The sequence below is a fragment of the Heterocephalus glaber genome, unplaced genomic scaffold, assembly GCF_053883595.1.
Source record: "Heterocephalus glaber isolate CG9 unplaced genomic scaffold, H.glaber_assembly_v1.0 deba00001472, whole genome shotgun sequence".
In the NCBI taxonomy this organism is placed as follows: domain Eukaryota; kingdom Metazoa; phylum Chordata; class Mammalia; order Rodentia; family Bathyergidae; genus Heterocephalus; species Heterocephalus glaber.
In genome coordinates this window covers 68,206,097-68,278,185 of record NW_028258315.1, presented here as the reverse complement: position 1 = coordinate 68,278,185, position 72,089 = coordinate 68,206,097, and positions in this window count along the sequence as shown.

Genomic DNA, 72,089 nt, shown 5'->3' with positions numbered 1-72,089 from the left:
TCATCTCACTATGGTCTGATAATATACAGGGGATAACTTCAATTCCTTTGCACTTACTTAAACATGTTCTATGTGCGAGTATTTGGTCTATTTTGGAGAATGACCCATGTGCAGCTGAGAAGAATGTGTATTCTGATTTTATGGCATGGAACACTCTGTAAACATGTGTTAAATTCATTTGTTCAAGAGTTCGATTGAGTTCTAGAATTTCATTACTTATTTTTTGTCCAGTTGATCTATCTATTTGTGACAGTGGGGTGTTGAGGTCCCCCACTACTATTGTATTAGTGCATATATGACTTTTCATGTCCATTAGTATTTGTTTTATATAGTTGGGCACACTAGTGTTTGGTGCCTAGATATTTATGATTGTCATCTCTTCCTGTTGGATTGTTCCCTTTACAAGGATGTAGTGTCCTTCTTTGTCTCTCTTCATCAGTGTTGGTTTGAAATCTACTTGATCTGCCAAGAGGATAGCTACTCCTGCTTTTTTTCCGGTTCCCGTTGCATGGAGTATTGTTTTCCACCCTTTAACTTTCAGTCTATGAGTTTCCTTTTGAATGAAGTGTGTTTCTTGTATGCAGCATATTGTTGGATTTTGCTTCTTGATCCATTCTGTCAGTCTGTTTCTTTTGATTGCTGAATTGAGACCATTAACCTTGATGGTTATAACTGATACGTATTGACTTATCATTGTCATCACTTTTTCTTTTTGTTGGATTCTCCCCCTTTACATTTAATTTGTTATCACACCCGATGGGTTCATTCTGCTGTGCTTCCTGGGATTGTGATCCTCATTGTCTGTTCCTAGGATATTGTGTAAAATTTTTTGGAGTTCTGATTTGGTATTCATGAAGTTCCTAAGGTCCTCTTTGTCATGAAAGTATCTTATTTCTCCATCCATTTTGAAAGATAGTTTTGCAGGGTACATCAATCTGGGTTGGAGGCTGTTTTCTTTTAGGGCTTGGAATATGTCACTCCAAGCTCTTCTTGCCTTGATGGTTTGTGTTGAGAAGTCTACTGTGATTCTGATGGGCTTTCCTTTGTATGTGATTTGTTTCTTTTCTCTAACTGCTTGTAGAACTTTGTTCTTCTGTTGAGTTTCTGGAATCTTAACAATTCTATGCCTATGTGTAGGTTTTTTTTTTTTTTGATCAAGGCTATTTGGAGTCCTATATGCCTCCCTTATCTGTATGTCAAGTTCTTTTCCCCTGCTTGGGAAGTTTTCTGCAATTACTTCTGTGAACAGTTTTTTTTTTTATGTCATCTGCACTCTCTTCTGTTTCTTCTTTGACTCCAATCAGTCTTATGTTATTCTTCTTTACATTGTCTAGTTGCTGCTGGATTGATTTCTCATGGTCCCTTACAATTTTGAAACAGTTTTTCTTTTCCTGGTCACTAATTGCAATCTTATTTTCTATAGCTGAAATTCTGTCCTCACATTGGTTCATTCTGCTGTGTAGACTTTCAATGGAGTTTTTGATCTCCTGGAAATCTGTTTGCATCTGTTTTATGGATTCCATTTATTTCTTATGTTGGGATTCCATCATGTTCCTCAGGTCCTCTCTAGATATTTAAATCATGTCTTGCACTATGAGCACAATCTCTGCTGTTATCTGAGAAATTATTTCTGATTTCATTTTTTCTAGATCCTCTTTTGTTGCCAGTTCAGGGAGTCCAAGTGGTTGAGTATCAGAGTGTTCCATTTCATTTCCCTTTGGAGTTCCTGTCAGAGATTGAGAAGTCTGGTTTTGAGACTTGTTTATTTGTCTTTTCATTTCGACCTGTGGGGATTGGGGTGGGGCTGCTGTTGGTGCCTGTGCGGCTTACCTGCTCTGAACTGGGAGCCATGGGACAGCGGCCCAGAAGCCCCTTCCTCTGGCCTGGGAGCCACAGGATGGATGGTGCCCTGGAAGCCCCTTCCTCTTGGCTAGTAGCGGTGGGACAGCAGCTCAGAAGCCCCTTCCTCTGGGCCAGGAGCAGCAGGAAGGATGGTCAATCCTATTGTTTTTTACCTTCTCCAAGTTTCTCTAAGACATCAAACACTTCTTCTGGTTGTTTAGTTAAACTGTCTTCATCCAACTTTTTCAGCTGTTGGAAGCAGTGGGCGAGAGGGCAGAGCTGCAAAGGAGAACGCAGGCAGGATCATGTGGTGCAGCTACAAATCACCTGGTCAATGATACTTTATTAAGAGTGCTTCATATCTGAAAATGTCTGTATTTTTTTTTGACCTTCATGTTAATTATAATTTTCTATATGAAGTTCTTGATTGGAACTCATTTTCCCTTGCAATTCTGATGACATCATTCATTGAATTCTAGATTTCATTGTTGTTTTAGAGAAGTTTGGTGCTATTTTGACCTTTGATATTTTGTATGTGAGAAACACTTTTCTTTCTGCTCAGGAATGTATAGTAACTTCTCTTTATTCCCTGTGTCTTGTAGTTTTAGCATGATGGGTCTTAATGTGGTTCTATTTTTTTTTCTCCTGAACTGAATATTTTGTAAGCCCTTTGTTCTGGAAACTCACATCTTTCAGAGCTGGGACATTTTCTTGAATTATTTTCTTGATAATTTCTGTCCATCCAAGTTCTCTGTTTTCTCTCCCACAGTGCTGCTGTTTGGAATTGTACGTCTAGTCCTTTCTCTTTCTCTATTGCTCTACTTCTTCAGAGGTTTCCTTAACTTCATCTTCCATTGTTTCTATTGTATTTTAAAATTTCTGTTGTCATATTCTTAATTTCTAATGGGCTCCATTTTGTTCTCTTGATATTTAAAAATACATTCGGGCCTTGTTTTGTAGACAGGATATTTTTGAAGATATTAAAAATAGTTTTAAAAACTTTTATCTTCATGTATAGTCTCTATTTCCTCTATTTTTTCCCGAATATTTGTTGTCTTTTTTTCATATTAGAAGCTTTCCTAAAATATTTTGTTATCCTTGGTTGTCTGCAATTAAGAAGTATATCAGGAAGTTTATTTGAATATCTGTGCTTCCATCTGTGATTTCCCCATTGGGTGAAGACTGTACCATTTCTCTGATAAACTCCCAATATCAGCATTTTTAGATCTTTTCTATTAGATTGACTAGATTCCTTATAGGTGCTGATGTCTTCTGGTTGAAAGATTTAGTTTGACTGACAGTGCTCTAGGCTCTAAGGTAAGCTGAGAAGTCTTGGGAGGTAGGTGAAACTTCAATATTCAATGTGGATCTTTTAATTAATGCTTATGTTTTTGGTACAGTAAGCTTGTTCTTTAATTGTCCCAATGATCTATGACAACCGGTGGATTATTGTGCCCCAATCCATAGATTCTCATTCTTGCTCTCTCTAGAATGTTCATTCTCAAAGTATAATCTGATGACTCCCCAGAGGTCACTGATACCCTTTTAGGGGATTGTCAACATCAAAACTATTTTTTAAACATACCAAGATTTTATTTTCTGTTTGACTCTTATTCACTCAAGAGTATTATATGAAGATTTCCAAAGGCTACATAATGTTTGATATCATAAGACACTGAATGGGAAGTAGATAGGAGAGAACCAGCTATCTCCTACTAATCCAAGCTGTGAAAAATTTAAAACAATCATACTTTTCTCATTAAGGTTTTTTTTTATTTGAAAATTCATTTTTTTTTTTTTGGTGCCAGGGATCGAACTCGGGACCTTGCACTTGCGAGGCAGGCAGCAGCACCACTGAGCTAAATCCCCAGCCCAAATATAGTTCATTTTATAAAATGTTATTTATATATATGTAAGATGGGTTTCTTACTACTAGGGTTGAAGTGAATTAATAAATAATATTTGAGAATGACTCAGTTTTAATTTCTCATACAACAAATATCAGTATATATAATTTTCATAAACAAAAGCTCTTTGTGGTCCTCAGTAGTTTTGAAGACTATAAAGTAACACTGAGACCAAAAATTTGAGAAAACCTCTAGTTTTCTATGAGGCTGGATGATAGTTACCTGGCCACATGAAATTGAGGAAGGGTCTAAGGATTGTAACTTCTTCATGAATATAAAATCCTTTTGCTTTTATATCTGTTTTATTCCTTTCTTTCAAAGTTTCCTGATACTACAAATAGTGAGGCTGAGACAGAGCCTGTCACCGAAGGCTGATCTACCTCTAGAGATGCTTATCTGGTTGAGGTAACTGTTAATTTCAGCTGCAAACATAGTGGGAGCCAAGAGGAGAATATTTTAATAAGCCACAAGTGAAGACTTCTTTGCTGATGATGGAGATTAAAGGTTGTGCTAAGAAATGGTTACATGGGGGCCATTGATGGCTTTGATAGATCATTTTAGTGGAATGCAGGTAGTGGAGACCAGATGACAGTGGCTCCTGGTCTGCCCACTCCATGCTGTTGTTCACCTTTGTCTTTTTCTTAGTTCTCTTTGTCTTCTTTCATTACCAGATCACAAATTGTTGATGTGCTTCTTAGCTTAGCCTGGGCTTTCTTCTCTTCCCAATAGTCTTTTCCTTGGTGCCATCCATTCTCATGTGTCTAAATTTTTTATGCAAGAGTTGATCTAGCTTTGTATTTCCAATCCAGATCTCTTTATCTGTGTATTCCTGATTCACATGTCCAGCTGGTTACCTGTGATCTTCAGTTGAATATATTCTAGACATGTCAAATTTAACACGTACAAAGAAAATGTCTTGATCTGCCCTTCACCACTGCTGCTCCCTTCCTTCAGCTGTCCCTCTTAGTCCACTGAATCATCATCTACCCATCTGCTCAAGCCAGAAACTAAACTCCCTGTTTTACTTCCTGTTTCTCCATTAGGAAGTTTTATTGATTCAGTCTGCAAAATATAACTAGAGTCTACAATCTTCTTGACCTATGTCATTAACATCTCTTGCTTGTATTATTGCAACAGCCTTCCAGATGACCCTGATCCTGTTCTTGCTCTATTTTCATTATTGTTCTCGACTCAGAAGTCAGAATGCTCTTTAAAAAGAAATGTCTGTTGTATTGCTCTTCCTACCTTAAATCCTTCAATTGTGTTTTATATTTATAAAATTCAGACCCCCTTCATAACCTATAAGATCTTGCATGATCTGGTCCCTATTTTCCTTGTCTTTGTTTGCCTCAATCTAGCTGTGTTGTTATTTTACTTTCTTGAACAGATTATATACTTTTCTTTTTGGTATCAGGGATCGAACTCAGGACCTTGTGCTTGCAAGGCAGGTGGTGGCACCACTGAGCTAAATTCCCAGCCCCAGATTACATACTTTTGATGCTCTTCTCCATCTCTCACTACTTGTCTATAGTATATTCTACTTGGCTTTTTGTTTTATTTAATTAAAAAAATTAAAATAAGTTTTTGTTTCCTAGTGTATATAAAATTTTGGAGTTATTATATAAAACTATTTCTATACATTTTGTGTTTGGCTGCACAGTAGAGGTCTTATATTTGCTAAATTGCTGTCATTGACAAAGTGGTTCCCATTATGGCCTTGGATGCCTTTTGGGCTGGAGATTTGTTTCTTAGAAGAGTTTAGTAGGTTTTCGTAGCTCAGGGAAAAAATAGAAGGAAAAACATCAGAGACCATAGTGTCTCTTGGAATTCCAGAATAATTATTTTTGAACTTTTCCAACTGAACCCATTAGAGATTTATTTAATAATTTTAGATCCCTTCAAAATTCAACCTTTTGTCTTGGATTTACTGGGGATGTTACTGAACGAAATGTCTTATGACTTCTCATTCTGATTTCTAATAACAGAATTGATAACTTGTTCCCATTCTTTGAAGTCTGCAACTAATGTGTGCCTGAAAGGCCTCCAGAGAGTAGAAAAACAAGGACCCAATCCTTTGTATTGTCAAATCTTTTAAAACTTTTATCAATTTTGTTGATGTGAAGTGGTATCTCATTGTAATTTTAATTTATACTTCCCTGATGACTAATGAACTCAAGCCCTTCAGCACTTGGGATTCTGTCTGAAGTGGTAGCTTTTTCTGGACACTGGTGAGGTCAATGGTTGGGAGGCTGAGTTGATCTCTAGTTAGTCAGAGTGACAGTGTATTTGGACCCAGGGTGTCCACTTTTTCTTCTGACGTTTTAATATAGTTTATGTGCTTTATATTAAGCAAGATTTTGGAAAATGTGGTTCTAGGGGCATCTTTGCATTAGGGTGTTATGAAAAGCAAAATCAAAAGCAAGAAGAGAGGGGATTTCAAAACTTTTTCCATTTGTAGCAAAATTGACATAATCTTCATAGGGAAAAAGAGGAAAGTGTCTTTGGAGGTGCCAAGTTAGAAGGAGTTGCTAGGAAGGAAGTGTGGCATGTTATGTATGTACTGAGCTGTTACTATGTGCTGGGCAGTACACTTTGTTTCAGTTTAATCTTCATAATGACCATGACCTCATGAAGTAGATACTGTTTACTACTCCCATATTATGCCCAAGGAAATGGAGTCTCAAGGAAGCACTATGATTTTCCCATGGTCTAACAGTGGCAGAATTTGAACCCTTGTAAACTAATGCGAGAACATATACTCTTATCAAGCACATAATTCTGGAAGAGCCTATATTTATAGTAGAAAGAATCCAGGCTTTGGAGTTAGCCAGCCACGTGTGTAAACTCTAACTCCCTTATTACTGGCTGCATAATCTTGGGCAAATCACTTAGCTTATTGAAGCTTCAACCATTGAAAAACTGAGATAACCACACCTATTTTTCAGGGCTGGCATCAAGGTTAAATGAGATTTACTTGTATGTTAAGTTTCTGACATAACTTCACAAAGAAAAACCTTCAAATGGCCGATAAGCTTATGAACAAGTGCTCAAGTTCACGAGGGAAGTGTAAATTAAAACCACAATGAGGTGCCACTTCATATCCACCAGAATGTATAAAATTAAAAGATTACAATATCAAGTGTTGGTGAGGAAGGAAAGTAATTATAGTTCCTCTTATGTTGCTGGTTGGGAGTGTAAATTGGAACAAAACCTTTGGAAAATTATTTGGCAGGCTCTACTAAAGTGGAAAATATGCATATCCCATGGCCTGACAATTTCATTCCTGAGCATGCACTCAAGAAAATGATAATTCATGACATCAAGAAACTAAAAACAGCACAGATGTTCATCGAAAGGAGAATGAATAAGCATATTGTAGTGGAAGCTAAATGGAATACTGCTCAGCAACAAACTACTAATAAATGCATAGGTAAATTTCACACATATTATGATGAATGAAAGAAGTTAAACAAAAAAGTACATGTGTTATATGATTTCACTTATATGAAATTCCATTTATATGGTTCCATTTATTTTTAATTGATATAAAACTAAAGGATAGGCTAAGACAAATCTTTGGTGATAGAAGTCTGAGCAGGGGTGGCTCTAGGGCAGCATATAAACTGGGAAAGGACACAGGGGAACTTATTGAGGTGTTAGGATGCTTCTTGAACCAAGTCATGGCCACATGGGTGCAGAGAGATAAAAAGTGAGTAAGCTATACATGTAACATTTGTGGACATTATTACAAGTTACATAATGGAAAAATGTTGAGAGAAAATGTATCTGGTATGTAGGAAATGCTCGGCAAACATTAGAACTGTTGTTGCCTTGTTGTTTTCTAGTTAAAATTACTACGTGTAGCTTACAAGAGTTCCATCAACAAAAGGAACATAGGGCCAATCCACAGTTCAGAAGGGAGACAGAGCCCCACAGAGAACGCTAGGTTACCATAGACTAGGTGAAGTGGTCCCATGGGGGGAATAAGCAGCACCATGTAGATGTGGGTGTAGAAAGATGCATTGCTACCCTATGGCTGTAGGAAGTTTGTGGAAAGGGCCACATTCCAAACAATTGATGGTGAAAGCAAGAGAGTAAGGTGTAGAAGTGGAGAGAGTTTGGGCTGTATGTGGGGAGATATGAAGAGCTCTGTTTAACTAGGGTATGCAAGAAAGTGTGTGAGGTAGGAAAGCCAATACAGAGGTTTGGAAAGTTGTGAAAAAAATTGAGTGCCAGGATGAGCAATTTGAACATGATTCTGTTGGCAGTGGGGAACTTGGAAGGTTTTTGAGTCACATTGTCAGACCTTTGTTTTGGAGATTACTCTGATAAATAAATGTTTCATGGATTGTTGCAAGCAAGAACTGCAAGAAGGGTGACTAAGTTCCAGAGAGAGAGAGAGAGAGAGAGAGAGAGAGAGAGAGAGAGTAGTTAGGGGTAAAGGGCCAGAGTGTTTGCAAATGGGAACAGGCTAAGAGGATACAGGACTCAGGTGATGAGTCCTCTTTCCCACTCCATGTCAGGAAAGCCAAACTTATCCTACAGCCAATAGGCTAGAGGAGTGGTGATGAACCTATGGTATGTGTGCTGTAGTGGGCATGCAGAGCCCTCTCTGTTAGCAAATGAGCTAATGAGCCAAGTTGCCCTGAATTGTCCCAGCAGCTGAATACTGAATAACAGTGCACACAGGGGCCATGTGCATGCTCAGAAAGGAATAGCAGCATCAGACAATGATGTTGCAATCTACAATTCATTAGTCACCACTTTCCTGGGCTCTTGTATGGCTGGCCAGTGAGCTGCCAAGGATATGTATGTGTGTGTGTGTATATATATATATATATTTTTTTTTTTTTCTTGGACTGGGTGTGAGTTTTAATACGTTTGTTTTTTATTAACACAAGATTTTAGCTTTGTGGTTTCTTATGAAAAATTGAAATTTATTATCTAAAATTTAGAAAGAGATGTTCTAATTAAGAGACTGAGATTCTTTTAATGTAGTGCTGCCTCCTTGGCATATTTGAATTGGCAGCATCTATGTAGTTGTTTGTGAAGAATTTATTTATTTATTTGCTTGGACTGGCTGTAATTTTAGCAGAAGCCCCCACAAGGTAGCAAATGCACTCAGGTGCCTCTTTCAGAGAAGACGAAAAACTGGTGGTTGGTGGAACATTGCCCCCTTGCACTAGTGGTCAGCAAATTCAAGGGGAACTGGAGGTGAGAATCACTGCTGTAGATTGTTGATTCAGAGAATATCCAATTCTTTAGTGTTAACTAATAGTGTTAAATATTTTTGGAAAAGTGATAGATTTGTATTGAGTGATTCATTTAAAAAATTTGTTTTTGTAGACTCCAGTCTTGCACACACACAAAAATGACTACATCAAGAAAAGTGAAACTGAAAACAGATAGTGGAAGATGATTCCAAAAGACCTGAACAGAGTCATTGGAGTGAATGAACACAATGGGAAAACATTATGTATTCTGTGTAGTGAAAGTGTTGTATATTGTACATCAAGTGTCAAATGGCACTTTGACAGAAACCACAAAAGTGTTGCTGAACTTAGTGAAGCTGAAAGAGTTTTTGAAGGGAAATTGAGGGAATATCATTCCCAGTAACTTAGTTTTTCCAGCTGTCTAAAATAAATCATCTGATAGCTACCAGCTTTCAAATTTCACTGTGCATAGCAAAACATGGTAACCCCCTTTCTTATGGGGATTTTATTGAAATGGCCATGTTGTCTGGAAGTAATTACCAAACAAGGATAAAATTATACAACACATCTCTGAAATGTCACATAGCAGAAATACTGTTAAAGATTGAGTCCTGTGTATGGCAAGTGGTGTTAGCAGCTCACCACTGACTTACAAAAGGCAGCCTATTATTCTGTGTGGTTGAATGAGAGCAGAGATATAAATAATCAAACAAGGCTAGTAGTAATTTTTTGTTATGCCGTTGGTGACATCATGAGAGAAGAGCGGGTAGAACTGCATGTCTGCCTGTAAGAACACAAGGAATAATCTACAATGCTGTGATGGAGACTTTTTTGACACAAGATGTAACACCAGAAAAAGCGATTTCAGTTGCTAGTGATGAAGTACCTTGTGTGTGTGGGGGACAACATCTGAATTCATACAGTTCTTTGTTAAAGAAGCAAAACATCCAAATCATGTAGTTTCATTGTATTATTCATCAAGAAGCTCTTTGTATCAGGGAAAGCAGAAAAAAATTAGATGATGTCTTCAAAGATGTCACAGAAATGGTGAATTACATCATGGCTGGTGCTCTTAATGTTTGACTGTTTAAGTACTTTTTAATGAGGTTCAGGCACAGTATAATGCTTTACTTATGTACAATAATGTCCAGTGATTGAATAGAGGACGAGTCCTGGGGAGATCTGTGCCTGCTTGGATGAAATTAGGCAGTTTTTAAATGAAAAAGGGCAGGAATATCCACAGCTCACTGATATCACCTGGATTAACAACTTCATATTTTAAAATTTTATTTATTTACTTTTTTTTACAGATTTTACATTATGCTTCAGTGTTCAGGTATAGTGAGAAAAGCAGAAAGGATGTTTTGTGATATTAAAACATTTGAGAGCAACTTGCCTATTTTCAAGGCAGCTGAAATATTTTCCAAATATAAAATTTATTTAGCACATTCTACAACATTTGCAGACAATCTTACAAATCATCAGGAAATCTACAAGGAATTTTCTAGCATTGCAGTTGCTTCAAAGGAGAATTTTATTTTATTTTATTATTATTTTTTATATACATAATGATCATATTCATCATAGGGAATTTGTATCTATACATAATATATCTTAATTCTTTTTTTCTCATTCCCTTCCCATCCCTTCAATCCTTCTTCCCCCTCCATTTACAAAACTTTGTTTCTATTGTTTTCCTTACATCCTTTTTTATCTGTATTCCCTTCTTTTCCTCCCCCCCTCCCTTGTTCCCTTACTCATTTGATCATCTTCTTCCTACTTCCCAATGTGTATGCTCCATTTTGGTTCTTATTTACCCTTTCAGTTTCTCACACAAGAGAAAATGTGATATTTAAACATGTGTGTCTGATTTATTTCAGTTAAAATTATGTTCTTAAGGAACATCCATTTACCTAAAAATGTCTCAAACTTATCCTTCTTTATAGCTGAGTAATACTCCATTGTATATAAAAATCACATTTTCTTTATCCATTTATCTGTTATCTGTTTCCAAGGGTTAGCTATTACAAACTGTGCTGCTATAAACATGAGTGTGCATATATCACTATAGTATGATGCTTTTAACTCTTTTGGGAAGATATCTAAAAGGAGAATAGCTGGGTCAAGGGGACCCCTAGTTTGAGTTTTTTAAGAACCTCTACACTAAAGAAAAAAAAAGAATCTCTATACTGATTTACATAGTGGTTGTACCAATTTACACTCCCACCAACAGTGCAGAAATGTTTCTTTTCCCCCATAGTCTTACCAGCATTTGTTATTGGTTAATTTCTTGGTAATAGCCATTCATTCTGGAGTGGAGATGGAATTTCAGTGTCATTTTAATTTGCATCTCTCGAATGACCAGTGATGTTGAACATTTTTTTCACGTATTTATTTGCCATTTGTACTTCTTCTGAGAAGTATCTATTCATTTCAGATGCCTGTTTTTGGATTGGATCTTTAAATTTGGGGAGTCTGATTTTTTGGTGTTCTTTATTTATTCTAGATATTAGTCCTTTGTCTGAGGAATAGCTGTCAAATTTTTTTCCCATTCTGTGGGTTGTTTCTTCACTCTCTTGATGGTTTCTTTTGCTGTACAAAAGCTTTTTAATGTGATGTTATTCCGGTTGTTGATTCTTTGTAATATTTCTGCCAAGAAGAATTTTAGTAACAGGTTTTTACAGTTCTGTAAGATAGAGACAACCTTGTGTTTTCTTACTTCTCCAGATAAAGCCAAATTTGAAGAACTTGATCTTTCCTGCTTACACTGGTTAAAGTTTGGAAATCTTAGAATTTTAAGAAAGCTCTATCTGGAAAAATAAATTCTATGTCCTGTGTTCAGCACTCGAGAAGATAGAGAAGATAGAATGTGAAGGAATGATAAAAGACAGCATGGTTGGTATGAAATTCTTAAAGTGTGGCATTCTCTGCCAAACAATTTTAAGTCAATGAAGGGACTTGGGATTGCTTTCCTTACTTTGTTTGTATCATCTTATGCTTGTGAGCAGCTGTTTTCAGCTTTGAATTATGTTAAATCTGATACAAGAAACAGACTAACAGATGACTTGGGTACTGCATGTGTTGTTCTCAAACTAATGAAGTATGAGCAACCCAATGTTTAATAAATTATCAGCATGCATACAACAGCAGGGATCATATTCATTGTGCAAAAGCACACCAAATGCAAACTTTTACCTTTCAATAAAAAGCTACTTAAATTATTGAAAGCTCTGTTATTGTGTTTTTCTTTTAAGATAAAAGATGTTAATGTATGAGTTGTCTTTTTCTAAACTAAAACCTCAGTATTCAGGTTTAATTGCAAGTTTGTACTTTGTGATAAATAAGTGGGCTTTGGGTTGCCGTTTGGGCACCCAGTCTCTAAAATGTTCACCATCATTGGGCTAGAGCCTAAGAGTGAGAGTTTATATCAGGAATGCTGGCCATGGATAGGTTTCTGTATTGAGTGTGACTTCTCAGAGATAGGGATACGTTCCCATTTATTTTGAGGGTGAGGGTGGGGTGGAAAGAGGGATTCTTGTAGTGGGGCAAGCAGGATTTGGCATTGGAAGGACCTAAGCACAGATGGGGCCTCAGCTGCAGTCTTCTTCAACCTGCTTCCACAGGAACTCTGAATTGTACCGTGGAGTAGATATTGTCAGAGAGCAAAGGGCAGCATTAAATGGCCTTCTATCATTATATCATTGGCTGCAGATTGTTCCTGGTGGGGGAGGTAAGGAGTCCAACCTCTTGGACAAGGGACGTCCTTTACTCTGGAGCAATTTTCTGGAGAAGTGAGAGCCTCAAACCATTACCAGCCAGTATTCAGAGGTGCACTAGTATGGACAAAAGAATCAGAGGGGATACAAACACATCCAAGATGGCTCCCTCTCTGGAGCTGGTATCCCTCAAAACCAGTTTTACTTTCTTCTCTTTCATGAAGGCTTTTGTGGGCCATCCAGCCTGGGCTGGCCACCACTTAGCCTACCTCTCAAGTCCCTTGCCGGTCCCATTACTATCTATTGTCATTGGCTTTACTTGTCTGTCTTCTCAGTCAGACAGAAATTCTTAAGGGCCTTGGCCACTTCACTGTCCCTGTCAACCCCAGAGGCTGGCACCATTGTTGGCACAGAGCCAAATCAACATTTCTGTGTCATGGATCCTTTACTCAGCGGCCCATGTTCTCTATGCCATCACTACTGTCCTCATTCACCCTATGGACTTGTGGAAGTCAGGTGACATTCAACTACATTGGAAGTCTTCAGCCTTGTTGCTTTGGTTATACAGTGGTACCTTGGTTCACAAATGCTTTTGTTTGCAAATAATTTGGTTCACAAACAGAAGTGTTCCACAAAATTTTATTTTTGTTTGCAAACTCTGCATCAGAGGACAAATGACAGTGGAATTTTTCCCACACAAACACAAACATAGGCATCTTCTCCAAACTTGTAGAACAAATTAAGTTCATGAACTGAAGGACCACTGTACATGCAATTAGAAAGTTTATTTAAAACAAATTGTATGGTAAATTTTTTCTCTATATCCTGCCAGTGGCACAGGGGAAAACAATTTTGCTGTACCTCTTTTGGAGAGAGAAAAATACCCTAGGAGATCTTAAAGCCAAATAATTATTTCCATCAGCAGGAACTCAGAACTCTGTCTGAACTGAACAGGTACTATTCTCCCTGACTGTTTAATTTTCTTTAAATGCTATTTGCATGCTTTCAGTGCTGAGAGGATCACTTCAGGAGTTAGAGAATGAAAGAGAAGTCACTGGAGAGAAAGGAAAGATTTGGTAGACTCAGAAGGCTGGTGAATGGCTGCTATTTGAGATAGATTTCCACATTTCCTGGCAATTGCCTAGGAGCTCAGGGACACACACAGCCTTACACACTTGGCCCCTCTATGAGGCTGTGGAACTATGGAGATGCTGGCAAGATCCAGAATGCTTTAGCCTTTTGGAAACATGCTGTGATCACTTCCTGGAATAAGGTGTGGGTGGCTGCACTGCCTCAGGTGAACATCTCTGTCTTTAAGAAAAAAACAATTTAGGGAGCTATATAAACTTTCCTGGCTGCCGATTAAGGCTCTGCAGCTGCAAGGTGGCACGTGAGTATGTCCCATAAGATAGCCAGAGGGACATCTAGAGAACTTGAGGGGCCATATGTAACTGAAACCTTATGTAACTGACATTCAGGGAAAGTTTCCCCTTTGTCAATGCCTTTAGGTCTCTTCTATCTTCTCTACTCAGCACTTTCGTCTTAAAGATTGTTTTTTTACAATACAGTTTAATTTTAAAATGAAATTTAAAGGTGTTAAACATCTCCACATGATAGGACCAAGACTAATAGCTGGGGATTCCAAAATCTCAGTGTTAGAGGGGAGACAGACATATTAGTAGATGTGGGCATGGGACATCATGATACCAAAGAAGAAGTTACTCTTTGCTGTGCCAGGACAGGGATAGCATTAGAGAGATTGGTGAGTTTGACAGGAAAACAGTAGGACTAAGGCTTTCTGAGTATAGAGACCAGCCTGTGCAAAGACTTGGAAATCTGAAAAACATCCTGAGTTCAGGGCTGTCGAAGTAGTTTGATAGGACAGAAAATGAAACCAGGCTGTATGGATTTGGCCTGACATCAGGGATGTGGCTGAAGATCATAGCACAGACCATGTCATAAAGACCTTTAAACGTCATCCATATAAAGGAGAGACACTCCAAGGAGGCGTAAATATGGCATTTCTCAATTGTAATTGTTGGGAGTAGTGATTAGAATTAGTCAAATCCTCTCATAATGGAATTTCAGGAGTCAAGAATACTGGTGAGTTTTTTTTGAAAAGGAAGTTTCATTAGCTACCCTTAAATCACTCCATATGGGCCATTCTGCCTGCTGGTGGAACTTCTTTTTCTGGGAGGTGTGGCTGATAACACCTGAGCTTAAACAGAGGAAAAGGGATGACCAGAGACCAGATAACATGGCAGAGAGTGGCACATTTTTTTTCCTGGAATGCTTTGATCAATGAGGCTTTCTGTTCTTTGACTGTCAGTGCTTTCTAGAAATTAAAGAAAATTTATCATATGTACAAAAATTGGTGGATTGGTGATCAACTGCACAAATAAATATGTCCTTTTCTTACTCTGTTTCCATCTTTATTTCATTCTGCTGTCAGCAGTTCTCATATTTCCCTCCAGAGTCCCAATCCTATTACTAAGAAGTGGGGAAGCTTGTCTCACATCATTATATTGGCTGAGATTTTATGGTGGTTGTCAATGATGTTGATGATAATAATAATAATGAAGAAATTACTAATGTTGAAATGAAGTTATCATGTGGGAAGTAGGTTGTAACAGTAAGAACAAACACCTGATACCCTGGTTCTAGCCTGTGTTTATTATTATTAGTAAGCTACATGGTGAGCATGAAGGAACTGGGACCAAATCTCTAAACTATTGTACGTCTAGGCAATTTCTTGTTTGAATAAATGTTGGATTCTCTCTTTGCTTTTAGTGGACAAAACATGAACTTTGCAGTCCTGTACCTCATACAGTCCCTTAGTCATGGTTGATACACAACATGTATTTATTTAATAAATAAAAAAAAGCCAGGGTGGACCAAAAGATTGAGTTCCTAGTCTTCCCTTGGGATTGAATTCTAGTATTTTGGACCTTGCTGTATCCTAAATTTCTTTGGTCTGCTTTTGAGTAGTCACCATATATTTATGGAGCACTTTCTCTGTGCTCAAAGCAAAATAAATGGCTGAGAAATAATGACATGTCCCAGGTCATGACTCCCATGGCTACATAGGGATGATGAATCTCTGTTCCCTTCTCACTGACAGGACTAACTTCCACCCATACCTGGCTTGACAAAAGACTTACTTCTATGTGCCTGGTACACCAGGAATCCCATAGAATATTCTTAATAAAGGTTTTATGAGTGTGACTAGCACTCAGAAAGTCATCCGGTGAACATATGGGGACAAGTCATTGTCAGTAACAGTAATGACTGTATTGTCTGGAATTTGAGGCTATGAGGGTGGACCTAGGCTGAACAAAATACCTGATTTTGCTTCTCACTTGAATTGTTTTTTGACTTTATAAAGTCCTTGGCTGAAGTAAACCTCTTTACAGCATTTGTAAAATGAGAGTTTGGATCAGTGCTTTCCTCATGTCCTTTCTATCTCAGATATACTAATATTTTGTCTATTAATTGGAATCTTTAGAACTGAAGATTCAAAGATGTACAACTGTGTGAGTTCTGAGGGTTGTGGAAGGATGCAAAAGACCCAAGAGGAGCACCTGGAGCTTAGAACTTACTTTTACCTTCCTTAGAAAGGGCTCATTTTTGTCTCTTATAAAATATAGATAAGAAAATCTACTGTCTACTCTGGGGTGCTATGGCAATTAATTAGTTAATGTTTGCGAGGTATGAAAAGGAACAAAAAGCTCTGCATGTATAAAGTCATATAAATGCTAAGTGTTATTGTTTTCCATCTGATTTCCCCCCCCCCCCCCCGTTCTATCTTAGTTTCTTATTAGACTAGTCATAACAGCATCAGTTGGGGCTCCTCTGGCTAATTATGCTGTCAATAAAAGGAAAAGAATTCCCTGTAACACTTTCATTTTAATTTCTTTCTGTCTCTGAACCCCTCCTCTCATTTCTCTAGTATGTTATTGAGAGTTACTAACAACTCAGGGGTCAGTAAAAGTAATCACTTCTGTTACCTCTCCATGCTCAAGATAGTCTGTAAGAGACCAACACTCTCCTCAGAAGTTAACAAGTGGCATTTCAGGGCTTACTGGGCAAACACTATGGAGGATACACAAATAAACAGGGATCTCCACCCTCCAAGGGCTCCTTTTCTGTGGGAAGGGTAGAGACTGCTTCTGCCATAGGTAGAATACAGGTCCAAGCTGTGGTGTTCTTTTTTTTTTTCGGTACCGGGCATTGAACTCAGTCCTTGTGCTTGCACAGCAGGCGGTGAAACCACTGAGCTAAATCCCTGGCCCAGGCTGTGGTGTTCTTGATGAGCAACATTAATAAATTGTGAGGTAATTGATGCAAATGTAGATTCCTATGTGTACCTCAGTCAATAGTCATGATAATACCATATAACAAAACAACCCAAAATTCAGTGACTTACAGCACTAAGCATTTAGTCTAAGAAACTACAGGTTGGTGATTCAGATCAATGATTTCTGGTCTCAGCTCATGTCTATGGCTCATCTGACTCTTGGCAAAGTGGCTATCCTTGGAAAGGATATCTCAAAGGACTGAGCTCTGTTCCCACTGTCTCATCCTCCCTTTGGCTAGTCTGGGGGTGTCGTTCTTAGGACATTCTAGGGGAACAAGAATGAGAAGCGCAACTGAAAGCCTCTTTGAGACTTAGATTCAGAAACAACAAATCTTCAATTTTGTCTATTCAATTCACCCAAGAAAGGGGCATTGCAGAGCTTAGATATAGGAGGCAGCAGGGGACATATAGCAAAGGACCAGCATAAAGGAAGGGGGTAAGAAAATGGACTATTAATACAATCAACACTCCTTAGGTCTAGGCTTTCTAAATCCGAGGAAATAAAACATTTACATGTCTAATCATTTTCCTAGGTGATCAGTGAAGTCTTAAAACAATTGGACACAAGCAAAAGCAGCAGAAGAGTTGGAGGTTGGAGAAGATGTGAAATTACTGGCTGCCTGGCCCAACCTTGCTCTAGATCAGTGGTGGGGACCCTATGGCATGTGTGTTATCTTTTAAGGCAAATGATGTGAATGTATGAGTTTTTTTTTCTAAGCTAGGACCTCAGTATTGAGGTTTAATTGCAGTGTTGGCACTTTGTGATAAATAAGTGGGTTTTGGGTTGCAGGTTTGGCACTTTCTCTAAAAGCTTTCATCATCACTCAGCTGTCAGCTTTCCATTTCTTCATCTCCAGAACTGAGTTGAATCTCTTTGACTGTCAATGAAGTCATGTGCCTGCGGACTGTATGCTGACTGGCACCTTGAAGAACTCCCTATGAAACTTGGTTGGGAATGCTGGAAGTTTGGGAAGATTTTAGGAGGAGTTGGAAGAACAGTAAGAACAAAAGCTCAGAGGAGGACAGCCACGCCCAGCACTAAGGAGCCTTCTGGGCCACCGTACCAGGACCCACAGCACTGAGCTGGTGAGCCTCATGGGCACCAGCAGCATCCCCCCATGAAATGAAAAGACACATAAACAAATCTCAAAACCAGACTTCCACATCACCTAAAGCAACCTCAAAGGGAAACGAGATGAAACAAGCTGATACTCAACACCTGGACTCCTTGAACTGGCAACAAAAGAGAATCTGGAAAAAAATGAAATCAGAAATAATTTTTCAGATAACAGCAGAGATTGTACCCAAAGTGCAAGGCGTGATTAATAAATCTAGAGAGGACACAGATAAAAAATAGAGGAGCTAAGGAACATGATGGAATCTCAACATAGGAAACAAATGGAATCTATAAAACAGATGAAAACCAATTTCCAGGAGATTAAAAATTCCACTGAAAGTCTATGCAGCTGAATGAGCCAATGTGAGGACAGAATTTCAGATATAGAAGATAAGATTGCAATTAGGGACCAGGAAAAGAAAAATTTCTTTAAAATTGTAAAGAACCACAAGAAATCAATCCAGCAGCTGCTAGATGATGCAAAGAAAAATAGAGTAAGACTGATTAGAGTCAATGAAGAAACAGGAGAGATGCAGATGACATAAAAACCTGTTCAAAGAAGTGATGGTAGAAAACTTTCCAAGCAGGGGAAAAGAACTTGACATACAGATAAGGGAGGCATATAGGACTCCAAATAGCCTTGATCAAAAAAAATCTGCACATAGGCATATAATAGTTAAGATTCCAGAAACCCAACAGAAGAACAAAGTTCTATAATCAGAAAAAAGAAACAAACCACATACAAAGGAAAGCCCATCAGAATCACAGCAGACTTCTCAACACAAACCCTCAAGGCAAGAAGAGCTTGGAGTGACATATTCCAAGCCCTAAAAGAAAACAGCCTCCAACCCAGATTGATGTACTCTGCAAAACTATCTTTCAAAATTGATGGAGAAATAAGATACTTTCATGACAAAGAGGATCTTAGGAACTTTGTGAATACCAAACCAGCACTCCAGAAAATTTTAGACAATATCCCAGGAAAAGACAACAAGGATCACAACCCTAGGAATCCCAGCAGAATGAATCCTTCAGACACGACAAGAAATTAAACACAAAGAGGGAGAATCCAACAAAAAGGAAAAGTCATGACAATGATGTCAATACGTATCAGTTATAACCATCAATGTTAACGGTCCCAATTCACCAATGAAAAGAAATAGACTGGCAGAATGGGTCAAGAAGCAAGATCCAACAATATGCTGCATACAAGAAATACCACTTAATTCAAAAAGAAACTCATAGACTGAAAGTCAAAGGGTGGAAAACAATACTCCATCGGACAAGAACCTGAAAAAAAAGCAGGAGTAACTATCCTCTTTGCAGATCAATTGGATTTCAAACCAACACTGATTAAGAGAGACAAAGAAGGACACTACAACCTTGTAAAGGGAACAATCCACGAGGAAGAGATGACAATCATGCACCAAACACTAGTGCAGCCAATTATAGAAAGGAAATACTAACAGACATGAAAAAGCAAATAAGCACTAAAACAATAGTAGTGGGGGACCTCAATACCCCACTGTCACAAATAGATAGATTAACTAGATGAAAATAAACAATGAAATACTAGAACTCAATCAAACTCTTGAACAAATGAACTTCACAGATGTTTACAGAGTGTTCCACCCCACAAAATCAGAATACACATTCTTTTCAGCTGCACACGGGTTGTTCTCCAAAGTAGACCACATAGTCACTCAAAGAACATGTTTAAGTAAGTGCAAAGGAATTGAAGTTATCCCCTGTATATTATCAGACCATAGTGCGATGAAATGGGAGATCCATAGCAAAAGAAACTCAAAAAATTTCATAAACACATGGAAACTGAATGAGACACTTGTGAATAACTAATGGGTCACAGAGGAAATTAAAGAAGAAATCAGACAGTTCCTACAATTAATTGACAATGACAATACAACATATCGGAATCCATGGGACACAATGAAAGCGGTCTTATGAGGGAAATTCATAGCACTGAATACTCATATTAGGAAAACAGAGCGAGCCCAATCAAAAAACCTGATGCTGAACCTCAAGCTTCTAGAAAAAGAAGAGCAGGATAAACCCAAAGCTCATACATGGGAGGAAATGATTAAGATCAGAGCAGAAATCAATGCAATGGAGACTAAGAGAATGATCCAAAAAAATCAATGAAGCCAAAGGTTGGTTCTTTGAAAGAATAAACAATATTGACAAACCCTTAGCGAACCTTATTCGGAAAAGGAAAGTAAAGGACCAAATCCATGCAATTAGGAATGAAAAGGATGTAATTACAATGGATCCAGCAGAAATCCAGAGGATTGTCAATACCTACTTCCAGAACCTATATGCTAATAAGGTGGAAAACACAGAAGAAATGGACAGATGCCTAGACACGTATGAATTACCACAGTTGAATGAAGAAGACCTAAAAATTCTGAACAACTCAATATCAATCAATGAAATTGAAAATGTAATTAAAAACTTACCAACTAAGAAATGTCCCAGTCCTGATGGCTTCACTGGTGAATTCTACAAGACATTTAGAGAGGAATTACTGCCACTATTGTTGAAACTCTTCAATGAAATTGAAAGGGAAGCAATACTCCCAAATTCATTCCTGGAAGCAAGCATTACCTTGATCCCCAAAGCAGAGAAAGACCCAACTAAAAAAGAGAACTACAGGCCAATCTCACTAATGAATGTAGATGCAAAAATCCTTAATAAGATAGTGGCAAATAGAATGCAGATCATCAGACACACTGACCAAGTGGGATTCATCCCAGGGATGCAGGGAAGGTTCAACATACACAAACCAATAAATGTAATACACTATATCAATAGAGCCAAGGACAAAAACCATATAATCATCTCAATAGATGCAGAAACAGCATTTGACAAAGTCCAACATTCATTTATGATAAAAACCCTACAAAAAATTGGAATAGATGGTCTCTTCCTCAATCTGATAAAAACCATCTATGAAAAACCAAAAGCCAAATCATACTAAATGGTCAAAACCTGAAATCCTTCACACTAAAATCAGGAACAAGATAAGGATGCCCACTATCCCCACTCCTGTTCAATATAGTTTTGGAAACATTAGCCATGGCAATTAGACAAGAGAAAGAAATAAAAGTAATAAAGATAGGAAATGAAGTCAAATTGTCATTATTTGCAGATGACATGATACTCTATATAGAAGACCCCAAGAACTCCACCAAAAGTCTTCTAGACTTAATAACCAAATTCAGTAAAGTAGCTGGATACAAGGTCAACACACAAAAATCAGCAGCTTTCCTCTACACGAACAACAGACTCACTGAGAGAGAAATAGGGAAAATGATTCCTTTCACAATAGCATCCAAAAAACTGAAATACTTAGGAACCAACCTAACAAAAGAAATCAAAGACCTTTTCTCTGAAAACTATAGCACTCTGAAAAGAGAGATTGAAGATGATATCAGGAAATGGAGAGACATCCGTTGCTCCTGGGTAGGAAGGATCAATATAGTGAAACTGGCCATGCTTCCAAAACTGCTATATAGATTCATTGCAATTCCAATTGAGATCCCAGCAGCATACTTCATGGACCTTGAGAAAACAATCCAAATATTCATTTGGAACCAGAAGAGACCCAGAATAGCAATAGCAATTCTAGGTAACAGAGACATCGCAGGGGGTATCACAACCCCTAACGTGAAACTGTACTACAAAGCTACTGTGATAAAAACAGCATGATACTGGTAAAGAAACACACGTGAGGACCAGTGGAACAGATTAGGAAATGCAGAAACAACTCCAGACACATTCAGCCACCTTGTCTTTGACAAAGGAGCCAAACACCCTCAACTGGAGGAAAGATAGCCTCTTTAATAAATGGTGCTGGAAAAATTGGGTTTCAACTTGCCAAAGATTAAAACTAGACCTATATCTCTCACCATGAACTACACTAAAATTGAAATGGATTAAAGATCTAAATATTAAAACAGAAACGCTGAAGTGGCTGGAACAGAGGTTAGGTAGAACTCTTGAAGACACTGATGTAGGAAAAATTTTTATGAATGAAATCTCAGTTGTCCGTGAACTACCACAAACAATCAACAAGTGGGATCTCTTCTTATTAAAAAGCTTTTGCACAGCAACACAAACCACCAACAGTATGAAGAAACAACACACAATGGGGGAAAAAAATCTTCACCTGCTGTTCCTCAGACAAATGTCTAGTCTCTAGAATCTATAAAGAACTTAAAAAAATCTGACCTCCCAAATTTAAAACCCACTCTGAAAATGGGCATCTGAAATGAACAGACATTTCTCAGACAAAGAAGTAGAAATAGCAAATAAACATATGAAAAAATGTTCAACATCACTGGTCATTTGAGAGATGCAAATTAAAACAATGTTGAGATTCCACCTCACTCCAGAAAGAATGGCTGCTATCAAGAAATCAACCAATAACAAATGCTGGCAGGGATGTGGGGAAAGAGGAACACTGCTCCGCTGCTCGTGGAAGTGCAGACTGGTGCAACCACTGTGGAAATCAGTATGGAGATACCTCACAGAACTAGGACTGGAAGTCCCATTTGATCCACCAGCTATTCACCTGCTGGGTATCTTCCCCAAAGAATTAAAAGAATCATACCACAGTGATATATGTGTACCCATGTTCATAATGGCACAGTATGTAATAGCTAAATCTTGGAAACAGCCCAAATGCCCATCAACTGGAGACTGGAAAAAGAAAATGTGCTTTTTTAATAAAATGGAGTACTACTCAGTCATAAAAAATGAGGAATTAGAGACATTTATTGCTAAATGTTTGCACATTTAGGTGATACTCTTAAGTGAAATAAATAGGACACATGTGTAATACCGAATAGTTTCTCTGGTGTGAGAAACTGAAAGTGTAAAAAAGGGGAAGGGGAATTGGAAGGGTGGGGGAAAGGAAAGAAGGGAATGAAATTAATATGGGAAAGTGGAAAAATGGAAACAAAGTCTTTGTAAATAGGAAGGCCTGAAGGGGTTGAAGGGATGGCAGGGGAAAGGGGAAAAATTAGAACCAAGAGAGATTATGTAAAGGTGCAAATTTCCAATGATGAATGTCCTTATATTGTATACCTAAAATGTACCAATGATTAGAATGAATAATTGATAATGCAAAATAGGAAGAAAAGGTCCAAAGGGGTAGGGGAAGTGGGAGAGGTAGGGGAAAGGAAAGAAAGGAAAGGAAAAATGATGAGAAATGGAAAAAATAGAAACAAAGTCTTTGTAAATTGGGAAGGGTGGAGGGGTGAAGGGAGGGCAAGGAATGGGGAAAAAAATAAGAACCAAGATACATCATGTAAAGGTACAATTCCTAATGAGAAATGTAATTGTATTTTATACCTAAAATATACTAATAAAAGAATTTAAGGAAAAAAATAAAGAAAATACAGGATAGCTGTCTGGAATGGTAAACCGAACCCTGATTGTGGTGTGTCCTTGATAGCTGAGGTATGGCAGGTTTGGTGGTTAGCTAATGCGTTGTGATCTTTTAGAGACATCTGTAAACAAAACCAGTGTAGCTGGTGGAAACAACATTGTCATGTACTGAAATAGGGCTTCTACTTCCAAAGTTGGACCTCATATCATGAGGAACTTTCTTACAAATCTGCTGTGTTAAATCATCATACATTATGAAGATGTAATCATAAAAGTAAATTTTAAAATCTCTGTTTTGTTCTATATCTTTGCTGGGGCCAGTCCTTCCTCCATCTTTGGTGGACAATTCAAGTGGGCTCTATGACTTTGCTGGTCACTCTTCAGTCAGACAAAGTCTTCTGGTTAGTAATTTAAGGTTTATTTTCTATTTAAGGGTCCAAAGTTTGATCTTTAATGTGCTATCTTCTCCTTTTGGATTTTCAGTTTCAGCAGCTAAGAACTGCTAGGAGATGGAAACCTGTGGTCAGGAAAAGGAATGTGAATTGCTTTTTCTCACTTCAACTCACTTTAGTATCTACTCTTCCTACCTACAAGTTTTAATCACAGTTTATGCCTGTCTAGTATTTCAAGAAGGGAGAAGAAAGGACAGAGGTACCTCTTTCTTTGATGGGTACAGATGTGGGCTGGCTGTTGTACTCTCTGACTCTTTCTCTTGAAGTTCCGCAGAGACACCCTATCTTAGGTTGGGTGCAACGTAGTGGCAAGAACTGGACGGCGGAGAGAGGAAGCCAAGCAAATGTGCTATTGCAGGCAAAATGGAAGGAAAAGTCACTTGAGTTAATTATAGAAAGGCACTCTGGCATGTAAATTACACTTCAGAATTTGTCCTGACTTAAGGCATTCGTATGCTTCCAGCCATTCAGACATTGGTGAGGAGATATTATGGCAGAAGGGTATGCAGGGGCATAAACTCCCAGAGACTTGCAGTAGTTTTCTCTTGGAGAAAAATCAGCTTCAGTTCCATGGCAAGCCTCCAAAGACAATTGCACGTGTGGAATGTTAGAAAAGCACATAGAAGCTGGGAATAGGAAGAACAAAACTGGTAAAAGGGATCCCAAGAATATGGTGATGTGCTGACAGTATCTTCTGCCCATCCACTTCTTGGAAGTCTTCCTGGTTCCATTCCCCCGATGAGGGTGAAGGACACACACCCAGTTCTTAGCTTCTCCTTTCTTAGCCTCCTGGCATCTGACAATCTTCAGTTTCCCTCTGCTGAGGCTTAGTTATTCCTTTCAAGTGTCTCTCCTGGATTGGATCAAAGACCTTTTGCATGTTTTCATTTTCTTTTAAGGTTGTTGCTGGTCTCCAGGAGACACTTTTTCAGGCTGTTAGGCCTAGGCGGTATTGGCCACTCCACCCAGCCCTTTCTTCTCTGGCTTGGTCAGCTGTTATCCAGCCTAAGTTTTAGTCTTAGGATTGTTTAAGGAGGAATCAGATAACCATCCCCTATGACTCCTATCTGTGGAAAGGCACACTTCAAAAAGTCAAAGCACAGCTCTCTCTGAAGGAATCCTCAAAAATCCTCTTCTAGCAATCAATTCCCAGCTGTCTTACAAGAATTTCAGAGTCTTGTAATTTTCGGATGCGGGTATCTCCTTTATTGGCCAACTTCTTTGGGAATGTCAGGTAAACTTCCATTTCTTATAAGCCCGTTACACTTACTTTACATGACCTTTTGTAGGAAGGATGTTGAGTCCACAGACTGGCTGAGTGAGTGCTGGGCCTTGGGGACGCTGGAAGGATCAGAGCTAAAGCCTGCTGTCTAGGGGTTTTCTTTCTGGCAGGGGAAGGGACACTAGAAACATCCTCCTCTTAATAAACTAGTTTGACTAGTCTGGCAGGAAGCTCTTTGAAACCATGGGAGTGTCTGGGACTTTACATTTCTCCCTTTTATTAAAGTGGTGGGAGTGAGCTGGTAATTTGGATATGGTTTATGTCCTCCAAAATTCACGTTTAAATTTAATTGCCAAGGTGATGGTGATGGAAGGTAGGGCCTTTAAGAGGTGATTAGCTTGTTAAGAGGAATTAATTCCTTTCTTGCAGGACTAGGTTAACTTTAATAGGACTGGATTAATTACAGAGAGAGTGATTTGTTAAAGGCAAGGGTGACCGTCAGTGTTTTGTCTTGCCCATATGCACTTGCTTACCATTTCAAATTCCATCACATTGGAACAAAGTATGAGGCCCTAACCAGATGGCCCTAACCTGCGATCAATCTTGGACTACCCAGCATCCAGAACCATGAGCCAAAAATAAACCCCTTTTCCTTAGAAGTTACTCAGCATTAGATACTCTGTTGTAGCAACAAAACATGGACTAAATCATCGGTGCTCCTCAAAAATCTTCTGACTGAATGAATGAAAGAAGTAGGGCCTTTTGGTTTTGAGATGAGTGTCATTTTTTTTCTTTGAGGTCAAGATTTTTAAAGAAGAAAGTCCTAGAGTTCATTCAGAGCAATCATAGAAGAGTGTATATATTTTATCCAAAAGGAAATTGGTGGATGCCTGAGCACAGCTCACACCCCCTGCCAGGCTCACTTGAGCTGAGAACTGTAGAGAGGGGAGAGCAAGACACCAAAGTAGTCCTGGGTAGAAAACAGAGTCAGGTAGGAAGGAGGGAGGCTTGTGGGAGCTTTGACAAATAAACAATCCATGGCTCTAAGGAGCCTGAGAATTTGTATTCTTTGAAGCAGGTTGATACTTAACCATTCCTAGGTAGTCACTGGTTTTCTCTTTCTGTCTGGAGCTGACTCTGGGCCCTGCAGTAACACTTTTTGGTATGTCTCATAATCGCAGAGGGTGGATGGAGTAAATCACTTTGGAGCCTCAAAGTGCTAATGTGAATTCAAGTTCTTCCATTTTCAAGTTCTATATTTCTGTATATGTATTTTAACCTCTCTGAGTTTCCTTCCTGTAAAATGGGGGTATCTATAACAACTTTACAGGGTTGTGGTAAAGTTTAAATGAGATATGTGGGCAAAGGCCCTGGGATGTGGTAAAAGTTCCACAAACATCCATTTCGTTCTTGCCTTATGGGTAGAGTGCTAGAGGATTTGGAAAGAAAGGTGAGAATGACCTGCTTTCTCTCTAAAGCAGCCATAATCTGTGACCTTGGTCTAGGAAGACTCAACGGTGGAAAGGCCAGCCTCAGTTTGGTGGTTTGCACTGGTCCTAGATACCTGAGTTTTGTGCAAGGAGGGATTTGGAAGGCCAATGCTATGCAATGCCCCAACTAGAAAAAATTAAAAAACCAAGACCCCCAAGAGTTGAAAAGACTTGAATGGAGTTGAGCGAAGGAGCTGGGAACCAGCTGTCTATCCTTTGTTCTTGTGCTGGCCCAGCTGCTGCTTGTTAGGAGAGTAGCGTATGTGCTTGGGAAGTGGCTCCAGAATGCACTGCTGGGACTTCATTCCTTACCCCATAATGTCTTCTGTTACATAAGGTATAATGATCAGTTTCTAAACCAGTAGCTTCACATGCTTCTCACTCCAGAAAAGTTTCCTGATCTAATATCAAGGTAGGTGGCCCTGCTGGGATTTCCTGGAATCCCAACATAGAATTTGTGTGTTTATATTTTTACCTCCTACCCTAGACTAGGAAGGCATGATATGGAACTTCATATTCCTTGTTGTATGTCCAGGAGTCCTTTATGCTTTGGCATTTAATAGGCCTCAATAACTCTTTGTGGATGAATGAGTATGTCAGCTGGGTTCTTTCTGCTGGCATTTGGGGCCCCACCTTTAAGTGTGAGTCCATAGGGTCTCTATTAGCCAGAAATAATCTCCTAGGTTATTGGGGAGGCCCCAGCTGGGGTATTAGCAGTATCTAGAATTACAAGCTTACCTGAAGCTCTCCAAGTTCCCATTGGACTGCTTCTGATTTCCTAGTAACCAGCCAGGCAATAATGTCCACTGGGTGCCAGGCTGGTGGCTTAGTCTCTGTGTAGGGAGGGAGCACTAGTCACTTAGGGCTTGGGCAGCATCATCTTTCTCAGCCACGGAGGAGGGTGACTTAGAACAGGCTTTATTGCACAGAATGCCCTTTTCCTGTGCCAAGCAGAGCAGGAAGCTTTAGTTGGATCTTTGCATCTCCCCCCAGGAGACATCTAGCAAAGGTGAGAGGTGACTAAGATGGATGGGCTGCAACAACTCTAAAGAAATGGCAAGGACAGCCAGCTCCTGGAAGAACTGTGAAGAGAAAACTCAGATTTCAGTGATTTTGTTGGAGTGAGGGTAAAAGAGAGAGAGATAAGTAAGATGAAGCCCTGGGGAGGGACAGAGAGGCAAAGATAAAGGTTTTAAAGTCTAAGTAGCATGCAAATAATTTCATGGCTTTTCTTAAAACCACATTTTATTTGAAACTCACAAACTTCTGGTTCTAATTATTTCATTGGTTATATTTGTACTTGTCAAATCTTGGAAATGAGACTAAATTCTCCAGTAACGATATTTCCCAGTTTCTGTGATCCTATTTTCACTCAGGATAACAAATATTGTTCAGAGTAGTGGTGGCTGTTGGGTTTCTCAAAACCTAGGAAAACTTTGTTACTGCATGGGGGAGGGAGGCAGTGCTTGCTTCTAAGTCTGAATTTTCTTCCTCTTCCCCTCCCTTCTTCCCTTTCTATCTCTCTTATTCATTCATCAAACATTTATTGAGCATCTAAAATGCACCAGCTGGGGTGAAGAGATGAATAAGAGAAATATAGTCAGTAACTATCCAGGATAGATTGGTAGGAGCTAGTAAGTTCCATTCGTTCATTTATTCAGTAAATATTCATAGAGTGCTGGATACTCAGTTATCTCTGTGCTAGGCATTGGGAATACAGGGATATACAAGAGAATGACACATTAGGTTTTGTATAGGCTTTAATCTGGGTGGGGGACGATGTTAAAAGCAAAGAAGTTCATAAAATAAAAACATAATAATGTGTTGGAAAGACACTTAGTGGTCCAGTCCACATGGGTGTCTTTCCTCATTGGCTGAAGTTTCATGAATGTGTTCAACCTTGAGGTCTGGAAATGCACATTTGTATTTTAATGTAATTATGGATGTGTGTGTGTGCATGTAAACAGGGAAATGTGCATTTCCTTCCTCATTTATTCTTAAGAAGGGGTAACTTCCTGAGGGGAATATAAGATATCAAGTGAATATCTTACTCCTGTTGATCACTCTTCTTATTACCAAGAAAACCCAAGGGATCTATGGAGCCCTTCAGGTCTGTGTTGCTAGAAAGGTAAAGGCCAGCTAGTGGGACAGTGAATTCAGCCACAGTTAGGACTTCTATTCTCATTGATTTCAGTGGTAAGATAGGCCCCCTTTCTTCTCTTCTTCCATAAACAGTGGTGATCTGACAGGGTTTCATGGGCATTTAATGACACCTGGCTCATAAAAAGTATTTTATAATTAGTAAGCAACTGAATTTATTACTGTTATTGGGCTATAGTAGTAAGGTATTTGGTTCTTACTTTTGGAAATATAGAACTCTTAGGGAATCTGTGGTAGATTGTGTTTTCCAAAGATGATCACAATAGCATCTTCTTTCTCCATGTGCTTCTTTAATGTGACTTGGCCCTTCTCTTCTCAAGAGGCATAGTCTTTTTTCTGTCTTCACTCTGGGTTAATTCTGTTACTGCTTTGACCTATGGAATATGGCCAAGTGACACTACCAGTTCTGGGATTTAGCCCTTAGCCAGCTTGGCAATTTCTACTTCCTACTGCTTGTAGCCAGCTGCCATGTAAGAAGAATGATTAGCCTGATGCTATAGGATAATATGCCATGTGGAGAGAAAGACAGGCCAAGGAGCAAAGAGGTTATCCTCAGTAAAGAAGCCATTTTTGAAGTGGACTTTCTAGCCTCAGATTCCTGAATTCCCAACCAAATTCCTCAGCTCTCAAACCATGGAATTGTAAAAAGAAAATGGTTATGACACTAAATTTTAGAAGTAGTTGTTTATCCAGTAACAGAAAACTAAACGGTCCTTTTTTCCTCTTTCAGGTTTGTATTTCTTTTTCCCAAGGCCTTGCTGAGTGTGTTGAATTGGGAAAAGCAAGACTTTTCCAGGTCAGTTGTCTGGCATTTAAATTTTGACTCAGTCACCTATTAGTTGTATATTCACATAACACTGAATTTCAGCTTTATTAACATCACAGGTCCGACAAGGCTTCTGGGTATAGAGAGGTGGCAATGAGTTAATCTGACTGAAAGCACCTTGCAGCGTGTCTGGTCCTTGGCACACTGTCAGGTGTAAATTGAAAGTAAAAGAACCTTCTGCAGTTCTAGAGACCACTCCCGGTCACCTCCACCACCCTGAGGAGGCTAGTTCCCAGTATCACTTAGTTTTGATAGATTCCGAGGTCTGCTTTGGGGACGGGAAGGGGAGAGGGCTGTGTACAATTGTAGTGTGGCAACTTGTGGCAGCTTCAGAAGCAGCTCATGACTGCTGAGTACTTGCTATGTGTGCCATGCCTTTCTACAAACTTTATGCTACATCCTTTAATATTACCTCTTTAATATTTATCTCCATTTCATGGATGAGGAAACTGATGCTCAGGGAAACTGACATGGCTTATCAAAAGACCTTCACTGGTAGTGATGCAAAAAGGCTAATAAAAGTCAGGTTCCTGGTCATCAAGTTCAATAAGATTTGAGTTAATCACTTAGGATTTTTGACTTTAGCACAAGGTGGAGAAGATGAGGAAGTATCTAAGGGGTATATACTTTTAAACTGTGAGCATTGCAATGTGATGACTACTAGAACAACATGAACAATTCTGATACTGGAAGGCTGCAAACACCAGAAGTCCACCCCTTCCAACTGATTATTCTTGGTAAAAGAGGCACAAAAGACACCTTACTCCTTTCGCTTCCAGTTGGAGGTTCTTTTGGTTTGAGCATGTGTGTTCCTCTGTTCTGGAGTTTTTCTTGACAGAAGCAGGGAGGTTTTTGACAAACAGCTTTAATATTCTTTGTGTCTGTGTGGCTGGCACTAATAATCCTGAAAGCTTACAAGGTCACTGTTAAGATTAAATCTGAGTCATCAGAGGCAGATGTTGACACATCATTATTTAAATCCTGAGCTGCTGAAGGACTTGCATCCCCATGAGCTATGATTCACTGTCCAAATGAACACCCCAAATTCCAAGTAACTTGCTGAGCAGGGACTGTAGACTCCATTAGGCAGAAAGTCTGCCTCACTTTGTGTGATAAGGACCTATGATCTGTTGGAGAAGAATCACAGCCTGTGGGGAGAATGTGATTCAGGAGACCTGAGCTCCCATCTTGTCTCTTGTTGTGGGCTTTATTTTTTCTCCTGCTTTTCATAAATCTTCCCATGATTTCTACTGTTTATTTATAACTTTTTTGTTTTTATTTTTTATTGAGGTATGATTTAAAAATAAATGTATTATCTTAGGCATTCAGCTTAATAAAATTTTACAAATATATACTCCAAGTGAGCACCACTAAGATCAAGACAGGGGGCATTTTCACCACCCCAGAGGGTTCCTTATGCTGCTTTCTGATCAATAACCCCTCAAAGTAACCACCACTCTTGTCTTTGAAACTCATGGATTAGTTTTTGTCTGTTGTAGGATTTCATGTAAAAAGGAATCAAATGGTATATACTCTTGTATCTGGCTCTTTTGTTCAGCAAAATGCCTCTGAGATTTACCTCATGGTGTTGTGTATATCAGCAACTTGTTCCTTTTTATTGTATGTCTGTATCACAATTTGCTTACCCCTTGCCCTGTCAATGGACCCCTGGGCTGTTTCCATACTTGGACCATTATGAATAAAGTTGTTATACTATTCTTGCACACATCTTTCTGTAGATGTATGTTTTCATTTCTTTTGAGAAAATACCTAAAATGGGCTTGCTGAGCCATAGAATAGGCATATGTTCAGCTTTATCAGAAACTGTGAAACATTCCCAATACTTAATATTTTCAGTCTTTTATAATTATAGCCCTTCTGCCAAGTAATGTTTCAATTTAGTTTTAATTTTCATTTTCCTGATGAATTATGAGGCTGAGCACTTATGCTTTTTTTTTTGTATTAAATTCTTTTATTGGTACATTGTAGGTATACAACACAATTACATTTCTCACTGGGAATTGTACCTTTATATAATGCATCTTGATTCTTATTTTTTCCCCATTCCTAGCCCTCCCTTCACACCCTCCACCCTTCCCTATTTACAAAGACTTTATTTCCATTTTTTCCATTTCTCATCATTTTTTCCTTTCCCTTCTTTCCTTTCCCCTGGCCCTCTCACTACCCGTACCCCTTTGGACCTTTTCTTCCTATTTTACATTATTGATTATTCATTCTAATCATTGGTACATTTTAGGTATACACTATAATGACATTCATCATTGGAAATTTGCACCTTTACGTAGTCTTTCTTGGTTCTTATTTTTCACCCTTGCCCAGCCCTCCCTTCAACCCCTCCAGTCCTCCCTATTTACAAAGATTTTGTTCCTATTTTTCCATTTTCTCACATTAATCCCATTCCCTCCTTTCCTTTCCCCTAGCCCTCCCACTTCCTTCCCCTTTGCCCCTTTTCTTCCTATTTCACATGACCTATTATACATTTAGTCCTTATTTACACTTTCAGTTTCTCACACCAGAGAAACTATTTGGTATTTACACATATGTGTCCTATTTATTTCACTTAAGAGTATCACCTCAATGTGCATCCACTTAGCTATAAATGTCTCTAATTTCTCATTTTTTATGGCTGAGTAGTACTCCATTTTATAAAAAACCCACATTTTCTTTATCCAGTCTCCAGTTGATGGGCATTTGGGCTGTTTCCAAGCTTTAGCTATTACAAACTGCGCTGCTATGAACATGGGTGCACATATATCACTGTGGTATGATTCTTTTAATTCTTTGGAGAAGATCCCCAGCAGTGGAATAGCGGGGTCAAATGGGACTTCCAGTCCTAGTTCTTTGAGGTATCTCCATACTGATTTCCACAGTGGTTGCAGCAGTCTACACTCCCACCAACAGTGGAGCAGGGTTTCTCTTTCCCCACAGCCCCGCCAGCATTTGTTATTGGTTGATTTCATGATAGCAGCCATTCTTTCTGGAGTGAAGTGGAATCTCAGTGTTGTTTTCATTTGCATCTCTTGAATGACCAGTGATGTTGAACATTTTTTCATGTATTTATTTGCTATCTCTACTTCTTTGTCTGAGAAATGTCTGTTCATTTCAGATGCCCATTTTTGGATTGGGTCTTTAAATTTGGGAGGTCTGATCTTTTTAAGTTCTTTATAGATTTGAGATAGTAGACCTTTGTCTGAGGAAGAGCAAGTGAAGATTTTTTCCCACATTGTGGGTTGTGTCTTCACACTGCTGGTGGTTTCTCTTGCTGTGCAGAAGCCTTTTAATAAGAAGAGATCCCATTTGTTGATTGTTTGTGCTAGTTCACGGACAACTGAGGTTTTGTTCATAAAATCTTTTCCTACACCAATGTCTTCAAGGGTTCTACCTAATCTCTGTTCCAACTGGTTCAGAGTTTCTATTTTAATATTTAGATCTTTAATCCATTTTGATTTTAGTTTAGTGCATGGTGAGAGATATAAGTCTAGTTTTAATCTTTGGCAAGTTGAAGCCCAATTTTTCCAGCACCATTTATTAAAGAGGCTATCTTTCCTCCAGTGAGGGTGTTTGGCTCCTTTGTAGAAGATGAGATGACTGAGTGTGTCTAACGTTGTTTCTGCATCTTCGCATCTGTTCCACTGGTCCTCAGGTCTGTTTCTTTGCCAGTCCCATGCTGTTTTTATCACAGTAGCTTTGTAGTAGAGTTGCAGGTTGGGGATTGTGATACCCCCTGCCGTGTCTCTGTTACCTAGAATTGCTTTTGCTATTCTGGGTCTCTTCTTGCTCCAAATGAATTTTTGGATTGTGTTCTCAAGGTCTATGAAGTATGCTGCTGGGATCTCAATTGGAATTGCATTAAATCTATATAGCAGTTTTGGAAGTATGGCCATTTTCACTATATGAATCCTTCCTACCCAGGAGCAGGGGATATCTGTCCATTTTCTGATATCATCTTCAATCTCTCTTTTCAGAGTGCCATAGTTTTCAGAGAAGAGGTCTTTGATTTCTTTCGTTAGGATGATTCCTAGGTATTTCAGTTTTTTGGATGCTATTGTGAAAGGAATTATTTGCCCTATTTCTCTCTCAGTGAGTCTGTCATTGGTGTAGAGGAAAGCTGTTGAATTTGTGTGTTGACCTTGTAACCAGCTACTTGACTGAATTTGGTTATTAAGTCTAGAAGACTTTTGGTGGAGTTCTTGGGGTCTTCTATATAGAGTATCATGTCATCTGCAAATAATGACAATTTGACTTCTTCATTTCCTATCTTTATTCCTTTTATTTCTTTCTCTTGTCTAATTGCTGTGGCTAATGTTTCCAGAACTATATTGAACAAGAGTGGTGATAGTGGACATCCTTGCCTTGTTCCTGATTTTAGTGTGAAGGATTTCAGTTTTTGACCATTTAGTATGATATTGGCTGTTGGTTTTTCATAGATAGCTTCTATCAGTTTGAGGTAGAGACCATCTATTCCAATTTTTTGTAGGGTTTTTATCATAAATGCATGTTGGATTTTGTCAAATGCTTTTTCTGCATCTATGGAGATAATCACATGGTTTTTGTCCTTGGCTCTATTGATATAGTGTATTAAATTAATTGATTTTCGTATATTGAACCATCCCTGCATCCCTGGGATGAATCCCACTTGATCAGGGTGTATGATCTTCTCCATTCTGTTTGCCATTATCTTATTAAGGATTTTTGCATCTATGTTCATTAGTGAGATTGGCCTATAGCTCCCTTTTTCAGTTGGGTCTTTCTCTGCTTTGGGGATCAAGGTGATGCTTGCTTCCAGGAATGAATTTGGAAGTATTGCTTCCCTTTCAATTTCATTGAAGAGTTTAAACAGTAGTGGCAGCAGTTCCTCTCTAAATGTCTTGTAGAATTCAGGAGTGAAGACATCAGGGCCCGGGCTTTTCTTAGTTGATAAGTTTTTAATTACATTTTCAATTTCATTGGTTGATATTGGGTTGTTCAGAATTTTTATGTCTTCTTCGTTCAACTTTGTTAATTCATATGTATCTAGGAATCTGTCCATTTCTTCTGTGTTGTCCATCTTATTGGCGTATAGGTTCTGGAAGTAGGTATTGATAATCCTCTGAATTTCTGCTGGGTCTGTTGTCATTTCACCCTTTTCATTCCTAATTGCATGGATTTGGACCTTTTCTTTCCTTTTTCTGATAAGGTTGGCTAAGGGTTTGTCAATTTTGTTGATTCTTTCAAAGAACCAACTCTTGGCTTCGTTGATTTTTTTCTATCGTTCTCTTAGTCTCCATTGCATTGATTTCTCCTCTGATCTTTATAATTTCCTCCCTTGCATGAGGTTGGGGGTTGTCTTGCTCTTCTTTTTCTAGAAGCTTGAGGTTCAGCATCAGATTGTTTAATTGGGCTCATTCTGTTTTCCTAATATGCATATTCACTGCTATGAATTTCCCTCGTAAGACTGCTTTCATTGTGTCCCATAGATTGTGATATGTTGTATTGTCATTGTCATTTAATTGAAGGAACTGTCTGATTTCTTCTTTAATTTCCTCTGTGACCCATTGGTTATTCAGAAGTGTGTTGTTCAATTTCCACATGTTTATGAAATTTTTTGAGTTTCTTTTGCTATGGATCTCCCATTTCATCGCACTATGGTCTGATAATATACAGGGGATCACTTCAATTCCTTTGCACTTACTTAAACATGTTCTATGTGTGAGTATGTGGTCTATTTTTGAGAATGACCCATGTGCAGCTGAGAAGAATGTGTATTGTGATTTTGTGGGGTGGAAGACTCTGTAAACATCTGTTAAGTTCATTTGTTCAAGAGTTCGATTGAGTTCTAGAATTTCATTACTTACTTTCAGTCTAGTTGATCTATCTATTTGTGACAGTGGGGTGTTGAGGTCCCCCACTACAATTGTATTAGTGCATATATGACTTTTCATGTCTGTTAGTATTTGTTTTATATAGTTGGGTGCACTAGTGTTTGGTGCATAGATATTTATGATTGTTATCTCTTCCTCTTGGATTCTTCCCTTTACAAGGATGTAATGTCCTTCTTTGTCTCTCTTAATCAGTGTTGGTTTGAAATCTACTTGATCTGCCAAGAGGATAGCTACTCCTGCTTTTTTTCGGGTTCCTGTTGCATGGAGTATTGTTTTCCACCCTTTAACTTTCAGTCTATGAGTTTCCTTTTGAATGAAGTGTGTTTCTTGTATGCAGCATATTGTTGGGTTTTGCTTCTTGACCCATTCTGCCAGTCTATTTCTTTTGACTGGTGAGTTGCGACCGTTAACATTGATGGTTATAACTGATACGTATTCACTTATCATTGTCATCACTTTTTCTTTTTGTTGGATTCTCCCTCTTTGTGTTTAATTTCTTGTCATGCCTGATGGATTCATCCTGCTGGGATTCCTAGGGTTGTGATCCTCACTATCTTTTCCTATGATATCATCTAAAATTTTTTGGAGTGCTGGTTTGGTATTCACGAAGTTCCTAAGGTGCTCTCTGTCATGAAAGTATCTTATTTCTCCATCAATTTTGAAAGACAGTTTTACAGGGTACATCAATCTGGGTTGGAGGCTGTTTTCCTTTAGGGCTTGGAATATGTCACTCCAAGCTCTTCTTGCCTTCAGGGTTTGCATTGAGAAGTCTGCTGTGATTCTGATGGGCTTTTCTTTGTATGTGATTTGTTTCTTTTCTCTAACTGCTTGTAGAATTTTGTTCTTCTGTTGTGTTTCTGGAATCTTAACAATTCTATGCCTATGTGTAGATTTTTTTTTGATCAAGGCTATTTGGAGTCTTATATGCCTCACTTATCTGTATGTCAAGCTCTTTACCCCTGCTTGGGAAGTTTTCTGCCATTATTTCTCTGAAGAGATTTTTTATGTCATCTCCACTTTCTCCTGTTTCTTCATTGACTTCAATCAGTCTTATGTTATTCTTCTTTGGATCATCTAGCAGCTGCTGGATTGATTTCTCATGTTCCCTTATAATTTTGAAGCCATTTTTCTTTTCCTGGTCACTAATTGCAATCTTATCTTCTATATCTGAAATTCTGTCCTCATATTGGCTCATTCTGCTGTGTAGACTTTCAGTGGAGTTTTTCATGTACTGGAAATCTATTTGCATCTGTTTTATGGATTCCATTTGTTTCTTATGTTGGGATTCCATCATGTTCCTGAGCTCCTCTCTAGATTTATTAATCATGCCTTGCACTAGGGGCACAATTTCTCCTGTTATCTGAGAAATTATTTCTGATTTCATTTTTTCCAGATCCCCTTTTGCTGCCAGTTCAGTGGGTCTAGGTGGTTGAGTATCAGAGTGTTCCATCTCATTTCCCTTTGGGGTTGCTGTAGGTGATCTGGAAGTCTGGTTTTGAGACTTATTTACATGTTTTCTCATTTCGACTGGGATGGGGGGCTGTTAGCACCTGCACAGATTACCTCCTCTGACCTGGGAGAGGTGGGACAGGGCCCGGGAGCAGTGGTAGGGATGGAGACCCAAAAGCCCTTTCCTGTGGGCTGGGAGCAGCCGGAGTGATGGTGGCCGGGAAACCCCTTCCTCTGGTCCAGGAGCAGTGGGATGGTGGCTCAGAAGCCCCTCCCTCTGGGCGGGGAGGGGTAGGAGGGATGGTGGCCTGGAAGCCCCTTCCTCTGGGCCAGGAGCAGTGGGACAGAAGGTGGCCCAAAAGCCCTTTCCTCTGGGCTGGGAGCAGTGGGAGGGATGGTGACTGGGAAGCCCCTTCCTCTGGACCAGGAGCAGTGAGACGATGGCTCAGAAGCCCCTACCTCTGGGCTGGGAACAGTGGGACTCAGTACCTTGGTCTGGTGGTCTGGTGTTCTCTGCGTCATTGTAGTGTGGAATCAGGCGGCTGCCTGTCTGCAGCAGGGTGATTCGGTGTCTTCCATGTGACTCAGGACCTCGGTAGGGCGTGCACAGACCTGCCCACTTATGCTTTTTGACCATTCACATATCTTTTAATTTTGTGAAGTATCTGTGAAAATATTTTGCCCAGTAAAATACTTAATTTTATTGGTGGAATGGATTAATAAAAACATTAGCTGGAGGGTGGATTATAGAATATGGATAGACACAGTGACGAGTAAGAGAGAGCTATGAAGACAGAAGAAAAAACAATAGAAGGGGTTGTAACTTTCTACCTTGCTTGCAACCCAGGAATGAATGGAAACCTTTAAGGAAATCATCTCATGTCTAATTTAGAACAAAAAGTTTTGAGTGGTAGGGAACACACACACACACACACACACACACACACACACACACATACCCCATTGTGGAAGAGCTCAAAGGCCAAAAAGGCTGCGTTCTGATCCTTACATCTTGGGAGTATCATGTGAAGGGCACACAGTCCCACACCACTAGCACTGTCAGGCACAGAAACAAAATAGGGTTTTTCTGGGGGAAAATTTATAGACAACGAGGTGGTAGAGTGAAAGCAAGCTCTAGAGCTCTCACTTGGCCAGGCCTGAAGGTGTGTAGTGCCATGGCCAAAGCTCCAGAAGAGAGGCGTTCTTTCTCCATGAGGCTCCTTATATTCATAGGTTTAAGGAAGAAAGAATATAACAGCTACATGGCAGGGGTAGCTCCTTACATTATTAGGAAGGAGGAGTCTGTGGGAGTCCAAGGGTTGGGCTGGTATCCACTCATTCTTCTGTTGAGATAACTCAGATCTACTCACCTTGCTCTTTTCTTTTGTTTCCTTTTCTTCCCCCACCCCCACCCCCATTTCTCTCTTTTGGCAAGGTCTAACTATGTAGTCCAGCCTGGCCTTCAACTTGTGGCAATCCTCCTGCCTCAGCCTCTCGAGTGTTGGGATTACAAGTATGCACCGCCATGCCTGGTGTTGCACTTTCCTAAGTCAACAAAAATTGGAGTGAAAATGAATCTGTAGATCTCTCTGGATTTGTCTCTCAGTAGGAATTTATTTATTCTCTCTGTTTTCCCATGTATAAGATGGAGACAATACCCTATTTTGAAGAACTGTTGTGGAATCATGTAAAATACCAAGCATAGTGCCTTGGGGCAAATAAGAGTCTAACAAATTTCAGTTTCCTTCATTTCAAGGGGGAAAAAATTAAAATACTTATTATCAATATGGAATCAATGCACATGAGAAATCTGAATGCTTAGCTGTATCGTGTACTTTTTGTTGCTATAATGAAATGCCCAAGGCTGGGTGCTTATAAAGAAAAGATATTTATTTAGCTCATAGTTCTGAAAGTTCAAGGGTATGGTATTGGAATAGGCTTAGCTTTGGAGAGGGCCCTCTTGGCTGGGATACATCCTGATAGATAATATTATTGTGGGAGTGTGTGCATTTGCTTACATTGCCAAGCAAGAAGCCAGAGAGAGAGAGAGAGAGAGAGACTGGAGTCTCATAATCCTTTCCAAGGATATACCCCCAATTGACCCAAGCACATTCAAACTCTTAAAGGTTCTACCTGAGAACCCAGCTCCCAACACAGGACCCTTTGGGGGTCAAATTCAAACCATATCTAAACTATAGCATTGCTGAAACATTTGCTCTTTTTAAATGTAACATATCCTTATCTAAAACCTGGAAGGAGGCTCTTATGTTAATAGCTTCTGGGGATTGTAATTAGCATATGACAAGGGCAAGATGCACTCCTCACCTCCCCTTATTTAGTGTGCAGCACTTATGCAGTAAGATTCTTTTTTTTTTTCAGTACCAGGGATCGAACTCGGGACCTTGCGCTTGTGAGGCAGGCACTGGAACCACTGAGCTAAATCCCCAGCCCTGCAGTAAGGTTCTTGATGTACAGTTGTTGGATGGTGAGAGAAGTAGCAGTTGATAAAATTGTATATTATAGCACCAAAACACTGGACTCTCACATGCTTCTAGAGCTTATGTGGACTGATTCATGGAGGTGTGTATTATGAAACACTAGATTTTTGTAATACAAGAATAAAGACATTGAAGAAAAACATCAAAAGCATTCTTTAAAAAATTCTCTTAATAAAAACTCTGATCACTTATTATGGGATGTGGGTTGCTATGGAGACATGAAGGAGGATTGAAAGATGTTTTAATATGGAAAGATGTAGTTTATCTATAAGTGCTTAGAAAAAACATTGCTTTTAAGAAACAGACTGAAAATGTTATATAGAATGTTTTACGATGTCAAAATTTTCTGAGTTTCTCTGTCAGACTGACCATTTAATTCCTCGTTGCATTTTATTTCTGAGTCATAGTTGAGTTTGTCTATCTGTTCATTCATTTATTCACTCATATCTCCACATTCTGAGGGATATTCAAAGAAATACCTGCCTTCCAGTAGGAAAGAACTGAGTCTAAATGACTGTTACCAATCTGGATGTCCATTCCAGGTTTTCTTCTCGAGAGGACCCATATTTCACAAAATGATTTTAGGAAAGCACATTACTGTCACTGGCTGACGTTCCTCTCCTAATTAATTTGCATTCAGACACTGTATCAATGACTTCAACAATAAGGAAGTTTAAAGAGTATTATACAGTAATAGAATAGCATGTACAGAGATGGACATATAACTTTAAAAGGTACCCAGAGAAAGATTAATGAGGAAGGAAGTGGTCAGGCTTCATTGAAGAAGGTCTGGTTGCACCACCCTGGATAATGAAGTTGCTGGGTTTGTAGGGTTTAAAGCTGGTCCAAAGCTAGGCAAACGGCAACAACCTTATGGGGCTCAGGGGAGCTGAAGCTGGGAGTTAGTGGTGAGGCAAACATTTCACTGTGGAAAGGAGTCCCTGAGTGTGGAGTGTTTGCAACTGGAGAACTATGGCAGGGTGGTCACTGGGCTGAGGCTACAGCTATGAGATTGCTGGAGAATTCATTTTCTTTGAGAGTGCAACTAGGGCATATGCACTACAGACAGAATGTGCACCTGGACCTGGAAAAAGCAAAATGGCAAATATCCAGAAGAGAAGTGCCTTCCTCCCCTACTGGCTCACCATCGCCCTCTATTGACAAACCTTAACATTGTACACACTGTAAAATACTTGAAGGGTCCAGGTCATTATCACAGGTGTGTTAGTCAGCTTTCTGTTGGTGTAACAAAATATCTGAAATTGTCAACTTAAAAAGAGGAAATATTTACTTGGCTGGCAGTTTCAGAGATTTTAGTATATGGATAGTTGGGCCTGCTGCTTTTGGGCGTGTGGCAAAGTAGTCTATCATGGAAGAAGCATGTGGCAAAGGAACTTAATAACTTTATAGTAGCTGGGAAACAGAGAGAGGGAGGGAGGTAGGGGATGAGGTCCCAATAATTTCTTTAAGGGTATGCCTCCAGTGACCTAACTTCTTTCCCTGCTCCATGTCTTAAGATTTCACCATTTCCCAAAAGTGACAGAGGCTGGTGACTAAGCCTTTAACATATAGACATTTGGGGAACACTTACCCAAACCATAGAAAAGGGTGAATTTTGTTTTTACCGTGAGGCACTAAATCAACAGTTGCTCCACTAGCTTGCTTATGGTTTATTTTGTAAAATCATTGCAAAATATTTGACTTCCACTCCTATTCCTAAGGAAGTGTCATTGGTTGGGAAGTTGGGAAGTTGTTCAAAGGGTTCCAGAGAGAAAGCTCTTCAGAGATGTTGACTTCTAGGAGGAAGACCTGGTATGCAAACTTAGGTTGGTAGGAGTGACTTGGACTTAGTCCTTCCCTATTGAAAGGTAGTTCATATCCATTTGGTTTACATACTTGGAACCATAAAGCTATGAGATTGAGTTTCAGTTCTGCTACCAGCCACTTGTAAATTCAGATACCAGGTATGTACCTAATGGTGTTTCAGAGCTGGCCTCTAAAGACACAACTTCTCCAGTCTTATCGTAGGCCCAGCTACCATTCCTTAAAATGGAGGGCAACACACTCTTCTTGGAAAGAGCGAGCTAATATTCAGGGTTTGCTGTCTATATTGTCTTGGTTATGACTTTCAACTCTGCCTTTATAGTACAAAAGCATCCATTAACAATGAACATGTGCATGAAATGGCTCTGTTGTGGAGGCCCAGTGTTGGATTTAGCTGTGCTGGGACCAGTGTGTACCCAGGGAAGTTCTGGTTCTTGTGCTAGACTGCTCTTTTCTTTCTCAGAGGAAATATTACCTCAGGCCTCATTGACCTGGGTTGGCCTTGATTGGAGTCCCTGAAGATATCACAATAAATTATTCTGTCTTTCAGTATAGGGGATTGGGCATTGAGGGTTTTGGATGCTTCTTACCTAGAGTGTCTCAGACTTTTATTTAAACTTGGTTTTCAGGGTTCATACTCTGTAAACCCAGTAAAGTGGTAGCTCTTGCTAACTCACTCAAAAACAAGATGACAGACTGTGGGTCACAGAAGATCCCGTCCTTTGTTTAAGCAGCAGCAGTGATGGTACAGATCATTAAAACATAGCTTGCTATATTGTTTTATTGTTGCTATAGTTACCCCAAATAAAAAGTTGTCACTGTAGGCAGAGGTTCATCTGTTATTGTCACCTGTGAATTTTCTTGGCTAGAGAAGATATAGCAAATTTGAATATAACAGGTAATGCATTTTAAAGTAGGGACCAATGAAGGGAAACTTTGGCTGAATTATCTAATGGGAAGGCAGGGTGAAGCCTTTCAAATAGATAGCTGCCAATATGCCTCAATTCTGGCCTGGTTTGTCAGCTTGGTGGCTGTGCACTCAACCTGCCAGCTCCTATAGCAAGGTGGCCATGGGACTCTGGCATTTTCTGGTGCTTTTCTTGAGTTTTATTTAAATTCTGGGGAAAAAGTGTTGATGCCAAGATTTTTATGCCCTTTTGATAACTGGTGCTTGAGCTTCTTCTTTGATAGACAAATTCTAATTAAACAAGTATAATAAGCTGCAGAAACACAACAGCTCTTAGTGCTTTTCCGGTGGCATATCACATCCAAAAAAGCCTTATCCTGTAACCTGCAGATACATTTTTAGGAACTGCTTCTATAAAGTTGCCTAGGCTGTTTCTCCAGGGACACTGGCTAGGCTAACACCCTTCCCTCACTGTGTAAAACTATTTTTGGGCATTGAATTAATTGTAGGGATGTTAAGGTCAAAGAGATCTGTATTTCTTTGCAGTAAAGTCTACCCATAGCTTAGGAATATTACAGCAGCCAGTTAAGTAGCTGGGTTGAGATTTAAACTTTGGTTTTTCTGTCTCTGCACATCCCAGAAAATAAAAAGAAAATGAAAAGCAACAGCATCAATAGTAGGAACCACCACCAAAAATGAACCAGATCATCTGGTGTCAGATTTTGGATATAAGATTTGACTTGGATTTGAGGAATGGAGGGTTCTTAGAGTGGTGCTGTTCACTAAACTATTGGAAATGACAGCCTGGAACATGAGTGCCAAGAGCAGAGTAGAGATTTAATTGTGAGAGTGACCTGCATGGGGCTTCATTTATCAAACATCCTTTGTATAACTTGAATAGATAGCATTTCTTACAGATTGTGGTGAAAGAAGTACTAGAGTCAACCATACTTTTATTATTATTTTTGTTTTGGTACTGGGGATCGAACTCGGGTCCTTGAGCTTGAGCAGCAGGCGGTGAAACCACTTAGCTAAATCCCCGGCCAACTATACTTTTTTTTTTTTTTATTAAATTCTTTTATTGGTACATTGTAGGTATACAACACAATTACATTTCTCATTGGGAATTGTACCTTTACATAATGCATCTTGGTTCTTATTTTTTCCCCATTCCTAGCCCTCCACCCTTCCCTATTTACAAAGACTTTATTTCCATTTTTTCCATTTCTCAGCATTTTTCCTTTCACTTCTTTCCTTCCCCTGACCCTCCCACTACCCCTACCCCATTTATAGCTAAGTGGATGCAAACTGAGGTGATACTCTTAAGTGAAATAAATAGGACACTCATAATAAATTCCGAATAGTTTCTCTGGTGTGAGAAACGGAAAGTGTAAATAAGGACTAAATATATAATAGGTAATGTGAAATAGGAAGAAAAGGGGCAAAGAGGAAGGAAGTGGGAGGGCTAGGGGAAAGGATAGAAGGGAATGGGATTAATATGAGAAAATGGAAAAATAGGAACAAAATCTTTGTACATAGGGAGGACTGGAGGGGTTAAAGGGAGGGCTGGGCAAGGGTGAAAAATAAGAACCAAGAGAGACTATGTAAAGGTGCAAATTTCCAATGATGAATGTCATTATATTGTATACTAACTATACTTTTTATACTCAGCTTTAGCTTTAAATCGCTGTGTATCTTTGAGCAGGTCATTTAATTTCTCTGACATTGGAAAGACCATGAATTTGATGAGAGTGGTATGCATTTAGGTTAACCTGGGCTTGTTCATATGGTGGGCACAGGATTCCAAGAGGCATATGCTCAATGTCTCTTCTGTAATAGTCCATTGATCAAAGCAAGTCACAAGGCCAGCCCAATGGGAAGAGCTGGAGGATAACATGGTGGAAAGGCAGGAAAGGGAGAGGATAATTATTACAAATAATGTACACTGAGATGGTTTTCATTCTTAGATCTCCAATAAACAAACGATTATAAGTAATGTGATTTAGGTCTGTGATTTGCATCAACCAGGAGGAGAGGAAGGCTGCTATAGTAGAAGAGCAGTGGACAAGGGATCAGAACTTATTAGCTGTGTAGTTTTGGGCAAAATACTGAACCTGTTGGAAGCTCCATTATTTTGTCCTAAGGTTCCTGAAATCTTTATCCAGCCTGCTCTATTCTAGCACTAGAGTTTCAGTTAGAACCAAGGGTGATCCTTGTGTAATTTTGTAGTTGCATCTGCCAGTGGCTTGAGGAGGGAAGGTGTTAATGCCTGCCACTTTGGGCAATAAAGAGTCATCATGTTTAATGTACACCCGGCCCTTGGGTGCTGTTCAGGTCAGCTTTCAGCCTGGCTCATTGGCCCATGGTTTCACTGAGGGAGCTCTGAGTATCAGTTGATGATTTTTTTTTCCTTGCACTCTGAAGCAGGCTTTTCCTCACGGGAAATCTTCTCTTGTTAGCTCAACTTCTGAATTGCTGGACCCCTTTGGGGGTTGGTAAAGGCTTCAAGTGCATCTATATTCTGCTCACTTGTCTGGGTTGATTTTCAACTTTGTTTTCCAGCAGTGAAAAACATATGTACAGATGGCAGTAATTGGGAATTTAATAATTTTTTGATGTTTCTTGTGGTGCTTGGGAAATCCACTGAGAATGATATATATTTTTTCAATGTTTCCCTATTCTGTCCTAAAACTCTGCTAAAACTATACATGTATTTTGTTTTTTCCTTTTTTTCTTCTCTTAAGCACAAGACAGGCTAACTTTGAAGTCAAGTTTTCTTTTTGGAGGGTGTATATATTGGTTCCTTATTTTCTCCTTTTGTTTTTATTGTTATGGTATTCTTTTATTATATTTACCAGATCATTTTAGAAATAAAAAAAATGTGAAGAAAAACCACCAGAGTCAGAGATTCAAACAATCTGAGTGTCATTTCCCTATGAGAATTGCTCTTGTGGCTGTAGCGAGATGCTTGCATTTTTTACCTGATGTTATTTGATTACTGCATTATCAAAAACAATACTAGCTCTATTGCATTGACTCCTAGAAGGTTGAGAGTAACAGAGAATTGCAAGTAGTGGTGTTTTCACGTCACTATGAGCTCCAACTTCATCTCTGAGGGAAGCAGAGTGGTGGAGTGGAAAGTTTTTGGAAGTAGTGGGAAGATGTTTGGACCCTGGGGCCAAGACTACAACCAAGGAGCTGGGGGACCTTGAAAAACTTGCATCAGTTCTCTATCCCTTTCTGTCTAGCCTGAAAATAAACTTTCTTACTTAATTACTGAAAAAATTGTTTTAAGACCTGAAAGGAAATATCTCACTCTTGCTTCTTGGACTTTAGTTAAGAATCACTCAAGGATTCTGGATGAGGGAGGAAGAAGCTGTATAATTAAGCATATAGCTGTTTGTATTAGACCTTTGGAAAAATTGGTCTCCGTGCCCTCTTCCTCAGCAATCCTGATTCTTCCTTTGATGAGCCTCTAGGCATTGTGATCAGATTGGGCACTGCTGAGGTCTGCCCAGCTTTCACTTACCACGATTTTTAGTTTCAAAGCATGGCTGACGATTGTTAGAATCTGATTGTAAAAACCTGCAGGGAATCCAGGGTGCAGGGAGGTGCAAGAGCAGAGGTCAATGTTGTCTTTCAATCTGCCAGCTTTTAAATCCTGGACTTTACCCATTACTTGAATCCGAATGTGCTCATCTGGTGTAGCAGGAAATTAATTCCTCCTCAGGTGAGAATTCTCTGTCTTGCATTCTGGAGACAAAAGGGGCATCACCCCATCTAGGGATGCTCTCTGTGGATTTTGGAGTGTTCATTCCTCCTGTCTCCTTTTTTTGCCCTATCCAATGAATGAGTGTTACATGGAGACTAAGAGGTATGGAATGAGAGAATCAGGCAATGAATTGTAGTTTCATTAGTTGTTTGGGAAGGGAAATGTTCCATTAACACATGTTTTGAGAAGATCAAAAGGATGGGTGTGGGCAGGACAAGCTTTCTGAGATTGGACCTAACATCCCCTTTACATTATTGATATTTGAGGTGTCTTTGCTTGTCCATGCATTACTGTTATGAAGGGAGGTCAGCACTTATGTGAAGAAGTGTAGGGGACAATGTCATGCTCTTGCCCTTACCACTGTTACTATTTGCCTATTACCACGAAGTGAAATTTATTAGGGACTTACTTGGCATTAGCCATGTGTGTCTACGTTTATCGTTTCACTTAATATTAACAGCAACCTTTTGCCGTAAGCAGTACTGTTGTCATCATTTGGTCAATGAGGCAATAGGCTTCTTTTGCCTTTCTTATAGAGCTGGTAAAAAGTAGAAATGTGATTTGAAGTGAGCTAACTAGCCTCCAGATTCTTATTGGGCTATGCTATCTTTATAAATACATATGACTGTTGTGTCTGCCACCGAGATCACAAAGATTAAAACACTTCCACCGAGTTTGTATTCTTTACCTTATGCTAAGTTTTTGTTTTAAGTGGCTTTGGTCAGAGATGTCATGGAAGCCTTGAGAGTAGAATCTTTGTAGGTTTTGCTGAGGATATGGTATTGGAACATGTATGTTGCTGCAATTCTTTTATGTGATCTCCAGCTTAATTTCTTTTGCCTGAAGTGGTAGCCTCCTTCACCATCCTTCACATTGTGATGTTCTCTGTCCCTCCAGGATGGACAAGATGCTCTTCCTGGACACTCTTGACATTATTCTCAGTTTCTCATAGGTCACCAGAAGTCTGTATTCTTAGTCTAAAGTGACCTACACCAGGCATTTACTATGGTAAACCTAAATGATTTTATTCATGTCTGTCTATTCTTCAACCTCTCTAGAAGAAATACCAGACTCCTCATCTTGCACCTCCAGAAACCATCACAGAGAAGATCTTTGACACAGGTCTGGCATTTCACCAGTCTTAAACAAACCTGAATAATATACACTTTCCATAGCAAATAGTTAGCTTTTGTTGTTTTATTATTAGATTGAACCACGTGAAACTGTTGTTTTCGTAAGTCAGAATTTCTTAAATACTGGCATCTCAAATGTATGTATAGTTTTTGTTTTCCACAAACATTTTGTTTCTCTCCTTGGTTCCTCCCTTCTACTTAAACATACACCAAGTTTTACCCTACCTGCCCTAAATGCATCTTCCCTTTATTATGGCTCTGCCTGTCCTTGAGTCTTAAATGCCTTAAAGTGTTGTCTGTAGTCATTGCACTACCTACTCACCTTCACTACTTTGCCATCTAACCATCCTTCTCTGCTCTCCTGAAGCTGTTCTGTTGTTTTAAGCAGTCCCTTGAGGGCATCGGCTAAAAGCTGTTGTTCATTTTTGTGACCTTCTGACATATGAAAACCCTGTGAAACCTTTACCTTTCTTGACTGTCATGGTAGAAAACTCTTCTGGCCCTGCCTGTACTGGCCCCATGATTGGTTATTTACCGCATTCCTGTCTCTGTGTGTCCATGTTCTTTGAAGTCCTGCCAATGGATATCTTCTCTCCTCTCCTCTTCCTGGGGAGTCTTATGCACTTCTATGGATTCATTAGCCATTTGTGAACAGGTTATCCACACATTTAAACACTCAGTTTTAACATTCCAACTCCACGCCTGGTGTTTCCTCTAACTTATATGCATCAGTATGACCCAAACCAAGGTTGTCCATCTTCTCTTCAAATCAACTTCTAGAAGTTCTTGTTTCTGTAATTTCCCCGTGTGAATGTCATCTTTAATGTTTTTTTCTCTTATTGTTACTGCACTCCCATTTTCTGCATGTTTTACAAAGTTGTCATTGTTACACAGAGGTTCACAGAAAGAACAGATAGTTTCTTAGTGTGAATGCAAAGGGTCACATCAACAGCTGTTACTGTTGCAGCTCTCTGGCTTTCTGGCATACAGCAGGATTGTACTTTCTAACCTCTAGTGATTACACACAGTCATGTGACCTGTTCTGGCCAATGATCAATTAATTGCTTTCTTTCAGAGAGTGGCTACTCCATCAGACTTGGAGACAGTGGCACAGAGGAGCCTCCAAATAACTCGTGATGGACATGGAGTGAGAGTAAAAAATAAATCTTTGTTATTTTAAGCCATTCAAATTTTGGGATTATTTGTTACTGCAGCAAAAATTAACTCAATCTGGGATATAGGTTGCCACTTCTGGGACCTGGAAAAAACCTGAGAGATTTTCTAGTTTAACATCATCGTTTTAAAGAAAGAGCAAACTGAGGTTCAGAGAGGCAAAATGGGCTGCCCAGGTCCCATGAGAATCAGTGTTGGCAGTGGACTGGAGCCCACATCTGTCCCCTTGAATACGTTTTTTCTTTTCAGCCTCAAGTGAGACTGCACTGCTTTTCCTGTTTTGTGGTGGCATTTCCACTGCAGTATGTGAGTCTGGGAAGTCCCTGAAGTCTAGGTCACTGGCCTGCTCTAATTTTATACCTTGCCAGGTCATTCAAGATAGTTTCAGGGCCCACTTTTGGCGCCCTCCACAAGATAGCATGACACAGGTGTCCACATCAGCACTACAGTAGCTAGAAGAATGTTCTCTTTTATAGATGTCAGCCTTGAATTGTGTGCAATGATATCTCAGTACAAGTGAAAGTTCAACAATTCTACTTTGGAATTATCTGATGGTGATGAAATTCTCAGATTCAAAGGTATGAGGATAATTAGGACTCTTGTTAATCATTCTGCATCTCTCTCCCCACCCCCATCCCCCAGCAATGAGATTCACACAGATTAATTACTGCCTGCTATAAATAAATGAAGAGAAAAGCAATCTGCATAGGAGAGGCAGAGGGTAACTGTCATTTAATATAGCACAGCTTTCCGCACACCTGTTCTCCCCTCACTGTTGCCATGGATACTACATTTTGTAAGAGAAGCTATGCATAATTAGCATGGATGGAGGTCTATATCAATCAGAATAATTTGGAAGAATACTAAAAGCCCAAAGGAGCAGGCAAAACTACTTGTCTCAGTAGGAAGGAACCAGACCTCTACTGTGTGGTAAATGAGGAGGCAGTTACAGTAGGAAATCAGCAAAATTAGCAATTCTGGGTCAGCTGAAAAACAGGGAGCCAGCCTTACTCCACTAGAGAAAAAGAAAACTTTATCATCAAGTTTGTTTTTTTTTCTTTTAAGTCCTATTTAGAGTTGCACAAAGGAAATACAAAGCCAAACAAACACATAAATATATTGTGAGATCAAGGGGCTCAGATGACAGAATCTGAGTGGGGGCTCTGCACATCTCAGCGCCTCTATTGCCATGTTAGCAGTGAGGCTGGGGCTCTGAGCCTCTAGTTGTGGAAGGGGCAGGTTACTGAGTGTAGGGTGTCTTCAGGGAGCAGTGCATAGCTTTCAAGCAAGGTATGGGGTGTTACAAATGGGTGGAATCATCACACTTTGTTTTAGAGGTAAAAAGAACCTTAGAAATTCTCTATTTCAAATGCTGTAGTTTTTGGAGGAGGAATGGGAATCACTGAGAGGTGCAGCTTGCCCCAGGTTTCAAAGCAACTGATGGCCAATCTAGAGCCAGGACTCTGCTTTCTGGTCCTTATTTAGTACTGTTTGCTGACTGAGGTCAGTGATCCAGGCCACCACTGCATTGATCATCCTGGCCAGGTATTCTTAGGTCCTTTATTATAATGGGGATGAAACTGAATACCTGGCATAAGGAGCCAGGCTTTTTCAATCTTCAAAAATTTCTTTTATGTGTAACAATGCAAATTCACTCATTGTTTCATTGATGCAGCATTCATTAAGTAAAATGTGATTAAGAAAAAGCGATTATTTTTGACATACACGCAAAACTTCCTTTAAATTTCTGAAGTGTATAGTGTTTACATTAATTAATGTTCATTATTGGAGGTTGATCAGTCCTCTGACTGCCTAGAAAGTGGGACTGTGATGGATAAAGAAGAAAAGACAACAGAGACCCGGGAGGTCAGTGCCACTATTTATTGGGTTCATAGGGAGTATCAGATGACTCAGAGGACTGCCATAATCCTAAATTCAGGAGGATTTTATAATCGGATGGAGTATCAGATGTCTCAGCTGATGTAATCTTGGCCTTGAGCATCACAGCATCAGGGACCATTGAGGCCTCAGACAACCCTAATCATAATTTAATTGTGAAATGATTTTTTTCCCCAAAATTATGTAGAATGGTTCCCAACAATTCATTAATTTAACATTTATGTATTGGTTACCCACTATGAGTAAACTTCATTCTGGGTGCAGGAATGCAGCCATGAATAAAGCTTGAAGACCTGCCCTGTAGAACTTTCATTTCAGTGGGGAGAAAAATATCTTAACTGTGGGAACAAATTAATAAAATCCTTTCAGATAGTGATAAGGCCAATGAAGAAAACAAGGCAGGGTAATAGGCCAGGGCTTGAAGTTTGGATTTTATCCTAATTGCAATGAGAAGCAATCCAAAGATTTTAAGCAGGATGTGATCAGAATAACCAGTACCTTGCCTTATTCCTGGGAGCAAGAGTCAAGGTCACTGCCCTGGAGGCATTTGGCTGCCCACCAATCTCAGGCCAGCAGGGGGCCAAGGGCCTATTCTTGGAAGCTTCTGTTGTCTGCCCTGAAGGCCTGGAGGACAAAGGTAAAAGAGATTTATTTTGGGGATGTGGCTTCTCCTTAGTAAACTTACTTTCCTTAGTTGCTCATTCTATGCTTTATTTCTTTGTGATACTGCTAATAATTGAAGTAATAAAAGCAAGAATAATAACTGCAATGAAAATATGGCAATAGCAAATATTTATAAAAAGCCCTTACCACATGCTGGTGCTGTGCAAATTGCTGTTCAGTGTATAATTCATTAACCCTTCAAAATGTAGAAATTATCATTTAGTTGATTTTGTGAATGAGAAACCTAAAAGGAGAGATTAAGTAGTTTTTCCAAGGTCAAATATCTAATTTAATGGTGATGCTAGGATTTGAAACCAAAACTTGTCTTTTATGTTAATCACTATGCTAGTTTGATAAATGAGTGGTGTCAATATGTTAATAGAGAAGGCTTAAATTATAGTTCTCACAGTAAGAGAAATGGGAAGAATGAATGCATAAACACTTTGTATCTACTATGCAGAAAAATATGTTCAGCACAATAATCTCCTTTGTTCTTCACAACTACCACCTCAGATTCTCTCTGGAATTCATAATTCTTGGAACAGTGCTGCAAGATAGATATTGTATACTTCATCTTTTGGATGAAGAAAGGGAGGGTTAGAGATGTATAGTTTGATAGGGATTTCCAGGATTTTCGTCTTTAGACTGTGGTGATCTAAGGAAGGCTATATTGTCTCTGAGAAAAAATAGGGTATTTGGCACCATGTCCCTGAAATGACCCTTTTGTCTTCCCAAGACTCTTATCAAGTCAAGGGGGCATTGTAAGTGAACATGAACCAGAGTGTCTGGATAGTGTCATCTAAAAGACAGCAAACTGGGCCAGCTGGTGTTATCTGTAGGAACTGCCTTCCTGCCTATATGCTGTGTCAGCTCTTCCTTAGAATGCTGGACATACAATGGAACAAAGCAAGCTAATGATGTCAGTGCTATGTAGTTTAATCTATAAAGCCTCCCTGCAAAAACTGAGTGTGGAACAGAGCACAGTGAGTGTTGCAGTCCATCCAGTCACCACTGGACACTCTGACTACTTTCTGTTTAATACTTATCCAGCTCATCATAACTGGACCACCTGAGAGCTGCTGTTGTTAAATAGGCACTCATGGTATTTGCTGATTGGTGCCATTGTTGAGTATGATGGACCCTTGTGGGATTTGCAGGGTAGTGCTGTTGTTGAATACACATTCCTTGTGGGATTTTGGCAAGCACTGTTAGACCCTTACCCAGTTCTTGTGGATCCTCCCTTGCTAGTAAGTCACATTTAACTCTATTATTTGCTTTTATTGCCTTAATAAATCTTACTCTCACAAGCTGCAGCCAGCTATTTTCTTTGGTCTCTTTGCAACCTACTCCACTGCCCAGGATTGTGGATGAGACAGAGGTCCTCACAGCAAAGATTTGGGGTAGGTTTGCCTGGGAACTTGAGGGTGCCTTTATGAGAATCAAGGATGCCCTTGAGGCAGCCAGGCAGAAAGCCTGGAGTGACTGCAGGTCCTGGGTGCAGAAGCTTCATAAGACAATCTTAGGGGACATGGGGGTTAGAGTATAATGAGATCTGCTGGTACACCTCCAACCCCTGTATAAGCTCAGTGGTCATGCCCAGTGTGGCCGCAGGGCTGTTTCATTCACCAGGCACACTACAGAATCGTCCTTCTATTTGGCATGTCTGACAAGCTGACTCAGACTTCTCTGCAGATTGTATCTGGTCCTTGCTGGCCTGTCGCACTGTGATTGTCCTCTCAAGTTTTTGCTTCTGTTTAGGTCCTCAGTGGTGATGGGTCTCCTAGGCATACTCCTACCACCACTCTGACTACTCTTTCTTTCCAAGATTCCATCTCTGCCACTTGCACTAGGTGTTAGAATGAGATTCTTCAAAACCAGCCTCAGCTAAGAATCCCTGGTCAGCATCTTTTTTTTTTTTTTCTAACAGAGACATTAAATTATATCCTTTCCTAGTTCAGAGTCTGCCTGAATTGAGCTCTATGTGTGAAATCTCTTTTCCCCACCCCAGAGCTTCACCTTCTGGACCCCAGTTTGACCTTGATTTCTGATTGTTTTTGCTTGGCATTTGACTTAGTATCCTTGAACCTGAGATGTTACCTTCACCCTAATTTACGCAGAACCTCTCCAGCTTTTGGAAGCTTTCAGTCTAGATGATTGGAAGACAAAATCCCCCAGGAATGTAAAGAAGACTGCTCTTAGCTCTTGTCAGTACCCGGGACATATATCCTGGAGACCCTGGGTGTGGCTGAAGAGATTAAAATAACCACTTGGCCCAGCTCTGCTTCCAGGGGGCATAGGTGAGCAGTTGCCTGGGAACAGTTAGTTCTGTCACAGCTGGGCTTTCGGAGAGACCGCTCCAGTGCTCTGTACCCACAGTACATACCTGATCAGGCCTCTATCCTGGCTTTGTCCAGATGCACAGGCAACAGAGGGCCCATGATGCAGTCTAATCATCTGTAGCGGTTAGCCTTTGCTATATTGCAAATCACTGCAAAACATTTTAGCTTAAAATAACAATCACTTATTTAACTCACAGGTGTTTTTTTGGGGGGGAGGGTGTTGATTCTTTTGACCTAGGCTGGATTTGGCTGGGTTTGGTCACATGTCTCTGGATTGCTTGTGGATCAGCTGGAGCCTGGCTGGTTCTGTGTGGCATCAACCCCATTCCTGGGCCTTGACCAGCCATTGACTAGGGCAGTGAAGGTGGTTGGATGGTGTGATGTTCATCTTCTAGTATGCTATCCAGGGTTGGTTCATGTGGTTGCAGGAATCCAAGAGCAGCAAGAAAAGAAGCTGTAATGAGCAAGAGCTTTTCAAGTCTCACAAGACAAGTCTTGTGTCTCATTTGCTGAAGCAAGTCATGTAGCTAAGACCAAAACGAGTGTGGAAGGCATGAATAAAGGGATGTATGGACAATCTGGGGCATTTTTGCAATCAATTCCCCACACTATCTTTTCAGTCCTCGCTTGCAAAGAAGGATTGAGCTGACAGGCAGTGAATATTCCAGTCTGGGTCAAGAAGGCCAGTAGTAGCAATTCAAACAGTATCTAGTTCTGGATAATGTAGATAACTTTAAAGTTTTCCCTAAATTTTAAAAATTGTTACCTGATCTGGGGTGCTTCGGGCATTTTGCTGGAGGTCAGCCTGGAAATATTACTGTTCTTTTTCCTTTCTCTTGGTTAGTTTCTTCCTTCTGGAAAGTATTTTTCTAGCTCTGCATATGTTCAGAAGCCAGTCACTTCTCTAAGTAGACTTCATCCTCCCAGGTTTAACATTTGTACAGTTTTTTCTTTTACATTCAATAGAGTATTTATAAAAAACAATGATAATGTGACCTGGGATAAAGCAGGGTGAACAATTTTCTCTAGAATGGCTATATTGGTGCCATGCTGGGCATGATAAGATTATTGTTTAGGTATTATTTCTTTTGAGAAACTCTTATTCCAACTTTGAAACTTGATCGGTTATTTTCTTATGAATGCCAATCAAATGCTATTTTTATAGGATCAAAACATATCTTGAACCCCAAGCATTCCTCTATTCCAGAATCTTATAAATGGTTATTTTGTCCAAGGTTTAGCCCTAATGAATGAATTTCTGTTTATTCCTTTGGCTTTTATATTGATTAGATATTTGTGTTGTTGTACTGAATATGGTTACTTATATATAAATACGTATGTACATGAATAAAATATGTCTAATAAGAATGCATAAAATATATGAACTTGAAAACTGTTCTCTGGTGGAACATTATAGTCTTAGTTGAAATATCTAAGTGACTTCCAAAAGAAATCATTAGTTCCACTCCAGTGTATTTTGTTTCTACATAGGAGGTCATACTACACACAACTATGATTCCTAATTTTTTGTGGTTGTTCTACAAGTCCCCTGAGAATTCTAGTAACTTTTGTGAATAGGAAAGAAAAATTAAAAAACAAAACAAAACAAAACAAAACTGTGGCGTTCTTAGAGAGGCAGATAAGTTTTTTGTTTTATTATATCATTAAATCAAACGTAATATAAAGGAGAACCTTTAAAACGAAGAACTATGGGACTGTGGTAGATTGCAGAACTCCTCATTATCTGCCCCTCTCTGTGTTTACTCTCTTTGCAAGGTAATTTTGCAACTTTTTTTTATAAAGAAATAAAATCCATTGCTACACCTCTGAATCTGGACTAGTTTTTTGATTTGGTTTGCCAGTAGAATTTGGTGGAAGTGATGATTGCCATTTCTGAGCCAGGCCTTAAAAAAGATCTCATAAATTCACCTATTTCTCTTGGGATTCTGTTAGTGTATCAATGTCAAACCTGCTTCCTGCAGGGTGGGGCGATAAAGTGGACCAGGACCAGGTCAGTCTGTAGCTGACTGCAGACATGAGTGAGCATAGCTGTGATCGACCAGTTTTGCCTCACGTCTGCAGAACCATGCGTCTAAACTGCAAGCTCATGGGCAGTAATAAAAATGGATTTTTTTAAGCCACAAGTTTTGGGACAGTTTACTTACAGTAATCAATAACCGATACAGGTAGGATCACAGAAAGTGAGCTTCTTGAGTGAAGGGTCATGCCTGATTCTCAAGGCATTATGAGTTTCTAGCACAACAAAGGTATTTGTTATCAAATGTTTATTAAATTTATGGGTACAGTGTACTTTGTTTCCTTTTCTGAGTTGGGGGTCTTTCTGGTGGCACAATTAGAAGGATGGCCATTTTCTTCATATATTTGGGGATTTCTGTGGGAAAGGAGCAGATTCTGCCAGATGCCAGTTGTTCCAAAGTATCTGCTCTCATCTTCCTTATTAGTTCTACCACCTTAGCCTTAGTGGGACACATGCCTTCCCACAATAAAGACTACCTTCCACAGCTGTCTGTCTGGTTAAAATCTATGCAGTGGGATATAAGAGGGAAGGAAGGGCACGCTCCTTTTTCCCCTTCCCTTGTTCCTGCTGGCTAGAATGCAGATGTGTTGGCTGGATACTGTACAGCCATCTTGTAGAATCTGGTAGAAAACATGCAAGAGGGCCCCCACAATAGTAAGTTTAAGGGTATTGGGTCCCAGATACCTTTATGCAACTTTCTGTGGTCAGTATTCTAAATTCAGTCCATCTTCCCTATGGGAGAATCATTCATTCCTAGCAGTGCCTCTCTATAGACTTCCCGATTCTATTTTTAGGCTTAGCAATGTAACTTATTTTTGCTAAGTAGATGTGAGCAAAAGTGATGTACATCACACCAGTCAGAAGCTTTAAAATTTCTTCCACAGTTCCCAGCTGTCTTACTTTTGTGCTGTGTCATAAGAACAGCGTGGTCCAAACAGGGTGATTGTTCGGCTTGAGTCCTGGAAGAAGAAAACACACGAAGCAGAGTGATATCAACCAACCTACTACCACACAAGTAAGAAATTTATGGCATAAGATTTGGAGGTTGGGCACTTTCCTGCTTTTTGACTTTTTTAATATAAAGGAGAACTTTACATCTATCTTGTTAAAGACATTATTTTGTGTTTTCTGTCATTCATGGCTAAATTGAATTGCAAATAATCCTTTCATTTTATTCAGAGTAAGGCTATTGTGTCCATTCACTCAGCTGATTTACTGAATGTGTAGGTTAACGCTGGTACTTTGGTAGGCACTGGTTGGAATAGTAAAAATACTGTGTAATCCTGCTCTTATGATGCTACAAAAGCTACTGACAGACCCAAAGATGAAACAAATGAACACTCAAAACCAATTTAAAAAATTCCAGTGAGCTATAACGGAATATGGTAGGGTTGTCTATTTTCCACTGGGGGCTGATGAAGGAAGATCGCTTTGTGGAAGTGGCATTTCAGTTGACATCTAGATGAGGAAAGAGAATCACCCAAAGAGGCTAGGTAAAGAAGGGAGGAGAAAAGAAAGATAGGCAGAGGAAAGAAGGTGCAAAGGCTCTGAGGAAAACAAGATTTTTGTGTATTTGAGAGACTGAAAGAAGATAGAATGGCTGCAAGGTGACTAGGCAGGGAGGGAAATGGACAAATGAGGCTAAATAATGTAGCAAAAGCCAGATTGCGTAGAACCTCATAGGCCATGAAAATATTTTTGTTTTTATTTTGAGAGCATTGGAAATCTGTCAAACATTCTATTTCAAATGAATTTGTGATTTAAGAAGAACCCTTGGTCAGCTGTGTGGAAAAGAAACCCAGGGAGACCAGTGTGGGGATTCTTTATGGAGTGTAAATAGATGCCTATAATGTTTTACATTTTACCTTTAGATCTCTAATCCATGCGGAATTGATTTTGTTTATAGTTTATCTTTAAATGAATATGGATATGCAGTCGGCCCAACAGGATTTATTGGAAATGTCTTTTTCCCACTGATAATCTAACATATTTTTTGTCATAAATCTGTTTCTAGACTATTTGTTGTTGTGTGTCTCTAGATTACCTATTGTGATCCACTGGCCTATTCTTTTTTTTTTTTTTCATACACAAATTACATTCTGTCTTCATTACTGTGCCTTTCTGATAAGACTTGATATATGATATATAAGTTCTTTATCTTTGTTTTTCTTGACCATTTTTGACCTTTTGTCTCTCACACAAATTTTGGCATAATTTTGTCAATTTTCACACACACACACACACACACACACATCCGCACACATCTACTAAGATTTTGATAAGGATTATTATTTTGGAGAAATTGGGATCTTTACAATATTGAGGCTTCCAATCAATGAATATGGAATTTATCTCCTTTGATTTGAGCTTTCTTTAATTTCTCTCAATAATGTTTTGTGCTTTTCTGTTAAAGCCCTGACATATAACTTTTTAGGTTTAACCCTAGGCATCCATTTTTTGGTTTTGTTTTGATTTTTATAGATAGGTTCTCACTTTGTAGCCCAGACTGGCTAAAAACTCATGATCCTACCTCACAAATAGTTGGGATTACCGCATGTGCTAGTGTGCCCAGCTCAACATCTAGTGGTTTTTTTTTTTGGTGCTATTGTAAATATCTTTAAAAGTTTTTATTTTCTAGTTATTGTCAGTGTAAATAAATGTAATTAATTTTTGAGTATTACTCTCTAGTAATCTTGCTAAATCCCTTTATTCTAAAGTTTATAGATTATTTAAAAATTTTTATGTATATAATGATATCATTTTTTGGATACTCACAATATTATTATTTTATTTCTAATATTTATGCCTTTTATTTCTTTCACTTACTGACATTCTTAAAATCTTCAGTATAGTGATAAAGAAATAGAGAGAGAAATGGAGATAAAAAAAAAAAGAAATGGAGATGGCCTTGTCCCACACTCTGAAAAAAGTATATTATATAGGTTTTATTTGATGAATAAAATATTAGGTCTTATCATTTTAATTTGAATATCTTTGATTATTAGTGATATGAAACATTCACATGTGTTTAATTCATATTCTTTGCCCATCATTTCATTGACAGACATCTTTTAAAAGTTTCAGTATAAGAGCTCCTTAGATGTTAGGAATAATTTCCCTTATTTCTCACAGTTAGCAATACTTTCATTTGCCATTTGCCTTTTAATTTTCTTTTCTTTTCTTTTTTTGGTACCAGGAATCAAACTTGGGACCTTGTGCTTATGAGGCAGGTGGTGGAACCACTGAGCTAAATTCCTGGCCCATGCTCTTTAATTTTTTATATAGCATTTAAAAAATATTTTATTATAGAAAATAGATAACATACATAAAAGTAGAATAGTACACTAAACCTCACGAACCTATCATTTAATTTCAACCATTATTTATATTTTACTTACAGATTTTTTTGATTTATTAAAGTTTTACATTTTTTTTTGCAGTGGTGGGGGTAGAACCTGGGGGCTTACACATGAGTGCTCTACCAAACTGAACTACTGCCAAACCCAAAGTTTTACATTTATGGATAGCCAAGTATTTTAATTTTGTTCACTTTGTGGAGTCTTTTGATATACAAGTTTTAATTTTAATGTTGCTTATTCATATTAATTATTTCTGTTGTGTTTTGACTTTTAGTGTCTTATTTAAGAAGTCTTTTCATATTTCAAAATTATATAGATATTTATATTCTCTTCTAAATTTCTTCCATCTAAGAGTAAAAGAAATGTGTTTTCTCTCAGTTTTGTGAGTGTTCTATATTCATTTGATGAATTAACTATAGTATTTCCATATTTATATTATCTGTATTATTTATTAACTTTTTGGGTGTCTTATCATGTTTTGAGAACACAAAGTATCACAAGTTAAAAAGGAAATGAGGATTACATCATTTAAGTTTATTTTTTTCTTCAAGTCTGAAATCTCTGCTTCCTAGGCCTAGAAGTTTAATTCATAGCAAAGCAGTCAAAATTCATTATATTTTAAATGGGTGATGAAGCTGTTATAATATAAAATCTTGGTTATTTGTAGACCATGTTTCTAGAAAACTTAGAGGAATATAAATATCACAGAAAAAAAAAAAACAATTGCAGAGAAAGTACCTAAAATTAACAAGATGTGAACCCAGGTCTGACAGTATTGAGTTGGCTGCCAATGACAGTCAGAGCTCTGTGGCCAGCTGTGACCACCTTCCTTCACTTTCTTCAGTGCTGAAAAATGTGAGAGAGATAAAGGAAGACAACAAGAAAAGGAGACACAGCGAGAGGTAGTAGAAAGAAGAATGAGGAAAAACCTTGGAATCAAAAGTGGCAAGCCCACAGTGCCACAATAGCCGAGAAAGGACAGAGTTTTGAAGGAGAAAAAAGACTGCTATGGTTCTTTGGTTCAGGATGCTGATAGTATGTGGAAGGAGAAATGAGGAGCAGCCTGTCTAGAGAACTAAGACATGTGCTTGTGGTCCAGGTAATTAACAATGTGTGACAGTGTAAACCAAATGGGAAAATGACTGACTTTAGGGACTAAACATTCCTCAAGGTCATAGAGCAGTTGATAGGAAGACTCAGCTTTCCTGAATGTCAGGTGCCATCTCCACTCTTAGTCTCCCTATCACAGTCCTTGTATTGGTGGGAGAGGTTGTTCTGGTAGAGTGAATGGCTTCATGAGGGCAGCAGGCTGGTTAGGTAAGGTGGACTTACAGATTGGAGTCAGCACAGGTCCAAGGTGAGAATTTTGAATCTCATTGTATAATTAATGGGTATGACTTGAGATTTTTGACTTTTTTTTGTGGTGCTGGGGATTGAACCCAGGGCTAGGAGGCAAGCACTCTCCCACTGGTCTACACCCACAGCCTAGGTCTAGAGATTTCTGAGGACAGATGCAAGGTAAGGACCTTACATTTTAGTGAGACTTCGCATAGTGTAATGTGCAGGGCCTAGGTTTGGGGTAGGGAGGGAGAGAGAGGCGTATAGAGTCCTAGACACAATCAGGTGGGGTGAAGATGACCTGAGCAGTGTGGTATCCATGAGATGGAGAGACAAAGAAGAATAAACTTTGACTGGGAAGATACCAAAGGAACCAGTAGCTGGATATTGAGGCTGAAAAATATGGAGGAGCTCAAAGTGATTTCTTTTTATTCATGGGAAATGGGAAGGATGGTACTGACACTGGGAGAATTGAGCAGGTGGGAAGGCTGTGGTCTAGCTGAGGATGAGAGCCAGTGCTGTCAGATTGGAGCCTCTTGTCTGTGCACTGAGACCCCTCTGGCCATCCTTATGGACTCCGTTCAGTGAGTCATTGGCAGTAGAAGGTTGAGATTTAGCAAGGTTGAGACATTGGTCAGCAGGGGCATGAGAGCTGGCACCATGAACTAGAACCACATCCCCTAGGGACTGTACACAAACAAAAAGGGCAAGGACAATGTTTATTTTGCAAATCTTTTGTTTCTCGCTTATTATGTGCCAGATGTGGTGCTGAGTACTTCACATGAATCTCTTGTTAATCCTCACTACCCACCCCCAAGCAGCAAAGAAAGAAGAATGTCTGCCAGAATAGATCCAAAGTTGGGAGTCCTTGTGTGGGGATGGAGTTGAATTCTTGAAAGGGCTAGCTGTGTGAACTTGCAACTAACTTAACCCTGAAGAGGCTCCATTATCTCAGTTGTGACATAAGGATAATGGTGGTGGTTGTCATCATCATCATCATCATCATCATCATCATCATCATCATCATCATCATCATCATTCCTAGGAATAGTTTTCTATAACACATTACAAACTACCCATAGTTTAATATTTGAAATGGCCAGGACTCATTTGTTGTGCTTTTGAATTTGCAATCTGTGCAGGGCCAGTTGGGACAACTTGTCTCCACTGCAGGACAACTGGGGCTACTTCTAGGAAACCTAGCAAGTCAGGGGCTGGTTGGCTGTCTCTCTCTGCATGAAGTCTCTGGGCCTCGGGTGTGGTTTCTCCATGTGATCTGCTCTGGCAGCTCAGGATTCCAAATGTGAGTGTCCAGGAGCCAGAAAGTGGGGGAGACCATGCTTAGAAGTGGGTACAGCTACATTTCCACTATATTCTGTTGATCAAAGTAGTTCTAGATTCAAAGGGAGGAGACAGATGCTAACCTCTCAATGAGGAGTCCTTTGGTGACCATTTTCACTACCATTTCACAGAGTTGTTGAAGATTAAATAAGATGGGAAACACAAAGGGTTTTACATAGCATGTGGAACATTTTAACTGCTCAATTAATGGTATCTGTCATTAGTAGAGGTAGTGTGAGGATTAGTAGTGACAGATTAGGGATTAAGGAAAAGTGCTATGATTCAGTGACCAAGAGGCCATTGGTGATCCTCTAGACACAAAGGCTGCCTTGTTCTCATGGCAATAGTGGAGGTGGGGTGGCCAGTGTGAAGGAGGTAAGAGTTGAATGAGAAGGTAGCACATGGGTTTGAGAAGTTCAGGTGTGGCAAAACAGGAATGAAGCTGGAAAGTAGCTGTGGTTGGCCAAGGGGAGGGCAGCAAGGGCATTCAGAAGCTTGTTTTCCATTGGGATGGCTCAGGTGTGCATGGGTGGCACTGGGTGGGGTCACATGCATGTGTGAAAAACAAGGAACATATTTGGAGAAGGAAGAAGGAGACTGAGAGAAAGTGTGTGAATATGTCTGCATTAGAAAGGTCAAATTTTTTCTAGGCAAGATATTTATGTAAGGTTTGCATGCACATGAAAATAACCAGGACATAAACTTAGAGGAGGGACTTTGAAAGGAAAGATTTACAGACCTCATTTCAGGCTGGTATATATTATATACTTCCTATGCTAGGCTGGGGGTAAAGCTTAAGGAGGAAGGAACCTGGAAAGGTGGAGAGGGGAGGTTTACATTTTTGGTGTCAGTAGCTGGAGAACCAAAGTGGACATTCAAGAGTAATGGTGAGGGCTGGGGATTTAGCTCAGTGGTTCTGCTGCCTGCCTTGCAAATGCAAGGTCCTGAGTTCGATCCCTGGTACCATGGAAAAAAGAAAAAGAGAGTAAAGGTGAACACCTGCCAATGGTGACATGGTGAATACCCACCAAGGCCACATGAAGAGCGGTTTTGGAGCCCCTAAGAGCTGAAACATTTATAATTTTTCCCCTCCTATGTACTCTAAATTATAAAGTTAGTGTTACAGAGTGGAGGAAAGTTCTGATTTTTTCTTATGATGCATTGATGCTTCTTTTGAAGTGAGAATTGTGATTTTTTTTCAAAATAAAAATTTGAGGGCTTTACTTTGTGAGAGCTTTAAGCTTGGAGTTGGCTGGCTTGGAGGGTAAATTAGTTTTGTATGCAGATCCTGCTATCCCCAACACCAGTCCCAGTGGAAGCTGCTGGCCCTGAAATTCCTTCTCCGTAGATTCAACATTTTGGGTGAGGATTCCCATCATCCTCCTTGACAAGATATGGGTCTCGCCCAGCTGCCTGGTGTCCTGTTTGAAAATTCCTGGGCATATATATCTTTGGTGTTCCTTTTGTTCCTGATGTGGTCTTCACTGGGATGTGGAAATTTTTGTTTGTTCCTTACTGTATCCCCAGACCTTAGCAAACAGCTGATGCTCAGTCATTTGTTGAGTGAGTATGGGAATGAAAGGAACATCATGAGAGTAAACCCTGGGAAAAATATGTGCAGTATGGCTTGGTGGGGGAAGATTGATGTTTAAGATAATTAATGGACCATGATTTCTATGTTCCATGGATAAAACATGGAGGAAAGGAAGGCTTAGTTCTGTAGATCTTGGGGAAAGTTTTTTCCTTTCTCTCCAAAACACCCGACAAGTTTCTGTTCCTATTTGAAGTGTGGAGTGAAACTGTGTATGGTCCTTTAAAAAAGTAGAATGCGTTTTGCTATGTGCAGGCCATATGGGATTCTGGAGTGGGTGTTTATGGTGCCAAAATAAACTCCCTGGATTTGCAGCCATGAGCAGCAAGGCTGGAGCAAAATTTCTTTTTCACCTTAGGAAACTTAAATTTATTTTGAACAATTTAAAATAGAGTGGGCTTTTCCCATTATAAAACCAGTGCAAGCTTATTATAGAAAATTGAGAAAACACAGAAAAAGCAAAGTTTTGTTAAGTAAACTTTGCAGAATGTAGGTAGAATGCTGGTTAATGGCTGTAAGTTGTAGCCTGGAGAGAGAGCACAGGAGACCAGAGCCCTGTGGACATTTCTGGGACACCCTGAGAGGCAGGCTATGGTAGGGCCAGCCCTGACTTCTGAAAGCTGAGATTCTACTCTGGAGATGTCTGTGGGGTAATAGTGGAGAGAAAGAGAAAGTCTTTGGAGCCCAGACTTTGAAGTTTATACTGTCAACCTGCCCCTATAACTTAACATTAGAGTGGCCAAGTTTCTGTGATTCCCAAATAGAAGACTTGGTTTCTCCATAGGGAATAAAGGATAGTGGTGTTCTGTAGAGATCATTGATTTTCTCCAATACCAGCAGCTTCCAGAGGGTGTGCAAAGACCGCAGGGAAGCTGTAATCAACACTGAAGACCAAGAGGGTTGACTCGTTCATCCAACAGTGGGTTGAGGCTCCCACCCCATAGCAAGGCCTGTGCTAGAGGGTGCAGTGGTGAGCGCACAGGTGATGTCTGTGCTCATGGGACTCACAGTTTAGTTTACATATGGCCTCATATTCATGTACAAGGCTACATTGGCCAATGGTCACAGAACCTCAGGAAAGGCTGTGATCTCCCTACCTAGTCCTACCCAGTTCTGTCCTCTGGAGCAAGGTGCATATGTAGGGGTTCTCATCATTTTCATGGACCCACTCCAGAATCACTGTTGAAGTTTTTCCTAATTGTCCTCTATGTATGTTACCCCAGAGCTAGTTGTTCTGGGATTTGAAGGAAGCAGTATGGGTATTGGTGAAGACTGGTGACTGATGCTGCTCCAGCTATCCTTTCCCTGTTATAATAGGGGGTGGGAAATGGGTGGGGAAATCTGGGCTCTGATAACTTGGTGGGTAAGGTTCAGCTCAGCACCCAGAACCTGTCTACCACGGGGCCCTTGGTGATTCTCACCCATGATTCTCTCTCTACAACCTTCTCAGGAAGTCAGTATCCTTATCCTACCTTGTCTTTTCCTCTCACAAAAATTGACTCAGGAAGCTTCCAGAAGTTTTACAGAAGGGGCTAGTCGCAACTTATAATGCCTAATCCATGGGATTTATACCACAAGAAAGAGTCAGGCGTTGAGTCAAAGGAACAAATGCCAGTGCTTCTCAGATCTTGACTCTCGAAGATTGGTAGGAGGGGACTGTTTTGTACTTGTTTGTAGAAAGAACCGGGATGGGAAATGTGGAGACCTGTGGGACAATTGCTGTTCAAACATAAATATTGCTTCAGAAATGCGGCCCTAAAGAAGTACTTCAGGAACCTCTTGAGTCCTTGCTTTCTTCATGGGACACAGCACTGCAGCTATGGCTCTGACTGTCACAACTCTTCAGTTCAAGTTTTCTTAAAATGGCTCTGTTTAAAAGATTGTTTCCTCATCTACCTAAACTAAATATTTTAGAGATTCTATTACTTTGGCATTGAAACTCTGATTTTATTCACTGCCTCTTACCTAGAAGTATTTAAAAACTATTTTGTCCATTTATGTTGTGAAGAGTTTTGAGAAAGAGAGTCATTGGGGTTCTCATTGCACAGTGCTGTGAACCAGTGCTCTGCCAGCACTCTGACTGTCAGGTGAGGAGGGGCTGGCTGCTGTGAATCAGAAGTTTGGGTGTTTGGAGAAACTCCAACTTCAAATGTTCTGCTCAGCAGTCAAACCCATAGATTCTGAATTTTGGTTTTGAAAATAATCTCTCCATAGCTGGGAGGCAGTTACTTTTTTGTAGGTGTGTGGACTTCTCTTTTTCAGTCTCCCTGGGGGCAATTAGAGGCAGTACTGTGAAATTGCTGTGGGATTTCGCACAGGAAAGTGAAACTTGCCCTTTTCATTTATTTTATTTTTTTCTATACAGTTGCTTCTTCTTCTTTTTCTTTCTGAAATCAGAGGCTTTGGCGAGATTGAAATGGAGCAGTGGGTTCAATTCAGACACTGATATGGGAAAATAAATGAGACTCAAGTACTAGACAAGTTGAGTCAAGCTTTTTGGTTGTTTAATTGGGAAGAAAGTCACTGTTTTAGTTAGGGTTCTGCAGAAAAACAGAACCAGTAGAGCTTATATTTCTAGTATGTATGTATGTATATATGTATGCATGTATGTATGTATGTATGTATATATCTATGAATGAGAGGGAGTTTACAATGGGAATTAGCTTATATAGTCATGGAGTCCAAGAAGTACCACAACATTCCATTTGCAAACCAGAACAGAGAAACCAACAATGTGGCTCAGTCCAAGTCTGAGGCTTCAAATCAGGGAAGCTGATGGTGTAATTTTCTGATGGAGGCCAAACGCCTAAGAACCCGAAGGGCCACTGGGTGCAAGTCTGAATCCAAAGGCTGGAGAGCCTAGATTTCTGACGTCCAAGGCAGGAGAAGAGTGTGCTGGCTCCAGAAGAGAGAATTTGCCTTTCCTTTGCCTATTTATTGCACCCTGTCCCTCAGCCAAGTAAATGAGGCCCACTCCCATTGAGTGATGGCTTATCTTCCTTACTCACTTGACTGATTCAAATGCCGGTCTCTTATGGAAACACCTTCATAGCTCTACCAACAGGCAGTGCCTTACTAGATATCTCAGTATCCCTTAATCTCATCAAATTAACCTAACAATGAACTATAGTATTCCAATTCCTCGCTTGGCCAGTGTGTCAGCCCTCACTTGAATATAGGTTCATTCACTGTGGCAGGCAGGGTCAGGGCTGACCTGAATCCACCAGTAGATTCCATTTCTGTGTGCTATGTTGTGCTCTACTTTAGATGCCATTTTGGAAATTTTATGAATCTGTCAGTCCATGGACTAGTCTTTATGCTGTGCTTTGTTTCTCTTTCAAATTTATATACATATTTTTATATTAAAAGTTCAAGAAGCTTAGTTTTTAAATAGAGAAAAATGCAAGTATCAATAATGTAATTATTGTCACCAAACATTATTATAATTTTGATTTGTATCCTTCTACTTATTTTTGTGTTCATGGGGTTTTGTTGGTTTTTAAAAACACAGTTACGACCCCATGGTAAGTGCAATTTTAAAATTTGTTACTGAACATCATAACTTAATTAGAAAGTAGTTTTTGATAGACTACCATTGATTACTAGTCATAATGCAAAGGTACTTTACTTACCTAACTGTTCCTCTGTTGAGGACATTTGTATAATCTGAATTTTTGTGTTCCTCCTAAATTTGTATGTTGAAATTCTAATCCTGAAAGTAATGGTATTAGGAAGAGGGATGAGCAGGAAGGTGATTAGGTTATAAAGGCAGAGACTTCATGAACGGGACTAATATCCTAATGAAGCTCTTTTACTTCCTCTACGATGTGAGTCTAGAGCTAGAAGCTTGCCATTTATGAACAAGAAAATGTGCCCTTAGGCTTGGAGTGTAACTCAGTGGTAAAGCATTTGCCGTGAATGTGCAAGACCTGAGAGAGAGAGAGAGAGAGAGAGAGAGAGAACCTCAGAAGACATCGAATCTGCTGATACCTAGATCTCGGATTTCCCAGCTCTTGGAGGTGAAAAATAAATTTCTGTTGTTTATAAGCTCTCCATTTTGTGGTATTTAAAAAATAATAGCCTAGACTAAAACAATCATTCAAGTTGTTTCTGGGTTATCATTATTATAAAGAACCTATAGTGAATGTCTTTGTGCGCATCACTTGCTGATGTTTAGGCTGATTCTTTTAAAGAATATATTCTCAGAGCTAAAAATGAGATATTATATGGGTCATGGATGCTTTCTCAATGGTTTCAGTTATTTAAATTGTCTGTATTGGAAGAGAGGGAAGGGAAAGGAGATGAAAAAGGAATTAAGATGTGTTATGTACATGTACCAATCCCACACAAAGAATTTAAACATTATATACTGCAAACACATACTAATAACAAAAAAGAATTTGTAATGTCTGCTTTAAGAAAAATATTTTTAGAATAAAAGTCACTGTGGCATAGAATTCTATGGCTAAATGTATCATAACCTTGTTGTCATTTATTCGTGTGTTGGAAAAATTCTTGCTGAGGACAGCATTGGCCCTGCTTGCAAGTGTTTGCATGACCCAGTGCAAAGCAAAGATGGAGTCCTTCCTTCACCAGGTGGGTCTTCTTGAAATCTCTAAGCCCTTCTTGTCACAGCTATGTACCAGCTGATTGTCAATGTACTGTATGTGGTTTGCTCAAATGCATAAATTTGGTCTCTAGCTACTTGACAGAGAATGTGACCAGAAATTCTGCTGCTCACCTCTTGTTGAAAGTCTAATGTAGAAAATGACCTTCACAGAGGATTCCTTGAAGGATATTGCTATGGACTGAATGTTTGTGGCCTATAAAATTCATATGTTGAAACCTAATTTCCAATGTGATGGCATTTGGGACATAATTAGAATTAGACGTGCTCATACGGGTAGAGCCCCATGATAGGTTTAGCCCTTATAAGAAGGGGCAGACACACACCAGTCCTCTCTCTGCCATGGGAGGATACAATTAGAAAGCAGTCATCTGCAAGCCAGGGAGTGCATCCTCACCAAGAACTAAATCTACCAGCACCTTGATCTTGTACTTCCAGCCTCCAGACTGTAAGAAATCTGTGTCTGTTTTTTAAATCCCCATGTGTGGTATTTTGTTGCAGTGGCCTGAACAGACTGAGACAGATGTGTAGGACATATGCTCCTTTAGAACTTCTCCATTTTATCTTCAGATCTAGTTGAACCACCAGATCTTAGACCACCTTGTTCTAGGATCCATAAAATGATTTTTTTTCATTGTGTTCGGAATGTTGCTCCCAGCCTCGTGAGGAGATGCTTGAGTAGCTAGAAGCACAGGTGTGTGTGACTGAGCTCTCTGGATCACTTCAACACCACCTCACACATGGCCCTTCATGAGGCTTCTCTTCAGGCCAGAGTTTCAGGAGCAGCTTAACTTCTTCTGGGCTGCCCTCATGTTTTTATTGATCACACACTGTTTTTAACTAATCAGTGTTCTTCCTGAAGCCAAATTATCAATTCATCCTCAGCAGTGGTATAAAAATCTCATCAATGTGCATTACCCAACAGGCAGTTCATACGCATGATTAAGTGACCAAAACATATATTGCTTTATTTTTTTCATTTTCAGTATATCCATGGAGAATTTTTAGTATCAGAAAATCCAGGGGAAAAAGCTCTTTTAATTTCAATGCAGATTTATGTTTTGTATTTGGCCTAGTATTGTTTTTTGTTTAAATTGCTTTCATGGGGATTTGGGTCTCAAAAGGCCTTAATTTGGCCTAACTATATACTACTCATTTGGACTTGCCTTAGCTCTGGCTTTGTACTGTCTTTATTTTGCCACACATTGCTTGGTTATGTAGCTTGATTTGTTGAATTATAAGTATGTTTGTAAGCCATCTCCACTAATTTTGGGAACGAGATAGGATATAAGCATAAATAAAGATGTAATTTATTGAGTCAAAAATGTGAATGTCTTGAAGCTGTTGATTCATGCTGTCCAGTTAACTTTTTCTTTCCTGGTTACCTCCCATGATTGTCACTTGGTTTTTCTTGGACCTTAGGCCAGTGATCTAATGGGTCTAAAAATGTCTTAGCAGTGAAATAAGAGAGTTAATATTCACTTGATTGGAAGACACAAGTGAATGCAAGATCAATTTTTCTTTAAATATAACTCATTCTTCTCAGTTGCAGGTTGAGTTCCCTGAGACTTACTCAGTGTATAGAAAGCTTTGGAGGGACACTGCTGGAACCCATGCCTATGGAAGGGAAGGGAAAGAGGCCAAACTGGGCAGAGGGAAAAGTGGGTTGTGATGAAGTCTCAGTGAAGGATGATTCCACAGGGATCTGTGAAGTGGTAACCAAAGTGGAATCAGAAGGCCCTGGGTGAGCCAAGCATTGGAGCAAGCTGTTCAGAGAAAAAGGTGACAACTTGGGCAAGGCAGTTGCTTCAGGTAGTCAGCCAGGAGTACTTCAAGGAGTTGAGGGATGTTATGATTCATATCTGGATGTCCCTCAAAGACTCCTCACTTATAGGTGGGGCTTTTGGGTGGTGATTAGTTCATAGGTGTATGATACTTATTCATGGGTTAGTCTGTTGATGAATTTATAGCTAAATGTGATTTGGGAGGTGAAGCCTGGTTGGAGGAGGTGGATCATGGGGGTATGGTCTGGAAGGGCCTGTCTCCCTCCATTGCTCTCTCTGGTTCTCCCAACCATGCCATGAACTGTTTCTCCTCTGCCATGCCCTTCTGCCATCCTGCCCTGTCTTGGAGGCAGCCAACTATGGACTGAAATCTCCACAAACTGTGAGTAAAAAGAAACCTTTCCTCCTTTAACCTGTGGGTGTCAGGTATTGAGGCTCAGTGATGGGCAAGTAAGTAAGGGAGGATAATCCTTTAGTCCTGAATGGGCAATCTGGACAGTCATCACAGCTTATCTCACCCTCTTTGACAGTGGAAGCGTGTGGGCATTATCCAATCTGAGGCATTTATAGGCCCAAATTTGCAAGAGAGTTTACCCTATGTTTGTGCATATTTCTTCTTTGGTTGGCATTCGGCACCATCACCACCTGCAATCTAGGAAATCCACATTGTGGTTAGCCTTCTAATTTCATAATTACCTTTCCAGAGTAATAACTCTATCCAGGTGTTTTGTAACACAAAACAGCAAGGGAAATTAATTTCAATTAGAAGGGGAAAATACAAATTGAAGCGAAGTTGTAGAAAGAATAAAAAGCCCAACATGCATTTGTTTGAGTGTATTTCATTTAGATAATTAAATCCCTGCAATGTGAGTGAACCATTGGCAGTGGTGCCCTTTAAAGATTAACATTAAAAAACCCACATGATTTCATAATTTGAAGCTGTTCTGGTTGTCCAATACATCTCTGGAAATAAAAGGGGAGGAAAGAGAGGAGGAGGCAAGAGGAGATCTCAGGGAAGTAATAAAGATACTTTTCTTGGAATAAGAATGGGAGCATTGTAAAAATGATTTTAAGTTAAGTTCCAGCATTTTGAAGGGTTGAGAGAATTGAAGGTAAATGGAGACCAGTGGACTTGTACAGAAGAAGAAAACTGAAAGGTTTATCTTCTTCTCTTCTTCCATTTAATTGAGAAGATCATGGATATTGCTTTCTCTGGCTGGTGTGGCAGAGTTGCATAAAACGTGGATTAATATGCGATGTGAAGTGAGATCAAACACTACATCAAATGTTTAAGTTAAAAAGTATGCTAGAGTAAAAGACACATTACCTTTAGTGCCCCTCAAAATATTCTTCCCTGGTTTAGAACGCACTTATCTCATTGTTTTTCCCACTTTCTGAAGCAGTTCTGGAAGCCCTCTTTTGTGTCTTTAGTTATGCTGTTTTGATTCCAAACATTTATGTTTCATTTTCATTTTGACTTTAGGGAAGAGCCAGAAGTCACATGGTGCAAGGCCCTGTGAATAAGGTGGATGAAGACACGTTGTAATGTTTTTATAAGCTTGCCTTCCACTGGATGGTACTCAACATTCACCATGTTTTTGATCACATCTCATAAAGACACTCATGAAAGAGGACTTCCAGAACTGCTTCAGAAAGTGGCAAGCATGATATAATATATGTGTTTGAAGCAAGGGGAAATTTTTTTCCCATTAAGTTTATTGGTACATTTTAGGTATAAAATACAGTTACATTCATCATTGGGATCTTGTACCATTACATGAATATCTTGGTTCTTATTTTTTTCCCTTTCCCTTGCCCTCCCTTCATCCCCTCTACCCTTCCCTATTTGCAAAGACTTTGTTTCCATTTTTTCATTTTCTCATATTTTTTCTTTTCCCTTCTTTCCTTTCCCCTATCCCTCCCACTTCCCCTGGTCCTTTAGACCTTTACTTTCTATTACACAATATCAATTACACATTTTAAAAATTACAATATCAAGATCTAGGAGACATTACCACAGATTTTACAGAATTTAAAAGGATATAGAAAGCATATTACAAAAATCTTTTTTTGAAATAAATTTGACAACTTCTAAGAAGTAACTTGGAAGACAAATTAATGAAACTAACTCTGGAGGAAATATAAAATTTGAATAGCACCTATTAAAGAAAGTATATTCCTAGCTTGAAAACCTACCTATATGACAACAGCAGGCTCATAAACATTTTAACTGATAAATTATATCAAACAATTAAAGCAAAACAAAGAAGGAACACTTCTCCTCTCATTTTAGGAAATCAACATTGTGCTAATCCTAAAACTGGATAAAGATGATGGAAGAAAAAAGTATGAACATAGATAGAAATTTGTTTAATAAAACAAACTATTAGAAGTCAGATCTGGCAGTATGTAGAAAGTGGTTTTGTTATAGGGATGGCAGTGTTGGTTCAGCATTGGAAGATCCACCCCTATAAGTCATCATTTTAACAGAGGAAAGGAAAAAACCATATGATCCTGTCACTAGTTGGAGGAAAAGTATTGGACTAAATTCTACAGCTGTTCATGGTAAAAGCTATCAGGAGACTAGAAGTAGAACAGAACCTTCTCAACAGATTAAAGATATGTACTCCATTCTTCCAGCAAAAAAGCCTTGTATGAGTGGAGAAGATACAATGCTTTCTCCCTAAGGTGGGGAACAAGGGCAGATATGCCTACTCTTCATCTGTCTATTTTTTTTTTTGGTACCAGGGATTGAACTTGG